The sequence below is a fragment of the Ictidomys tridecemlineatus genome, chromosome 5 (assembly GCF_052094955.1).
Source record: "Ictidomys tridecemlineatus isolate mIctTri1 chromosome 5, mIctTri1.hap1, whole genome shotgun sequence".
NCBI lineage: Eukaryota > Metazoa > Chordata > Mammalia > Rodentia > Sciuridae > Ictidomys > Ictidomys tridecemlineatus.
Window position 1 is genome coordinate 186860096 of NC_135481.1, and position 71444 is coordinate 186931539.

At 47.2% G+C, this 71444-nt stretch overlaps 1 protein-coding gene and 1 long non-coding RNA gene across 3 annotated transcripts; both read right to left on the reverse strand.

The window, feature by feature from the left end:
- Positions 1-28560: 28560 nt before the first annotated feature.
- Positions 28561-51062, reverse strand: Edn3 (endothelin 3). 2 transcript variants are annotated; one of them, XM_040275159.2, is made up of 5 exons: positions 50647-51062; positions 49862-50144; positions 33529-33705; positions 32448-32539; positions 28561-30168 (listed from the first exon to the last, which is right to left on the reverse strand). In XM_040275159.2, the coding sequence occupies exons 1-5, from the start codon at positions 50705-50707 to the stop codon at positions 30164-30166; spliced, it is 618 nt and encodes a 205-aa protein (XP_040131093.1). In that variant the 5' UTR covers positions 50708-51062; the 3' UTR covers positions 28561-30163. The 2 variants fall into 2 exon arrangements, with proteins under 2 accessions (XP_040131093.1, XP_021583271.1); XM_021727596.3 differs by having other exon boundaries at positions 32448-32525; positions 50647-51059.
- A 4856-nt stretch (positions 51063-55918) lies between these two features.
- On the reverse strand, positions 55919-60127 carry LOC144378147 (uncharacterized). Its single transcript, XR_013439738.1, has 2 exons — positions 58551-60127; positions 55919-57524 (listed from the first exon to the last, which is right to left on the reverse strand). It is a non-coding gene; the product is annotated as an uncharacterized LOC144378147 (long non-coding RNA).
- Between the last annotated feature and the right edge of the window lie 11317 nt (positions 60128-71444).

Here is a 71444-nt window from a genome sequence, read left to right on the forward strand (position 1 = left end):
CTTGTTTAATCCAATGCACTTCTATGCTTCCCTTCCCCCACCCATTGTGTGTTAGCATCCACATATCAGAGAGAACACTGGTATTTTGGGATTGACTGATTTCACTTAGCATCACAATCTCCAATTTCATTCATTTACTGGCAAATGCCATACTTTCATTCTTTATGGCTGAGTAATGCTCCATTATATATAAATACCACATTTTCTTTATTCATTCATTTCTTGCAGGACATCTAGGTTAGTTCCATACCTTGGCTATTGTGAAGTGAGCTGCTGTGAACATTGATGTGTCCGTGTCATTATAGTGTGCTGATTTTAAGTCCTTTGGGCATAGGCTGAGGAGTGGAATAACTGGGTAAAATGGTGGCTCCAGTCCAAGTTTTCTAAGGAATCTCCATACTGCTTTCCAGAGTGGTTACCCCAATATTCAGTCTTAACAACAAAATGTGAGTGGACCTTTTTCTCCACATCCTCGCCCACATTTATTGTTACTTGTGTTCTTGATAATTGCCATTCTGACTGGAGTGAGACGGAATAGTTTAGTTTCAATTTGCATTTCCCTATTTGCTAGAGATGTTGAACATTTTTTCAAATATTTGTTGATCAGTTGTATTTATTCTGTGAAGTGTCCGTTCAGTTCTTTTGCCCATTTATTGATTGGGTTATTTGCTTTTTTTGGTGTTAAAATTTTTGAGCTCTTCATATGTATTAGAGATTGATGCTCTATCTGAAGTGCAGGTGGCAAAGGTTTTTCTCCCACTCTCTCTCTTCACATTCTTGTTTCCTTTGCCATGAAGAAGATTTTTAGTTTGATGCTATTCCACTGAGTAATTCTGAATTTTACTTCTTGCGCTCTAGGAGCCTTCCTGAGGAAGTCAGTTCCTAAGCTGACACGATGGAGAGTTGGTTCTAGTTTTCTTCTCGTAGGCACAGGGTCTCTGGTCTAATGCCTCGGTCCTTGACCCACTTGGAGTTGAGTTTTGTGCAGGGTGAGAGATAGGGGTTAAATCTCACTCTACTGCGTATGGATTTCCGGTTTTCTCTGCACCATTTGTTGAAGAGGTTGTCTTTTCTCCAACATATGTTTATGGCACCTTTGTCTAGTACGAGAGAACTTTATTTATGTGGGTTTATCTCTGCATCTTCTAGTCTGTACCATTGGTCTTCATGTCTGTTTGGGCGCCCATGCCATCCTGTTTTTGTTACTATACCTCTGAAGTGTAATTTAAGGTCTGGTATTGTGATGCCTCCTGCTTCACTTTTCTCTCTAAGCATCGCTTTGACTATTCTGGGCCTCTTATTTTTCTAAATAAATTTTGTGACTGTTTCTTTTATTTCTATGAAGAACATCATTGGAATTTTAGTAGGAATTCCATTAAACCTATATAGCTCTTTTGGTAGTATAGCAATTTTGATAATATTAATTCTGTCTATTTAACATGGAAGATCTTTCCATCTTCTAAGGTCTTCTTCAATTTCATTCTTGAGTGTTCTGTAGTTTTCATCATAGAGGTCTTTCCCTCTTTTGTTATAATGAATTCCAAGTATTTTTTTAGGCTATTGTGACTGGGGTAGTTTTCCTAATTTCTCTTTCAGTTGATTCATCATTGGTGTATAGGAATGTGTTTGATTTATGGGGGTTAATTTTATATCCTGCTATTTTGCTAAATTCATTTATGAGTACTAGAAGTTTTCTGGTTCAGTGTGTTGAGGCTTCTAAATATAGAATCATGTCATTGGCAAATCGGGATACTTTGAGTTCTTCTTTTCTTATTCATATCCCTTTAATTTCTTTCTTCTGGTTAATTGTTCTGGCTAGAGTTTCAAGGACTATGTAGAACAGAAGTGGTGAAAGAGGGCATCCTTGACTTGTTCCAGTTTTTAGAGGGAAAGCTTTTAATTTTTCTCCATTTTTGAATGATGCTGGCCTTGGGTTGAGCATATATAGCTTTTACAATGTTGAGTGTGTTCCCACCATCCCTAGTCTTTCTAGTGTTTTGAACATAAATGGTCATATTCTTGTATGTGATTTGCCAGTATTTTATTAAGAACATTTGCATCTATATTCATCAGGGATAGTGGCCTGAAGTTTTCTAGTTTTCTTTCATTGATGTGTCTTTGTCTGTTTTTTCTTTCTTTCTTTCTTTCTTTCTTTCTTTCTTTCTTTCTTTCTTTCTTTCTTTCTTTTTTTTTTTTTTTTTTTTGTACTGGGGATTGAACTCAGGGGCACTCAACCACTGAGCCACATCCTAGCCCTATTTGGTATTTTATTTAGAGACAGGGTCTCGCTGAGTTGTTTAGTGTCTCATCATTGCTGAGGGTGGCTTTGAACTTGCAATTCTCCTTTCTCAGCCCCGGAGCCACTGAAATTACAGGCGTGTACCACTGTGCCCGGCTTCTTTGTCCGACTTGGTATCAGGGTGATACTAGCTTTAAAGAATGAGTTTGAAAGGGTTCCTCCTTTTCTATTTAATGGAGGATCCTTCTTTTTCTACAAGAGGAAGGTTGTTGTTTGTTCTTTTTTGAAGGTGTATTAGAACTTGGCTGAGAATCCATCCAGTCCTGGGCTTTTCTTGTGGGTAGGCTTTGGATGGCATCTTCAACTTCATTAATTTAAATTGATCTATTTAAATTTTCTACGTCTTCCTGATTCAATTTGGGTAGGTCATATGCCTCTAGAAATTTGTCAGTTTCTTTGGATTTTCAATTTTATTTGAGTATAAATTTTCAAAATAGTTTCTGATTATCATCTGTATTTCAGTAGTGTCTATTATGATATTTTCTTTTTCATTGTGAATTTTAGTAATTTGGGTTTCTCTCTCTCTTTCTCTTGGTTAGTTTGGCTAAGGCTTTATCAATTTTATTTTATTTTTTCAAGGAAATAACTTTTTGTTTTGTTGATTTTTTGAATTTTTGTTTCAATTTCATTGATTTCAGCTCCAATTTTAATTATTTCTTGTTTTCTTCTGCTTTGGGTGTTGATTTGTTCTTCTTTTCCTAGGGCTCTGAGATGTAATGTTAGGTTACTTATTTTGTGACTTTCTCTTCTTTTAATGAATGAGATCAATGTAATGAATGACTCTTAGCACTACCTTCATAGTATCCCAGAGATTTGATACGTTATGTTGCTATTCTCATTTACCTCTAAGTATTCTTTTTATTTTATCCCTAATTTCTTCTGCTATCCATTGGTCATTCAATAAGTGTATTATTTAGTATCCAGGTGTTAGAGTAGCTTCTATATTTTATGTTATCATTGATTTCTAATTTTATTCCATTATGACCTGATAGAATGCAAAATATTGTCTCATTTTTTTTTTTTTTTGCATTTGCAAAGAGTTGCTTTGTGGCCCAAGACATGGGCTATTTTAGAGAACTATCCATGTGCTGCTTAGAATAAAGTATATCCAGCCATTGATGGATGAAATATTCTATATATGCCTGTTAAATCTCAATTATTAATTGCATTTTTTTTTAGTTCCAAAGCTTCTTTATTTAGTTTTTGTTTGGAGGATCTATCCAGTGGTGAGAGAGGTGTGTTAAAGCCATCCAATATTATTTGTGTTGTGGTCCATTTGATTCTTGAAGTTGAGAAGTTTTTGTTTATTGCCGCAGTCTGGCTGGGCACAAATCACGAGCCACTGAAGCAGGAACAAACTTTATTTTTGAACTGCAAGAAAAAACCTCACACACTCCTGGAGAATTCTCCGAAAGCCACTGGGCTCCTGCAGGAACCCCCAGCCGGAAATATCTCTCCGGGAAATCCCTCCTCCTGCACTTCCCCAACCAATGGGAACTCTCGGGGATTCCCCGGAAATCCCCCATGAGAACTCCAAAATAGATCTAGAACTCCAAAATAGCAAGAGAACTCAAAAGTAGTGGCAGAGGGGATATTAATGCCTCGCCTGTCAATCAATACTGTTGGCAAAATGCCCAGGGGCCATACAGACTGGCTGTGGCTCTCATCTATATACATAGATGCCCCATTGTTTGGGGCATAAATATTTACAATCATTATGTCTTGTCGATGTATAATTCCCTTAAGCAGTATGAAATGTCCTTCTTGGTCTCATATGATTAACTTTGGCTTGAAATCTACTTTATCTGATATGATAGAAAGATAGAAAGCCCTGCTTGTTTACAAGATCCACGTGAATGATATGTTTTTTCCCATCCTTTTACCTTCGATCTTATCTTTGCCTGTGAGGCGAGTTTCTTGGAGACAGCATATTGTAGGGTCTTGGTTTTTAATCCTGTCTGCCAGTCTGTCTTCTGCTTGATGAGTTTAGGCCATTGACATTTAATGTTATTATTGAGAAATGATTTTTATTCCCTGCTATTTTATTTCTAGTTTTTAATTTGAATTAGTTTCTCCTTTGACTAACTATTCTTCTAGTGTAGTTCCTCCATTTGCTGGTTTTCACTTTTATTTTTTATTTCTTCTTCATGAAATATTTTATTGAGTATGTTTTGTAGTGCAGGCTTTCTAGTTGTGAATTCTTTTAACTTTTGTTTATCATGAAAGGTTTTTACTTCATCATCAGTTCTTGAGCTTAATTTTGCTGGGTATAGTATTCTTTGCTGGCATCATTTTCTTTCAGAGCTTCGTATATATTGTTCCAAGGCCTCCTGGCTTTGAGGGTCTGGGTTGAGAAATCAGCGGATATCTGGATTGGTTTCATCTAATATGACCTGTCATTTTTCTCTGGCAGTTTTTACAATTCTATCTTTATTCTGTATGTTAAGCATTTTTATAATAATGTGATTTGGTGTAGGTCAGTTTTAATTTTGTTTATTCAGGGTCCTATAAGCTTCCTACATTTGATTTTCTATTGCATTCTTCATATTTGGGAGATTCTCTGATATTGTTTCATTGAAATGATTGTACATTCCTTTGGTTTGTGTCTTCAAGACTTCATCTATTTTGATAAATCTTAAACTTGGTCTTTTCATGTTAACCTATATTTCTTGGAAGTTCTGTTCATGGTCTCTTAACATCTTTTCTCCATAGTCAATTTTATTTTCAAATTGTGTATTTTGTCTTTATTGACTGGAACTCTGTCTTCCAAGTGGTCTGGTCTGCTGGTGATGCTTTCCATTGAATTTTTACTTTGGTTTATTGATTCCTTCACTTCAATAATTTTTTTGCTTGATTCTTTATAATCCTCTTTATTGAAGACATTTTTTACTTCTAGTATTTTTCTCCTATTTTACTCTTTGCAACCTCCTTTACCAGTTTAACTGTGCACATTCTAAACTCCTTCTCTGACATTTCTTCCACTGTGATGTTGATGGATTCTGTTATTGGAGTATCCTGGTTTGTTTGAGGCAATTTTTGCCTTGCTTTTTCATGTTGTTTGTGTGTCTACCCATCTACCAGTATGAATCTGAGGTAGTAGAGTTTCTATCATGTGGACTTTATAGTGTTTCTAAAGATTTTCAGTACCTCAGTGTTTAGGGGAAGACAAATAACAACAAGCAATGCAAATAATATACAGCATTAAACCAAGTAGTTCCTGCCATAGTGTCTACAATGCTAATTATGCTAATTATCATAATAAACATAATTATCTGATCAATTATTGCCTATAGTAAAAACAGTAAGTTTGAAAAAGGGTTTACAATTTTGAATAATGGATAGGGAGAGAACACAAGTGATGTAGGATTTTATTATGAAGGAGGAGGAAAGAAGATAGAAGTAAAAAATTAAAGGTAGAATTAAAAAAAGAACAATAGAGATTGGATGTCAGCAGAAGAAAAGACAGAAAGAATCAAGGGAAACAGATAAGTGACAGAAAATATATGTATAAAGTAAAAAAAATTTTTAAATAAAAATAAATGAATACAAAACAAAACTGAAATATCTATTCGAACAGTCTTGTCCACAAAATACTGATCTATGAAAAGTAACTGGCTTCAAAAATACTAGAGCTGAGAAAAAACAAATATTAATATGTATAAATGTTTATGAACCTTTAAGGTCACAAACAGAGAAAAGAAAAAAAAAAAAGGTCTTTATAAAAAATTAAAGAACTGTTTTTGTTGGAGTTCAAAAGTTTTTCCACTTCTGTTTTCAGCATTATTAGGTGAGGTTGTCTGGAGTGTGATACTTGGTCCACCCTCAAGTTGGGACTGCTGGAGTGAGAGAGGTGATCTTGTACTCAGAACGCCTGGTGATAGGGTTTAGGCTTAGGTCTGCTCTAGATTCTTTGCTGGATGCCAGTTGACCTGGAGATTTTAAATCAGCACACTTCCAGAGCCCAGCAGTTGCTCGTCCTTGCTGGAGGCCTGCACCCCAGGGATCTCCCCTGGGTTCCACTCTTGCAGTGGAGGAGGCGATTCTCAGTCCAGTTATCTATCTACTATCTTGGTTTCATGCCCTGGAGCAGCTAGGAAAGCTACCCTCTATATTCTGCCACCTTGAAACCTTCGAGAATCCAAAAGACCTGACTTGTAAAGAACCACTTTAGAGGGAGAAAACTTTATTGGAGGGTTCATGGTTTCAGCAGTCTCAGTCCATACAAAGTCAGCTCCATTCCTCTGGATTCCAGGTGAGGCAGAGCATCACACATGATCAACAGGAAGCAGGGAGTAAGAGAATCCACTTGCCAGATACACAACATATACCCCAAAGGCACACCCCCAATGCCCACCTCCTCCACCCACACGCTACATACCTTCAGTTACCACTCAGTTAATCCTGTCAGGAGATTAATTCATTGATTGGGTTAAGACTCATATAACCCAATCATTTCACCTCTGAGTGTTCTGAGTGTTCTTTTGTTGTCTTACACAAAAGCTTTTAGAGACACCTCGCATCCAAACCGTAGCACCATGGTTCTAGCTCAGCTCGTAATGAAGTTCCCCTCCACATTTCCCTTGGCCAGCAAATGTGCCATGAGTCTCCCCCAGGGCTGCTGAAGTCTGAGCACATGATTGAGTCCACCTGTCCACATTAGTCCCCACTGGGATGCCATTGCTCCAGGCCACAAGACCTATTCAGCTTCTATTCAGCTCACACCCCTATGGCCCAGCTGTCCCTGAGCGAGTAGCACCCCAGGCTTCAGCCCCAGGCAACATACAACATGCCATTCTCTGACCTTTCCATCTTTGCTAAATGGCTTCTTGACCCTTTCTCCCCAGCCTACCAGGACACCAATCTTAGTGCCATAAATGTCCATGGTCAAGTAGGGATAGTGGCAGGTAAACAAGAAGGCATAGGCCGAGGGCTCAACTGGTCCCCAGCAGTACCCACTGCTCCACTGTGCCAAGTCATATGGAGATGTCAGCAGATCTCCCTGTTCTCCATGGAGGCTAGCAGTCCAGGGTTCACATGCCCATGGCCAGTTCACACTGACTTTGTTTTGATGGAAGAGGAGAAGCTCCAGCAGGAGACTTCTACCTGGGCACTTGTGACACATACCTGCCTGGGGCTTAGGGGATGTGGAAGGGCCCAGGGAGCTGCTGGAAATGGGGAAAGAGAAAAATATAAGGAAAACCAGCTTGTGAGACTCTTTAAAGAAATGACCCACTCCCCTATCGGCAGGAACAGAGAGGGCATACTGGGATTAAAGCAGGAGACCCCAGAGTCTCTTAACTAGAGCTGCTCAGGCATGCAGATGGCCTGTATTCTTGGAGGACAGAGGGACAGGCTTCACCCCCAGACAACATGCCATCAGCTCCTGGGAGCAAATAATTCATAACTTAGATAAATCCCTGTGGTGCCAGCTCTGAACCCCTTTGCCAGTCGCACACTGATGCCAAGGCTCAGGAGGATGAACAGTTCCTGTCTGGAGAGGACAGTGCAGCATCTGCACCCCTTCAGGTGAAAGATGTCCAGAGAAGAACCACGCCATCATTGTCATGCTCCATTAGGTAGAACAAGTCGCAGCCATTCCAGGCCCTCAGGATTGAGAAATGCTACACATTCCAGAGGAGATAGAGCCATTATTCTCATTTGATTTTTTCTCATTTTTAAACCTCAGTGTCACCTACTATGGCCTGAACTAGAGTTTCCAGCAGGCTATGGGTTGGGTCCAAGCTCAGCAATCCAGCACAGCCCTACCCCAACTGGCCTCTACCAGCCTCCCTTGGCCATGCCGCCCACCTTGCCCTCAGGAGGATTGGGCCTGTCTCTCCTGGGCTCTAATGCCTGTTGCCGCACTCATTGGACTAGGTGCAAATGTTGGTGTTAATTTGATTAACCTGTCTCATCACAATCACCAAGGACTTCCTGGAAGACTCACTGGGTATCCCCAAAAGTGTCCTAGAGCCACATGATGAAGATACTTAGTGATGGGTGGATGGGTGAAGAAGGCAGGAATGGAGAAAGGGAAAATGGGTGGATGATTACCAATAATGAAGCAGTGATTCTCAAATGCTAGTGTGCAAATCCTTTATCTCCAAAGTTAAAATTGTTATAATATCTGAGTTGGGGACTACTATCCTCCCACTTTATTGATAAAAAGGCTGAGGTTTATGGAGGTGAAACCTCACCACCCCAGTTCCCACAAAGGCTTGTCCCTGGAGCCACAGCCTCAGCCACCTGTGCAGTGGACACATCCTTATCCCATGGAGCCCTGTCTAGTGAGGAGGTAGGTGGCACTAAAGGTACAAGTACAGGATGAGATTTTTGCTAGCTTCCACTGACAGCAGCAAATGAAGGAACAGTGTGGGTACAGGCGGAGGGGGTGGACAACATGGGTCTTGGACTGACTATTGCAGAGATGATTATTTGCTTTGATTGGCTTGGGTTGCTGAGATAGCTGTAAAGCGATGACCTGGTCCAGTAAACTTGCCAAGACTGTTCCCCCTGGAAAGGGCAGTCCATGGTGAGGAATTCCCTATGGAAGCTGAAGACAGCCTGGGGCAGCCCTTCTTTGAGTTTCAGACTTCAACAACAGTGGCAGAACTGGGCTATCTCCTGGTGGCCATGAAGGACCAAATCCTTAGCTTCTTTGGTTTGCTAAATGGGTTCTCCATTAAGGGGTCTCTGGCCAAAGATTCGGGGAGGAGAGGTGAGCTTGTATTGATTTCCTGGGTTGGACCAGGGTCTAGGAATTCCCACTGGCCGAAGGCAGGGTTCCAGAAGGTGCTTTTTTCTTGGGGAACCCCTGAGCCGTTGCATCGACTTGCTGAGTGGTTCCCACGGCCAGGCATCCTGTGTGAGCGATCGAAGGACTTCGGGTATTTGGGCTGTGCTAGCTGCTGAAAACTCACAAGGGTGGGGTGGAAGACATGCATCAGCTCCACAGGCAGCCAACACGTCTACACGCAGGCAGTCAGAAGTTGTCCCAAAAGTTAAGGCCTCGAAGGGGACAGATGTGACGTGGGGACAGAGATCCCCTTCCAGTCACCCATGAGACACCTGCAGCCTCAAGCAGAGTCAGTGTTTCCAGCAAAAGCAGCCTTCAGGTCCTTGAGGAGTAATCCAGGCCACCATTACCATCGGGACCCACACATCAGAGGTGTCACCTGGTGCAAAGCAGGTGTGTGATTAGACATGTATGGGCCTGTGACATGTATGCCATGTGACACTAGAGATTTTTAAGTTAACTAAGATCAAGTAAAGCTAGAAAGTTCCAGTAGGTGTTCCCTGGTAAGAGTTTCATCTTGTGCAAACATTCTGCTTCTGTGGTGTGATCAGGGTCCTGTGCTGATCAGTGGAGAAGAGCACCAGGGCAGAGCACCTGGTGAAAGGGCCAGAGTTTACTGCACCCCTGGGTTTATTTCACTGTCCCAGCCCCTGTCCCACCATGGTGGCCGCTGACTGTCTCAGAACCAAGGCTCCTTGGAGAGGTAGCTTATGGAGAACTGGGACACGAACGCATACGGCAATCTCAGCACATCCATGTGCAGACCATGAGGAGATGCTGCAGCTAAGGAGAGCAACCACTCACACGTGGAGAGCGTATCACAGGGACCCAGAAGCCAAGGAAAGAGTGCCCAGTGGTCAAAGCCAGGGACCTGCACAAGAAGAAGCATAAAATATTATCGGATCATAACCTGGAGTGAGAACAAATATCCAAGAGACCACACGACTAATCAACTGCATAAATAAATGAATTGGGGAGTTGAAAGAGGTCTCTCATGCAGAAGAATTTTCCAGATAGTTTACGCAGCCAACCCACCCTCAGGGAGGTGGAAAATGACTGCCTTCTTTTCACAAGCAGCTGCACAGTGATCTCCTTCCATCGTAGGCCATGGGGCACCTGACCTAATCAGGGAGACAGCAGCTCTACTGATGCTTCACCCCAGAGGATGAGGAGCTGGCTGACTCTGTGTGGTGGTGAAGATGCAGGGAAAAGCATCGCAGGCATTGGAACAGACAAGACTGAGGCAGGAGGAAGCAGGACGTGTGGACACAGCATCCAGAGGAAAGGACCAGGTTTCAAACTGGCCTAGCTGCCTCCTGCCTAGCCATCAGGGAGAGGATCCTGCTTCCATCTTCTTCTTCCTACAGATCTAGAGGAGGTATGGTGTGCCCTGTGAGAATCCTCTTCATAGCAATCATTTCTGGTGATTGGCTGTCTCCTGACCAGACTGGATACTCCCTGGTCAGGGCAGGGACCTCATCCTTCACCACTCTCTGTTGAGCAGAGCCTGGGTTTTCTCAGAAATGCAGGGCCAGCTTCTGAATTTGCAGAGCCCAATGCAAAGCAAAACCAGGAGAGCCCTTTGTTGAAAACCCCTGAAGGATTTCTAAACAGTGACAGCTCGGTCGTAAGCCCAGAATAGGGACTTCTAAGGGCAGGGACCCATGTGAGGAGCTCTGGGTACCTGCCCCTAAAGCTGCCCTCACTAGAATTGTGAGAAACATGCTCACCTGTCCAAACTCAAAGAATGGGCCGAGTCAAAAGGTACAGGGCAAGATCGGGTGCCTGGAGGTCAGCCACTCCAGAGCAGCTCCCCGGAGCACAAGGTCCCGTCCCTGGATTGTCATGGCTGAGTAGCATGTTACGTACAGTCTTCTCAGACCTCGCCTAGGTGCTACTGTCCCCTGTGGTTTATTTAAAGAGGTGTATGTGGTCGCCCCCACCTCCCTCAGCTCTCTGGCAGGAAAGTCCTCTGGGGTCGTGCACTCTGGCACCCACCCGGCTCTCGCTTCTTTACCTAAGTTACTGCTTTGCACTTGAGGGTTTCTCAGTTGGTCAGGCCGACCCTCCCCACCTCCTGGGTCAAGGGCTGTTCAGGAGATGGCTTTGGATCTGCCACGTCCACAGGCTGATGGACATGTCCACAGGTGATGTCCACAGGTGATGCTGCCTAACTCTCCACTGTGCTCCACGCCCCCTCCGGCTGCCTTTCTTACTTCTCAATTTACACTTCAGCCTAAATACTGCATCCTGAACGTGGACGCGCCACTTTTGTTTCTCATAGAATGAATGTACTTGGGCCAGTCCCTCTGCCCCTCAGAGTCCCCGTCCTGGCCTGTGAATTGGGCCCTGTGCTAGCTGCCTGTGCCACAGGATGAACTGACAAAGACCTAGTGGCTTGAAACAGCACCTAGGGGAAAACCCCCAGTTCCCCAGCCCGGAAGCCCAGGTGGGCATGGGGTTCTCTGTGCAGGTTCCCCTGAGGCTGACATCAAGGAGTGACCAAGTGGATTCCTTTCTGGAGACTCTGGGGATGAATCTGATTCCAAGCCCATTCCGGATCTCGAGGAGGCAGGCTATATTCCCGTGTCTTTGCCTACAGGGCATCTTTGGGGGGCATCTCTGCTCCTCCAGGCTGTCCTCACTCCAGGGCTGGGTAGGTGGGCCCTTCATCTCCGAACCAGCAACCATGGTTCTCTCCCGGCCAATCTTCTTCACATTTTAAATCACTCTCACTTCTGTGTCTGACCTCTGACCCAGACTTAAAGGGCTCATGGGATTAGGTCAGGCCTGCAGATAATCTCTCTTTTAGCCGATTAATATCCTCAGTACATCTGCAAATCCTTTGGCCTAGTAATGGAGCCTAATCGCAGAGTGAATTCCCATCTTAACTCAGCACTGTCTGCCCTCCAAGGGAGGGGACTTCACAGGGCTCATGTCCCAGAGAGGAGTCCTGGAAACCAGCGGAGGGGCAGACCCTGGCCCATAAAATCTAACTCACCAGGGGTTTTGTTTTGTAAAGATCAGGGCAACATGTGTGAGGTTTCTCCAAAGAGTCCACTTGGCCATGCTACAGTTGTTGGTCCTACTCTGTCCCACATGCTGGGTGGAGGTATCTTATAGAAATGAAGACTCATGACCACTTTAAAGGGATCACACTTGCTAATGTGAATGGGCCTCATCCACCACCTCCTGCCCCACCCCACTGAACACTTAAGAACAATAATTGAGGTTTCACAGATAAAAAGGAATTCTGCTTCAAGATTGTAACAAGAAAGTCCTGCCCAAGATTCCAGGCCACCAGCTTGACCTGCAGTTTTCAGACTTGCCAGTTCCTTCTCTCAGGGATGTGTGTCCCTTGAGGTCTTTCTGGAAATCCTTAACTGACACCCGTGTATAAAGCACCTGGCTCATACATAGTGGGTTCTTTGTGGCTGCTAGTGCATGTTTTCCAGTGAGTTCAGATTGGGTTGATTGAGAGCCATCACAGGCAGGACCTACGGTTGGCCCTGGGGAGGGCCTCTGTGTTGGAAAGGCACATCATGGCCTCTGACCTTCGAGTTCATGGTCAAATATTTTCTTCCACCCTCAATAAAACTCCAGAACACTTAGTGAGGTGTCCAAGCTTGCACAGCCGTTAGAGGCAGCACCATGGCACTGGGGTGGCTCAATGGTGGAGGATCACCTAGTGTGCATGAGGCCCTGGAGTCCATCCCCAATGGCAAGAAAAAGAGAAAAGACCTCCCTCGACCCGAAGTCCATGGTCTTCATCTCTCTGGAACACCCTCTTGTTTCCTTGACTCATGGCTAAGGGCGTTTACTACTTCACGTTACAGAGGGCATCTCAGGAACTCAAAGACCACACCCATCAAGGTTGCAAAAGTAAAAATTTGCTTGGGACAAGTGGGGCACCCTGTTTATCCAGGGGGGCCTGGGAAGTTTGTTCAATATGCTCAACTGCCCAGGCACGTCAGAGAGTTGTAAGGTCCCTGAAGGCTTGGCTGCTAGTAGAGAAGGTGGCAGACCTGGGCGTCAATCACATGATGCTGGCTTTGCAGGATTGCAGGATGCTGGAGTTAAAGGGTTCTGGAGGCTTCTGCTGAGATTTCAAAGAAGGCCGAGAGGCTAGGCAAAGTCAATAGGGTTGGAGTCCTGGGGGCACCCCTGAGAGAGTGAAGCATGGTGATGTGAGAAGGCAGCTGATGCTGCAGTGAAGACCCCTGAGATTAAAAAATGCCAGTAATGTCCACCAAGGGAAGCTAAAGGAATTAAGCAGAGACAAACCAAGTGAGAGGCCCTGGGGCTGCAACCAGCAAAGCCATTAGGGAAAAGCTATACAAGCCCTTTGGAAAGACCATCAGGATGCCATATGCCCCAGATGCTGGACATAGAGCTATAGGACTTATTTGCCAATCCGATTTCAGTCTTGCTTTGGTTCCATCCCTTGTTTGTATGCCCCTATTTTCTTCATATGGAAATGTTTACTCTGTGCCTTTGTCTATTGGACACATGTGACTTGCTTTGATTTTAACCGGAACTCATGCTGAGAGTTTAGCCTGAGTCTCAGAGGAGACTTTGCAGTGGCCATCAACCAGCATTGATATTGTCCCCCAGGGGACATATGTTGATGTGTGGGGTCATTTGGGTGTCATAACTGGTAGGTGCTACTGGTATCTAGTGGGTGGAGGCCAGGGATGCTGCCAAACACCCTCAGTGCCCAGGGCAGCCCCCATAACGAATGCCCCCACCCTCACTGTCCACCAAGGCAGAGCACCCTGGTCTGCAGGCAGAGAGGAAGTTCAGCTTATGTGTTTTTACCTCACAGGACCAAAGTGTCGCCTCAACAGCTCCTGTCCTTGTTGTCCTCATCCGTGCTATACAGATAGCTGTAGTCCCTGTAGGACTGTAATGAGATATCAGCCAGACGCGTCGAGCTAACAGCACAATGGACACCCACCATTAGGGAGAACCATGTCTCCAAGCATGGTGCCTTGTGTCTGCTTCCCACAGGCACAGCTGACCTCCTCAGGAATGAGAAGGGCTAGAGGCAGAACAGATGCTGCCACCGTGACCCAATGACATTCCAAAGCACCTGGTGCTTGTGGGCTTTGCGCACACTACATCCATTCACCAGGGTGTAACCAGCCCAGGAGGCCACCTGACAGAGCTCAGGCCAGCTGCCCAGCCACTTGTCCTAAATCACAGCCACCCGTCAGGTGGTGGGCCTGATGTGGCAAGGAGTGACCAGTGGCACTTTATTTGAGAAAGGAACTCTGGGGCTCTGTACAGCAGAAGCTCTGGAGCCTTCTAGGAAAGACCACTCTGTGCGCACCAGAGCTCAGTAGCTGTCAAACTCTCCCGGCAGGAGATGGGAGAGATGGTGCCAGCCATATATCTCTCCTCGGTAGGATTTTCCCTCCAGCATCTGGCGGTGGCCGGAAGGCCTGGTTGGGATAGCATCCCTCCCTTGGGTAGTGCCAGAATTACTTCTAGCCCCTGTCACCTCTTGCCTGGCTGGGGTACTGTCCCAGTGCCCTGGGTCTCTGCGGCCTCCATGTAAACCAAAGCCTCTTCCTAAATCATGAACCCATCACCCCCCCATTGCCTCAAAACCAGGACTGGCTCCTCAATGTCTGCACACGAAGCCCAGGCCTTTCTCATGAGGCCCAGCATGATCACAGTCCTCTTTCCCTTGTTGTTTCCTACCATGATCTGATGGTCACATCCCCCACCAGCCACAAACACACACACACACACACACAACTCCCCACCCCTGATTCTAGGCACATGTGTCCTGCTCTCTGGCTGCTGGTTCCCTCTGTGTGAAATTGCCTCCCTGACTTGGGCAAGCCTTTCAGTCTTTTGAGGTTTCGCTCAAGGCTCTCAATCCCCAAGAAGCCTTCCAGCTACCTTCCCACAATATTGAGGCACAATAAAAACAGGGTGTTGGTGCCACCAAAACCCTCACATGCATCACCTCATTTAACCCCTGCTCAGTTCACAGATAAGGAACCTGCAGGGAGAAACGGAGTGACTTGCCCTGGGTCACCCAGCCAAGGACTGCAGAACCAGGTCTTGCTCCATGCCCCTCCTCCAGCCCTGGGGCCCCTTTGCCACACTGCTGTGGTCTCTGGGACAGCTTGTCATCCTTGGGCATCCTCCACGCCTTGTCTCTGAGAGCTCTGATGGCCTGCGGTGGGCTCTCTGGGGCTCTATCCACAGGAACAGATTCTAGAAGAAGGTCCTTCATCAGAGCCCTAGGCTGAGCTCCAGGTCAGTGGATTTCACGTAACTGTCGACAGGAGGCCCTTCTGGCTGGAGGGTCCTGGAGCTGTTTGAAGGACTGGCTGAAAGATGTTCCTTTCATCGTCCTTGTCTCCCCAGCCGCTCCCTGGCAAGCACAGGGCCTTACCATGCTGGGATCAGATGCTGCTCGCCAAAGAGGCCTAGACTTGCATGTCAGCGCAGTTCACACGGCCACTCCAGGACACTCAGCTTGACACAGGGAAACTCCAAAGGTGCAAAGAGCCCTTCTTCAGCCCCCAGGAACTCCTGTGGAGGTTTAGAAGTCCCCGGTGACTTCTCTACATGAGAAGGGCACATGTGGTGGGGTTGGCCTGTTTCCTGGCAGACTCGAGAGTGCACACCAAGCCCTTCTCACCTGCCTCTCTTCCTCCTCCTCAGCTCAGCTGATGACGTGTGCCTGGCACATATTGCTCAAAGCACCCGTATGCTGTATCCATTTAGGTCTCACAGCCATTCTATGTTATAGATGGGAAAACCAAGGCCGAGAGCAGTCAAAGAACTTGCCACAGTCACTTGGAGGAGGGGGGCCAAGCCTCCAGCTTGTTGTTCTCAGGCCTCCCTTTCCAGATTCCCTGATGAGGTGGCACTCACTTGCCTCCATCTCACAAGAAAACTGCAATCCTGCTCCTACATCTCAATGAGTCTTCTGAATGCCCCTGACCCACATGTGCAATGGAAGGAGAGGTGCTAACAAAACCAATGGTCTGCGCCTGCCCTGACTCACACAGGTAGAATTTCTGGGGTCCCTGAGACCATTTTGATAGGTAGAGTCACCTTTGAATTCCCCAAACCTTTGCAGGACATTGTCCTTCCCTCTGCTTCCCAAACATCCTTGAGAAAAAGAAAATGCAGATGACCTGGCTACTGAAGAGATGTCCCAACTGCCAGGGGCCATGTGGCAGTGGTCATCAGCACCAGAACTTCTCCCTTTCCTCCGTCCGTAAGGAGGATTACAAAGTACAAAGATGGACTTAATCCAGGACAGACTTGCTTGGAGATACTCACTATTGTTACAACATGTACTTTTTTTCTTCTGATTTCAAAAGAACATTCTAACTTCTGGTTTCTCTGACCCTCAGACCCTCTATTGATGGTCTGTAAATCCACTTGAACTGCAGCAAGGCCAGGGCCTACAGACGGACTCTTCAGGGAACCATCACCTCCACAATGTCCACCAGACTAGACTGTCAAGAAAGGCTTACTTGCCAGACTCCAAGTAAGCTTCCTTGACAGCGATCAGGGGACGTCACTTCTAGCTGGAAAACCTCGGGAAATATTAGACTACTACTATCATTTAGCAACGCTGTTTTTTTCCACATATTTTGCTATTTTAGGTAACGTTGCAATGTGTATCTTTGTAATCAAAAGTTTAGAGTATGAATATTTTCAAGTTCTTCAATCATTTTGACAAACTGTTTACATAAGAATCTTTCCAGCTCACACATTTACCCGCACGCCGTGAGAATGACAATTTCCCTGTATTGTTGCCAAGTTTAGAAAATGCCAAAATAAATTTTAGTACTCAAAAATTGATATTTTTTTTTCAATTAGGGAAATAAAGGGCTGATCCATGCCAGAGACAGGTGTCTGTTGTGCTTCAAGGAACTGCATCCTCACAATTTAGAATTACCAGACAAAATATAGGACATTGCCAATTTGAATTTCAGAGTTACAATGAATAACTTCTCAACAGTGTCTTATTTATTGCATGGAGCATCCTCATATTACAATTTTATTTGTTATTTATCTGAAATTTAAACTTAATTTGGTTTCCTGTGTTTTTATTTGTGAAATCTGGCAAGCCAAACCCAATCATCATCTACTTTTTTTTTTTTAACTTAAAACAACAGGAATTCATTTGCTTATAATTTTGGAGACTGGAAAGTCTAAGCTGAAGTTTCAATAGAGTTCAGATTTTTGTAAGACCTTCCTTTCTGGCTTTATTTTTCATTTATTTTTTTAACTCATACATAACCATAAACTAGTACACATTAATGGGGTAGCATGTGGTTTTCAATGCATGCATACATTCTGTCATGTTTAACTCAGGTTGAACATCTCTGTCTTCTCAAACATTTATCATTTTTTTATGAAGAATGTTCACAATCCTTTCTTCTGGCTTTTTGAAATGTACGTCGCATTGTTATTACATAGTCACATACTGTGCAATGCCACACCAGAACTCCTTACTCCAGTCCAACTACATATGAATCTTCTTTTCCCACCTTTTCTTTTCCAGCCCCCACCCCTCCATGACAAGCACCTCTGTTTGCTAAGGCTTCCCTAGGCCCCCGTCTGCAGGATTCACTTCCCCCCAGAACAACCTTACCCATCCTGACCCTAAGTGCTTCTGAATATGACCTCATGTGTGGTTCCACGTGACAAAAACCAAGAGAATGTCGTCTACCAGAAGAATCACTGGCAATGACCTTATTAATTTATTACATAAAGCAGATGGTCCAGAAGGACAGGAGAGGGGTTGGCATGTCTCCTGCTCTCAGTATCATGCTCTTAATTTGCTTTTTCATAGATAATTCAAAAAGAAGATCCAATCTACGCTCTGTCGGAACAATTATAAACTCTGAATTTATGGAGTCCACATCCCCATTTTGCCCACTTGGTGCTCCAGGTGCAGAAAAGTTGACGTCAGAGGGTGATTTAATTGAGGCATCAGTGAGAGTGGCTCAGGATCTGCTGCTCTGGGCCTTTTGGTAATTAACCCTGAGCCTCTGGGAGGCTTCCAGGCTGAAGGCCGCCTCCCTAATCCTTCCAACAAATGGTCTCTTTCCATTCCCCCCTCATGTTCCCCAGAACTCAGCGGGGAGAAGGCTGGGCCCCCATGAGGACTTTGGGAGAAACTTGGTAACTGGAGCAGGTGGTGCCACCTGTGGCCGGCTCCAATTCCAGGACCACAGCTGCTGCCCAGCTGCAGAGACCCAAATCTCAAGGTTTCCTGAGGATTTTCCCACCATCTGGGCCCAGGAATTCCCATGCCTAAAAGCCTCCTTACGAGCCAGTGTCCCATTTCAAATGTTACCACTGTCCTCAGAGGGCTGCTTCACAGCCCATTCTTTCCCTGAGACAATCTAATCCTCTCCCACCAAGGCCCCCACTTCCTCTGCAATTATTTCCCATCTGTCTTCCAGAAAGGACTGTCCATCAGAAGAGAGGCTTTATCCAGCCTCTTCATCCAGCCTGGTTCAAAAAGGGCTTGGAACCCCTCCAGTAATATCCTGTTGCCCCTGGCTGTCATCAGGACTTTATTATTCAAACAGTGGAAAGAAGTGTTTCTAAGTTCTGGGAAAAGCCCTCTTCCCACCCTGTCCTGGGTTACTCACCTGTTAGCTACAGAACAATCCAGGCATTCGACACCAGCAGGGGATGAGGGAACAATTTGATTCCTACAAAGATCCCCAAATGCCGGCCAAGATTTCTTGCCTTCTAGTCTTCACCTCCTCTTCACTCCTCTCTCCTGGAAAAAAAAAACTGATTTGCATCATCAATTAGCTCATTTCCCCTCAATACCAACTTGGCGCTGGGCTCTGGACAAGAGCTGTAATATTGACTGACGTGTACTGCATGTGTTCCATGTATCTAGCACCAGGACAAGCCCTGACGTTCGCCATCTCAGTGACCAGGAAGGTCCCACAGTGCTGAGGGACCCATTAAAGAAATTGGAGCACAAGAGGATAGTTCACCTGCTCAAACAACAACAGTAGAACAGTTGGTGAATCTCAGAGTCACAAACCTGGAGCCCAGGGTTTTGCTCAGAGCCATCAAACACCCAATGAAACGCCAGGGGCAGTGTGTGCACACTGATCCCACATGACCCAAGCTTGGAAAATGTAATTTTAACAAATGTGTGTTTCACATAATTGTCATTTGACATAAGGGCAAGGCAACATTCATTGCAGTGTATGGAATAGATGAAATTTGCATAGAGCCCAAAAACGATTCCCGCTAGGCCTAAAATTTTCTTTGAAATAGGAAACACAAATGTTAGAGTTGCTACTCAACTATGATAAATACAAAGATGTTGACGCCAATTCTCCCCCTAGTTCCATATCCACACCCTCATAAGATGACTTTGTGGCTCCCACTATCTAGATTGCCCTTTCAATCTGGGCTGCTTTGTGACTTGCTTTGAATAATGGAATGTGGGAGAACCTGGGCCCAAGGGATACCCCATGTTTCTCTTTCTCCCTTCCACTGCTCCACCATGAGGGTGAGCCCTGGCTAACCTACTGAAAGATGAGTGATTGTGGAAAACAGCCTTGTCACCCAACCAAGGCCATGCTAGGTGAGCCTCTCCCTAGACAAGCCACCAGCTGCCTGCAGACTCACAAGCAAACCCAGGAGGTCAGCCAAGCAGAACCACTGCAAAGACCCCTGGGTTTAGGGATGGGGTTATTGTTTTTGTAAGAAACTGAATTCAGGGATTATCTACCACAAAGCACTAGCTAATATACAAAAGCGTTTTGCTTTCTCTCTCAAGATTGACTATGAAAATTTAGGCAATACCTGGATCCATGATGGTAAGGAACAACACTGGTGGCCCAAGACTATTCCATAACTCAGATGTGTCCTTGTAGGAAAGTGGCAATAGCTTAGGAGCCCTTCAAGGGCCTGTATTTGCGGGCTGAAACACATGGATTCTATTGGCTCTGAAATATAAAACAAAGCAAAGAGAACAACCTTGCTTAACCATTAATAAATGCCTCATTAAATCCCTGCAGAATCCCAGGATTGTGGCAAGTAGTCAATTGTAACTCTATTTATTTTAATCATGAGGGTTGAGTAAAATTTAACACATATAATACAAGATTAATTTATCCCTAATAAATTCCAAAATTTAAAAATTGTAAGAAAATTCAAATCATTATCTTTACTCCTTCTATGGAGCCACACTCCCCAGAACTTTTGAAAAATAAATTAATGAACTTTTCAAAGAATTTTACAATTTCCTTCTCCATAAATAATAGTCTAGCATGGATATGCATGCATTTGCAAGTGTCCAGCGTGCCATGGGTGTGACCTCTGAAAATGACAGTGCCCAGGGCCTGCAGGAGTCTTGGAATAGCTCTAGGAAAGTTTCCTCATTTTTTACACGGAGGAGCTGAGAGCTTTGGAGCTGTGAGTGCCCTGGAGGAGAAAGCTAGTTGCTGGTCTGAGTGAGGAGGCACTTATCAGATGGCAGAGTGTGATGAGTGTCCCTGAGGCCGGCAGCACAGCCTTGTTGGGGACAGGTGTCCATTTGTCCAGCAGAGGAGCTCTTTCTTCTCTGGGCTGTGTGGCACCCATCCGTCACCTAAGAAAATTCTTAGACCTCATCCACCCTTGTTCTAAGCAAGGTCTGTTTGCTTGCTTTTCCATGAGACTCTGGGTCCCTGGAGGCAAAGACCATGTGGGGATCATTTTTGTGTCAATAAGTGTTCATGGTGGGCAGCCAAAGGCCAAGCAAACAATGGACACCAGCTTTACCCTTGGGAGAGAGTAGTGGAGGGGTCAAGTAATATGCAATAATGAAGATATGGGCGTACACACGATGACTAGGGATGAGCGAGCAGAGAGGCCTCCAGCCTGGCCCTCCTCTCCCCTGGCTGTTCATTCTCCCTTCCTCACCCCTGCCCCACAGGAACCTCCCAGGCCAATTCTCTAGGTCCTCTATGAGGCCAAACTGGGGATTTGCTGAGGATGAAGATTTTAAGGGTAGGACGTGGAAGGGTCCTTAAGGAGGTGTCAAACAAAAGGCACAAGCAGAAACCTGGGTGTGGGAAGTCGGCAAGAACATTTGCCCAGTAAGGCTGATCTGCGCTTCATGGGAAGGTCCAGTTCCCCCATGACCACTGGCCTGCCCCTCCTTGTGATGGCTCTGCTCTGAGGTTGGACCATGGGTGACTGCTCAATTGGCATGATGGTGATGTGGATTATAGAGCACAGAACAGCACCGCTTTGAGCTAGACTGGGCAGGGATGGCACAGGTACTGGCCCAGAGATTAGGGGTGAGAGGAAAGAACATCCTAGACAAAAACATGGTCTGAGTGAAGGTCATGAGATGAACAGGAACTCAAGAAGCAGTCAGGAGTCTGCGTGGCTGGCCCAGCATGTGAGATCGTCTTAGGACAGATGTGCAAGGGCCAGATTACATGGGGCCTTGCAGCCACAAAGGGACCACACTCACTGTATCTCAAGATACAGTGATAGTAGATTCTACAAATGGTGTTTATTTCTATTACTGTTTCTCCTCCATGCTGGGGTGAACCCAGGAGACACATACGTGCTAGGCAAGTGCTCTACCACTGAGCTACATCCCCGTGCCTTAGCTTTGGTTTTTGAACTCTGACTTAATATTTACCAAGAGAAAAGGAGAAAATTCTTAGACCTCATCCACCCTGGTTCTAAGCAAAGGTCATGTTTAAAACCGCCTGAGCCAAGAGGAAGTACCTCTGTTATCAAATAACTTTGGAGAATACTCAATAGCAATTCCAGTGTATACTGATGGTTCCTTATCTCTAACTTATACCTCTAAGCAGGACTCCTTGATCCCACGTCCCAAGGTTAATCAGCTAATTACTCGGAAAATATTTCCCCTGGTATTTGATCCAAGCAACTAAGTGAATGATACTTAAGACAGTTATGGTCCAACTTTGAAACTCCAGACCTGTGACCTTGGGAATGATGGGAATATGGTCACAGAGAACAGTCTTTGGGCAGCCCTGTGATGGCATCACACATACTGGTGCTGACGTGCACTGCCTTGTGATTTGGGAGTCGGTCTTCTCCAACACTATCCAAAGAAGAAGGCAACTTTTCCCACTGAATGATCTCTTGCCCCCACTTCCAGCATTAGACTGTTTCTTGGGCGACAGGACATGAAGGTCCTTGGTCCTTTTTAGTGAGAAGCACTGGGAAGCACACACTTGGAAGGAAGTGTGTCTGGAGAGGCCCATCAGGATGTGAATCCTGTAGGAAGGCTGCAAAATGATGAGACCCAGGATTCCTCTAAAGAATCCCTTGATCCCCTTAACTCAAGTCAGGAATGATGTCTTAATCGGGCTCTTAGGTTACCAGGCACTTGCAGTGCGAATTTGGTGGTCTCTGTCCCTCATTTTCCCTTCTGGGAAGAACATCTGGACTTCTTTTGGGTCCAAGGGATGAGTGACTATCAGAGTCCAGCCTAGTCCTTGCACTGTAACTTCCTAGCCCAAGGGCTGGTATGGGACATGTGACCCAGGTTGGCCCAGTCACAAAGGAGTCAGGATTGCATGGGAGCAGCTGAGGACAAGGCTGTCTCTTTGCAATTGGACTTGATGCAATAAAAGCTAGTAATTAGTGGATTTTATAGTGAGTTATAGGAGGATGCCCACATCAGAATTGTTACCCAATTACATGAACTCAAGCAGCCAGGAGGGCTTTGCTGAGAGGAAATTGTATTATTGCATCAAATCCAAGTGTGAAAAGAGTTGGGCCAGAGACCAAATATTTCCAAGAACTAAGAAAGTCCCTTTCCCATCCCTTCTTGGATGCATGCTTTCTTGTCTCTCTTCCGAGGTATGGCTTCCTTTGCTCTCCGTCACCAAGGACGAGTCTCCTTCTGTGTTCTATGTAGGAGGCAGAGAAGCGTTGCTTCTGGAGGTGATCCCTCAGCCTCGGTTCACTGATGCACTGTACTTCTAAATTCCTGGAAAGGACAGCCTTTGTAGTCAACTGGGCAGAAAGGAAAGGACAGCCTTTCCAGGTACCGCCCAGTTTAATCAGATATGGCCAGAACAGTGACATCATTATAAGCTTCATCACAGACATTCAATCTGTGAAGGGGACTTCATAGGTGTTTTCACCCACCAGCATACGGAGCCCACTTCTAAGAACCGGTCCTCCAGATTGACCCATGCAGGTATGAAATGACCATCTTGGGTTAGTCACTGTAGTATTATTTGTCATAGAGAAACATTGGAAGTAACCCCACTGTCCATCAAAGGGGACCTATTGAATAAACTTTGCTGTATCCACCCACAAGAAACCATATAATCATAAAATGAATGTGCTAAGGTCTGCACTTGCAGGGAGAACCTCTTGGATACATTAAGGCAAAAAAAAAAAAAAAAAAAAAAAGCAAGAGGCCAAAAACAAGGGTGTGTTTGTGGTGTAATATAGAATAAATATTTTCTCTTTGTTCTTGGTTCCTAAAAAAAGAGCTCCTGAAACTTTTGGAGTTTCAATCTTTCATATGCTCATGAAATGACTCCTGGTGGGACAGACATCTTTAGGATGGGAGTGGTCACCAGAGAGGCCCTGATTAGCAAGTGTGAACTTTCTGTTCCATTCCTGGACTTCTGGGGTAAGGTGAGTCACCAATGAGCAGTGATCTCATCAATCATGACTGAGTCATGAAACCCCCTAGACATTGGGGTTCAAGCAGCTTCTCCACTGGGGAATATTCTGCAGTGCTGGGAAGCCAGCCCACACACCTTGACCTTCCTAACTACTCCATGTGGCTGCTCCCAAGTCCTGTCCTCTCTCATGCCACGGCACTTGCACACAGAGCACTTTCCTGAGCCTTGGGAGTCATTCCAGTGAATGGGGGGTGGCTTGTGGAACTTCCCAACTTTGTAGTCAACTGGGCAAAAAGTTGGGTCACATGGGGCCCTCACTTGTGGCTGGTGTCTGAGTGGGAGCAGCATTATGGGTGTGAAATTTTAACTAGCAGGGTCTGACGCTAACTCCAGGCAGAGAACATCAGAATTAAATTGAATTTTTGGACACCCAGTGGTGTTGGAGAATTGGTGCGGAAAAACAGCATGTATTTGGTGTCGGGGAGGAAAAAAATAAATAAAAATCATTTACACACCTTCCACGACAGAAGTAGTGTCAGAAAATAACAATGTCACATGCTAACTTTTGTGTAGGCCAGTAGTGAGAAGCTAGACCAGGTGCCAGCATTTGCTCATATTTGGACATGAAACAGGAAAACATCGACTAGAGAGCAAGACAAGTGACTGTCTGGGGACAGACGTGAATAGGGTGGCAGGGCTGGTGTGAGGATAAAACTTCCACCTGTAGGATTTTGGTAGTTTTAACTTTTGAGTCATGTGAAGTTTTTACTTGTTGAATATTTTAATTAAAAATATCTTCTTCATAAATGTATTACCAGCCTTAATTCCTCACTGTCCCCTGCATTAGATAATTTATCAGTACAGTTAGGGCAAACCCCACTCTGTGCTGGGGGCGGCCAGGGCTCTCAGTCCTCTGGATAATCTGAACATAAGGCCTGTGTCAGCACTGAGATCGTGGGTTCTACTGAGAGACTAGAAAGAGGGCACGCGCTTTGGTGAATGAGAGTGCCTTACCTGTGACCTGGGCGCCTTGGACACTCCTCGCACACGAAAAGCTCCTAGTAATGGCCACTCATGGGTCAACCAAGGGCTAGCTTTTCTATGGGAAAACCTGCTCCCCAGATAACCTAAAATATCTCCAAACAACAGCCTGGATTTTCAATATTGAACTCATACTCACAAAGAGGGGAACAAAATTAAAATACATAACAGGCAAAGGAGAAATGAAGAAGATATGTACTTTAAGTGACATTCAACTAAAGGCACTAGGAGAGGCCAGAGACAGGCAGAGTAGAATGCTGGGTGAGAAGAACAAAAGTCTTTCAGAAGTCAAAAAGAGGGGCTGGGGTTGTGGCTCAGTGGTAGAGTGCTTGCCTGGCACACATGAGGCACTGGGTTCAATCCTCAGCACCACAGAAAAATAAAATAAAGGTATTGTGTCCATCTACAACAACAACAAAAATATTAAAAAGTGTTTTTTTAAAAAAGAAGTAAAAGAGAGGGTCCCCTCAGCTGTTCTAATTGGTACAAATTGAAGGGAAAAATAAAAATCCCTGACTAATCACTTTCCACTGAAACTGCAGAGCATCAAGGATAAAGAGAGAAAGAAAAAAAAGTCACCAAAAAGAAAAGACAAATGATCCACCAAGACAGAGCAATTGTTCTTGGAGAAGTTTTCTGATGCCAGAGGAAAACACAATAACCCTCTCAAACAATGGAGGATAACCGCTGTTAACTTTCAATTCTGTCACCAGCAAAACTATCATTGACAAATTCCAAAGTAAAAATAATTGCAGATAGACAAAGGTATAGAAAATGCACTACCCAGGGAATACTCTGTGGCAGGGGCTGGCAATTGACAGTGCACTGGCCAGACTTATCCAGTGACCATTGATAAGCCAGACTGGATGGAAAACGGCCACTTCCATCAAGTACATTGACAATGACTGTTCTCTAGTAAAAAAGGAGGGTAGTTACAATAGGCACCTTTTGGTGCAAAGTGTCAAAAGTGTTGACTTATACAAAAATAGTGAAATGTTCACTCATAGTAACATAGTATAATAAAATACTTTAATAGCAAAATATCTACTATTTACATAAAAAACTTTTCGGACTCAATCTGGGCATGTGTGTCCATCATTCAACCTATTTTGATTAACAACTGTGGTGTGGGAGCCAGCCCCAACAGACACAAGGTGAGATGAACTCATGTGCAAGAAGGGCTCAGGTGCCTATGGGTCTCTCGACACCACTCTCACCTGCTGTGTGAGATGGTGCCTAGAGCCTGGGTCCAGGGGCATGTCTAGGAAAAAAGAACCTTTTCAACAGACCAGTCAGCCACCCTTTGGTTCTCATCCATTGCAAACAGGGAGCCACCTCAAGCCTGTCCAGGTGGTTCAAAGGTCACAGGGTCAGCTTAGGGCTCTTGTGTCTCAGCCATGGCCATGCCCCTCACTGCTGTCCCTGCTGTCCTCTGGCCATGCCCTGGCTTCCCTCTGCCCCTTGGGGTCTGCTGAATCTCTAGGTCTTTGTGCAGGCTCCACCCTTTACCTGGGCTTCCTTCCCACACAGCTTGGCTTGGCTAGCTCTTACTCCCCTCCCTGAGAAGTCTTTCCCCAGTCCCACACTGGGCCCATACCCTCCTTTTGGAAAGATAACTCTACTATTGAGCAGGGCATGTACTAGACACTGATCTGATCTGTGTGCGTCTCTACCCCTTGCCAGGGAAGGCACATATTCAAAACCAGGATGGCAGAGGGGACATTTGCTATGCAATTCAAATTAGAGTGTGAGGCAGAGAGAGCCCTTGTTGAGAATACCCCTTCATAAGAGTAAAAGGAAGCTTGTGAACAGGCAGTGATGGTAACTCACAGAGGGTACCAGTGCCCTGTATGTGGTGCTGAAGGCTGAGCCGATGCTCAGAGCCAAACTTGATCCTGGAGGCTCCTGCCAATCACATAGATAAGTAGGGATTTATATGGCTTCACGAGGGGTATCAGCCCAAGTAAACATGGAGGAAGAGAAGAAAAGGAAGGCAGAGAAAAAGGAGCTCCAAGTTCATGTTCACTGAGTCCCACAGGATTCTTTTCCTCTGCCATGAATTCCTAATAACTCTGCCTCTTCCGTTTATCACCTGGCTCTTGTCATTTGTGCAGTACAACGTTCTGGAGCGCCAGAAAGATGGAGGCTCACCTAGCAGAAGGGTGATTCTGTTCTTTTACTATGGCCCTGACAGCTACTAATTTTTATAATTTCCCTGCACTAAATACCTCCCAGATCTCAATGATTCTGAGCATTCTGCCAGCAAAGAGAAAGGAAATTGCATGTTCAAGAACAGAAGGGCCCAAGTGCATTGATAATGTTCTGAATAGCAGGTAACTTGATTTGCTTGAGCTTTAGGATACTTAAGAAGCCACAGATATGAATTTGAGGATTTGGAGAATTTATGTTTTTCAGGGCAGGGTGGGGAATCGACTATCCTAATGGTTTCTATAATCGAAAGTACTTTCATTACTTTGGAGTACTTTCTAAACTCCAACATGTGCTTCCACGAGAAACTTTTAGTAAGAATAGGAACTAGAACTGGCTTGGGGCAAAGTTGGAAGCTGTGGAGATTTAACATCTTGAGAAAACTGTGAGGTATCCAGACCAGGATCACACCCATGTTGTAAATAAGGAAACCAAGACTAGGAGAGGCTAAAGCCAGTTCCCAGAGGAGTTGGTGGCAAAGCCAGGTCTCTGGATTCCACAGTCTACAACTTTTTTGTTAAGCTTCCCTGACTGGTCACCTGGGCTGGTGAATGGGATGCAGGCTCAGAAGAGCCCCACTTGGTTTATTGCTCTGCTGCTGCCATCTTAAAATCCTTGATCCTTTTGAGCTGGGGCCTGAAATATCTGCAGCTGGTCCTGCTCGCAACTCTATGGACTGTCCCTCTACTGCTCCACCCAGATGCCAGGGAAGCCCACCACTTCTGGAGCTCAGGCCGCTCCCATCAGCTCCTGGAACTTTTAGGCTGCCTTCCTTGGCTCTTGGCCTCCACAGCATCTCAATCGGTGGGAGGATTCTAGGCCCTGTTAGTACCTCAGATGAACAGCGTGGCTCCTGCTGGGTGATACTCCACATCCTGCTGAATAAATAAGTACCCAAGTTTCTCCATTCATCAAAGTCAAAACTCTCCAAAGTGAGTTTAATTAAAACAAGAGGCTCTTGAATTTTCTCAGATTAGATAGTGATCAAGCTACTCAGAACAGAGGATCCTCTTTGCTCTTGGTCTGGGTCTTTGTCATTGGCCCATCCTCTCCCGTTGAAGGTCTTCAAGTCTGGACCCGGAAGGGGGGACAGGGAGACAGGGAGGAAAGGAAGAGAGAAAAAGAGGAAGGGAAAATGAAGAAAACTATTTCTTCCTAACAGCCCAACCCCCAGAGATGTTTTATAATCTCGAAGGCTTAAACACATTGCCCACAGAGGTCACCTCCAGCTAATTCTGAGGATCTCCGAGCAAGAACTCTCGTGTCCCTCCCTGGCATCCTGCAGGGCCAGAGAAGAAAGCTCTCCATTACTATGAAGGCACAGTGGTACCAGGGGAAGGCGCCAACACTCTCCCCAAGGCTCCTTCTTCCTGGCTGCCTCGAATGTTTTATCTTCTTGGGATGATTCCCCAAACTCCGTTCCTTCCTTAATATCCAAGCAGCCCCTCATCTTGTCCATAATTGACTTTAGATGGATTCTACTTCCCGAACTATAATTCCCTCCCAGCCTCTCCAGAGGTCCATGAAAAGTTGATGTGTAACCACGCATACAACAACAGTAAGGAAAAACCCACAAATCAGAGCAAACTTTTAGGTTTTTTTATTATGCATTTGACAGTTAGTATTTACTGAGTGTTCGTACGATGAGTGAATTCCTCTCCCAGATACCATCTCGCACAGTGCCAGACAGCACATGCACACTTAAAAACGTAATTCAAGCTCTAAGGAATATGAGTTTGGATTCAGAACACAATTTAAAATCTATATATGTACAGTGACTTTACTTTTAACAGATCCCATAAAAGAGCTGGAGGAGAGAATAGTTCCCCAATAAATAATCGCTTCTCTTAAACTGTACAGAATTCCTCCAGTAAGTTGGTCTCCTGCACTCTCTCATGATGGATACGCACCTTACTCCTAGAATAAGGGATAGAGGGAGGCTCCCCCAGAGTCTCGTGTCCAGACAAGGCCAGCACTCCACCATGAGCCATCTGGACTTCCCTGGAAGGTGCCCTTGCCCCTGCTCACAGGTAGCTTCTCCTTGTTCTACGGCCCATTGGGAGTGATGCCCTCCCCACCTGCCCAAGTAGACAGCTTTTCGTGGCCAAGTCACAGCCCCTCTCTCACTGTGAGCCCAGCACAGCAGAGAGGGCGCAGCTGCAAAGATCTTGAACCACCAGGAGTTACAATTCCCAGTTGATGCCAATTATATAGATAAATAGGAATTTACATAATTTGCAGTTTGTGTTCATGGCTTATTTTGAAGCCACTCTCCAAAGATCCACATTTATGCATGAAAGCAAATACTCCTCCTAATAACCTGGAGCTGGGGCTGACTCCACAGCCAGCTTCTTGCAAACCAAGCTGGAGAACTCTGCCGCTATGGGCCTAGTGTCTAAAAGGGACATGACGTCCAGCCCATGGGCCAAGAATAAGCTCTGTGGAGCCCAGAGTTCAAAACCATCAGACATCAATTTCTCCTTTTCTTCTCACGAACATCAGAGCTCCTTTCTTTCTTCCTTTCCTCCTTTTTTTCTTCATTCCTTCCTTTCTTTCTTTCTTGATACATACTTTGATGGGTACCAAGCACGGCTAAAAATTTCTGTCTCAGTCCTACAGGCTTCAAACTACTGTGTACCTCTGGCCCAGGCTCACTCCAACTCCTCGCCTCCTAATTCAGCCTGCAGCCTTCAGAGGTTGACATGCCCTGGCCACACCGGCCTTGCACATCTACTACAAGATGGACACATGTTTACACTTGCAAAGAGCCTGCCTGGCATCCACTTACTCTCCAAGAGGAGTCATGTCAAAAGCCAGTGAGTGACTTTCCAGCTTGCCATGCCTCTCCAAAAACAATTTCCTGCCTGAAACAAGAGCCGCAGGCGTCTGGGCCCAGGCACATCTGGGATCATTTTACCCATTAGGGAAACTGGGGTCACTTGGATTGGGGCATTCTTGGAGTAAGGGTGTATTGTCAACTGGGGACTCTTTGGGTGGGTTTTCTGCCCCAGACAAATTCACCCCTTGTCCCTAAAGAGGTGGAAATGTTAACTGTGGAGAGCAACGGCTCCTTGCAGGATGATATAGTGAGCAGGCAGGGAAGGCGGGGAGGAAGTCCACGCGGAGAGCAAGCATCCGTGGCGGCCACCTAAGGGCTCCGTGTTGTGTCTGTCCTGGACTTCAACCTATCGTGAGCAAAGGGGGAAAAAGAAAACAGAGGTGTATTACTAAAGAATAAGGGCTTTCTCAAGCTGAAAAAGGTATCTTCCTCCTGCCCCGTCTCCAGCTATTCCCTGGCATGAACCACCCCCCCCCTTCACTAGGGCTTCTTGGCATTTCACAGCCTGCAATCTGAGTGGGAAGGTGTGGAGGGAATAGTACCGCAGGTTGGCTGCAAGGAGCCCTCCCATAGCTTGGTCCTATGGCCTGGTCCCATCTGGGCTGATCACCAGATGAGGATGGCAGCAGCTACTACTCTGAGAATGGATATAAACGTCACCAACTCAAATCTTGCAAGAATACAGGACTTTGGCTTGGTAACTGCCTTTCTTCCCAAGGAAAGCTTCTTACAGGGCTCTCTTATTGGCTGTCTGTAGGGCCTTTGCACTTCCTGTTCCCTCTGCCCAAAACATAGCTCCCTCACTCAGCCCTGTGGCTCACCCCTCACTTCCTTCTGTTCCCAAGTCACCTGGTCGGTGATCATGTGCCTGTCCACCAACCACAACTTGCAGCTGCCCCAACACCTCCTATCCCTGCTGACTCTCCAACCCCTCCTCTCACCCACACTCCCTGCTGCATCTGAGTTTCTTAAACAAGTCCCTCTCCTTGGTCCCCTTGCTCTGCCCCCCACATCTAGAACAGTGCCCATCCTGCAGCAGGTGCTCAATAAGCCTTTGCAGAATGAAGGCATGAGTAAATGAATACATGGTTTCACGGGTGGGTGATTTTAATCACACTCATCCTCACAGAGAGAAGTTTTGGTTTGGGGTCGGTCGGGGGGAGAGACAGGATAAAGAACAAAGAGGCCAAGTGGGAGCCTGCTGGGGTCTGACTCACTCTTCTGGGACTCCTCGCTACCTCCGCCCCCCTCCTCCCTCACCATTTTTATTATGGATGCTGACAGATCCCTCTCCGGGCCCCTGGAAGTGATCTGCCACCAATTTAGAGAGTCTCCTGTATCCTGAGCATGGCTTGACTTCCCTTGATCAGTCCCCGTAGGCACCGAAGCCACCTCCAGGCTATCATTATGAACATAAATTACCATCCATTGCAGATGTGCAGGCAAGTCATTAATAATGATTTTTGATTGATAGAATGACAAATAAACCCGGTCTGGCTGCAGGAAACCCTCAGGATTTCTCATACAAAAAAGACAAGCAAGCTAAAAAATAATAATAAAATGAACTAGGGAATCTGGAGCTGCTGCCAAACCGAACTTTACTTTTGTCCAGGATCAGCTGCTGCAAAGGAGACGTGCTTTTTGGAGGTGGGGTGGGGGGAGTCGTGCTGCTACAAAAGCAGAGGGAGACACTGTCCTGAGCAGGCCAGCCTGCAGGATCCCTGAGGATCTGCTGACTTTCTCAGGCCCAGTGAAACCCACACCGGACATCACTGCCCTGGAGCTAAGAGGGATGCAGAGGCTGGCTCTTAAGACTACAGGCGGCCAAGGTCCTGAAGGACAATGACTGTCCACAGCTTCAGACTGGCCGTCCCCAGAGGTCACCAACGGAAAATCACTGTTGTCTCTTGTGGAGAGCGATGCCACAGAATGGAATTAGAGCAATGCCACAGAATGGAAGAGCAGTGTCTGAGATTGGGATCTCTGATGACCTCCTGGCTCTGACATACTTGGTGCCTGGGAAAGTTTCTATGCAAAGGTACAGGATGCCTAGCTGCTATGGTAATGTCCTCCATGAGGAGGCACTGTGCTAGAGTCTTATCAGCCTTGACCTTGATCTCAGACACTCAGCTCCTGGGAATAAAGGAACTTTCTTGCTAGATAACCACAATGTTTCACCAGCTCTGCTGCTTCTGAACCTACCCGCATAACAGTAACAATGGACTTTCTTGAGAGCTACACAAAGCTCCTAACATTGCACATTGCAAATGTAGAATAAGTGCATAATGTTGCTAACTCTGTAACTTTCATGAATACAAAGAATAATGCTTGCAGAGTCTTTAATTTGATTAATGGGACATAGATAAATAAAAGTTGCTGGTGTAATTCTTTAGCCCTGCTTCTCCATCAGAGAGCAGCACTCCACCTGACCCCAGCTTTATCTTCAAATCTGAGTCCATGAATCTTATCTTTCTTATCGTCCTTCACCCTTCTCTGGAACCTGCTAGATTGGCTGCACTGTTTGCAGCAGTCTGTGGATAGAGCCCTCACCCCAAGTTCTGGGGTCCCACTGGCCATCCCCCAACACACCCTCTCCTCCATGAAGGGCCGCACCCCCATCTTCACCTTTGACGCAGGCCTCCGCGGGCCCCTCTGGCCCTCCCTTTCTCTTCTTCGTCTGGGTTTTCTGCTGTCCTGGAATTTCTGTGGGGAGAAGGCTGGTTTGAATGAATCAACCTGCATTTCCAAGTGACTGGTTTCTTGGTGTCAAATGATGACCTCCCCTTCCTGCCAACAAGACCTTAGCATGTGCCCCAAGGAGCATATCTCAGGCATGGTTTCTGGAGGCTGAGAGCTTCACGGGCTGATATCTAACCAAGTACAGCATCCACTCAGCCCTGCTACTCATCGGATGTTCAAAAACTCAGAAAAGGGAAGGAAATGGAGTCAACATCAAGCTTTCTGGAGAGCAGATCCTGGGACCTGACTGCTTGGTCCCTGCCCTGCCCTGGGGGCACCCTGTTCAGGCTGCTTTTGCATAAGTCACAACACCCCTCACTAGTTATGGGCAGGGTTGTTGAAGGGCTGCTATGTGTGGCTGGGTTGAGTCTTGGCCCAAAGTGAAGAGAAAAAGTAGTAAAGACTGTCAACAGGAGCAATTGTTTCATGAATACCTGGGTGGAGTCTGGGGTCTGCTCACTGACTCCATTAGAATGAATGCACGAGCTTCTCTAAGAGGATGGAGCAGAGCATAGGGTCTCGAATTCAAGGGCCTCCAGACAACGAACACGTAACCCAGGCAAATGAATCCTTCACACCCCTTGGAAAGTGGCGCAGTGAGACCTGAGGCCACCATGCGTGCTGTTTGCAAGGAAGCTAAAACTATGCAGGGCCAGGCAGTCAATTCTTCCACCTTTTATGTTGAAAAATTATTCTGATTTGTCTAAAGTGCTGCTCAGGCCAGAAGACAGACAACTGAGCCCTGGCCTGAGGGCCTGGTTCTCCAGGGCACTGAGTACTGAGGAAGCCACACCACCTGCCCTTTGGAAGCTGAGTGCCCACAGCCTCTGGACTCAGTCTCTTCTTTCCCTGGTCCCAGGACCACAGCAGCCAAGGCTGAGTCAACCTACCTTCAGGAAGCCCCTGGCTTGGCCTCATCCCTCAGTGACCTGCACCTGGGAATGAGCGCTACTGGAGGGAGTCATACCTGCTGACGTCCAGGGTTTGTGTGCAGAAGCGTAGGCAGGCCTTGTCATCTATCCCCACACAAGCACAGCGCGAATGTATCCCCAGCGAGGGCTGTACAATCCCTGGGGACAATCCCAAGGATCTCTTGCCCCGGAAGCTTCCTCTGTAGTTGGACAGTCCATAGGGCACAGTTCGTCTGCAAAGCACAGAGGAGGGTCAGGAGAGTGTGCCAGGGGTCCCTGGTGTGGGGCATGAGCTGCGGCCTACTGGTGGGAAACTTCTGGGCTGTCCCAACCCCCAGGAAGAAGGGCCAAGGGGACAGAAAGTCAAGAGGACCAGGGAAGGCCAATGGTCTCAGCAGCCCAGCCCCTGGAGGGCTTGGGCACATGGGAGAGCAGGAGGCCTCATGGAGGGGTTTCAGTCCTTTCCAGACCAAACATGCAGGTGTTCTGCTCCCCACCTCTGGAAGCTTCGCCTGGAAGACTGAGAAGTGATTAAGACGCTGGAGCTCCCCGCCTGCAGGTTCTTCTTCTGTGCCTGACTTTGGGGTTGAGCCACATGTTGGTCCCCATCTGCGCCCTTCACCTGCTGCTGGGCTTGGGCACCAGCCAATGTAAGATCTCCATACCTGTAATGCCCTGGTGGCTGCCCAGGGCCACCCCTGGTGGCTGAGCTACTGACAACTTCTCCTGTGTGCACAGCAGGCCACAAAGGAACAAGAACAGCCTGGCCTCTGAACACTCGTCCTCAGAGAGACAAACATCAGAAGGACTGCTCCCTGCTGTCTAGAGGCACTGCCGTGGCCTTGACAGGGCGGCTGAGGGTGGAACTGGCCTTGGCAGAGTCTTACTGTGAAGCAAAGACGTCTGGAATTGTCAACCACTACTGTCCAGGGTCAGCTTTATGAGGGGGGTGGCGTTCAGAGCCACAAAGATTTAAATCTGGTTCTGGAGTTCAGTGTACCCAAACCGTCACCCCTAGAGAAGAAAGAAGCCTTCCAGCTGAGCGGGGGGGGGGGGGGGGGGGGGGGGGGGAGTTCAGACATGTGCGCAATGCATCAGCACCATGGGCCACCGTCAGGGGCAAGCTACCAGGGACTCAAAGAAACAAATGTGGCCAAAGCCTCTTTTCCAAGAAGTCTTGGTTTTCCTGCCCGTCCCCAAACGGCAGCCACCTTGATTTCTATGAGCCCGGTGACACATCCCCATGTGTCCACCTCAAAGGGTGACCTGACATCCTCCCTGCATATTCAGAGTGAAACCTAATTGGATTTCTTTTTATTAAAAACGCAGGCCATGGAGCCTTTTTAGGGTGGGAGGCCAAACAGCAAGGCTGCCCCACTGTGACCAGATGCTCAGAGCAGGCTGGAGACCAGGGCTGAGGCTTCCGCCAGCCCTATTCTTTTTCTGTTCTCACCCCAACTCCTTCCCACCCAAGTGCCTTGAGAAATAGCAGAGCAGCGGCTCCCTGCTGACCGAGGCCGCCCAGCTGTTGAGCAGAGGAGGAGGGCAGGGTCCAGCCGCGCTGAACCTTCTCTCAAATCCTGTTCTTCTCAGAAATGTAAAAAGTGGAGAGGGGAGGAAAACAACAACGTGGCCATTGTCATGAGTCCAGATCTGGTTGAAGGTATGTTTTTCCAGTAACAGGACCACATTAAATCTCTAAGTGTTGACATTAAATCCAACCCCCCATTTCTTGGTGAAAACGGCACACGAGGAATAACAACGCTCCCATTTTCCCATCAACAGCGAGACCTGCAATTTTGAAATTGCTGTCAGCTGATTATGCATTGGCGGCTGCAGAACACTCTGAAGTGTTTTAAGGAAGGAAACAAAGCAACGTGGTGTTTGTTAATAGAGATGTGCTTAGCACTTCCCAGCAGCCTAGGCCAAGCTCTGCTGAGCAAACACCCTGGCAATTTCAAAGAACGTTTACAGGGAAGCACCACCCCCCTCCCCACGATCTGGGACGCTCTTAGGAGATGGCCAGATCTCCGTGGGGCCCACCCGAGCAAACACTTGAAGTTTAGAACATGAGTTCAAAATGGAGGCCCATCTCCCATCCATCCACAGATAAGCTCTTAAATGAGAGTTCTATCCCCTGACCTGGACAAATGTGGCTGTAAAACACCTTGGAAGTCCAGCCTTGATTTAAAATTTGGGGACTCCTTGGATCCCATGCTAAAATACAGCAGCCCAAGGAGATCTGGCAGCTTTTCTTTCCTCCTACTCCACCCCAAACCAAGAGAGCCCAACCCACTCCCACACAGACACCCCAGGCTGTACCCCAAGCTCTGTCCATGCTCTACCCTGTAGGCAGCTGCTACTTGACCACCCTCATGGGTATAGGAATGTGGACCTGAGCCCTGTTCTGTCCTGTCAGAACCTAGAAAATACCTGCGCAGGCCCCAGAAATGGGCTTGGGGACATGGTCTGGAAGAAGGGGTATATGGCTTTCAGTCCCACAGATTCTCTGCAATGAGATGAGGGATGTGTGACCAAAGGAAGATCCCAGGTGGCCCTCTAACTCTGAGAGCCAGGTCAGGATGTTCCTTAACCAGGTCTAAGAGTTGCTTACCAGTTCCTCCAGAAGACAAGGCAGGTTTTTTACTTCTTTTATGCCAGCCAGGGACCTACCACAAGGTTGGGCAAATAAAAACTACTGAATGAGCAACTGGTAGCCAATTGTGGCACAACTCTAGACTGGGAAAGACTGGATTCTTTCCACCTGAATGAGTTCAATAACCATGAACATCATTACAAAGTATCTCCACCATCTGTTAAGTAACCACTGCACACATAGTGTTATTTTCAGTGTGAAAGGCACACTTGTGTCTGTGTCTCCAGGAGTTCACATGCTACTGGGGTATGAAAACAGAAGAAAAATGTCAAGCCAGTATGTACAGGTACATGCAAGGTACACAGAGTGCAGAGAGATTACCTGGTTAATTCCATTATTAAGTTGTAAAGCACTTAGGTGATGATCACTCCACCCTCTCAACAGTTCCCTGATTCACAAAAGGATTATTGGACAAATGAAATGAGATACTACATGAAAAATACTTAGTAAAGACTTGACAGTGCATGTAAGTTAGGGATTGTTGTTATTTATTTGGCCTGGGAAATCACGAGTTTCATCAAGCAGAAAAATTCCATCTACCAGGCCTGTGTTTGAGATGTGTGACTAAGCAATAAAGAAGGATAGTAAGGAACCAAAGGCCATAAGGCACAGCAAGGTCATTCTCTGCCACACCTCCTTCTGGCAGGTCCGTCACTCACCACTGCCTGTCTAATGCACTCGCCTTTCAGGTAGAGAGCTGTCATTTGTCACCATTTCCTGAACAGGGAAGACCTAATGGTGGAACTATGAAGATGAAGGTAAACTGGCTGAGATCTTGGGACCAGCATCTTTACTCAGCTAAGTTAGCCTGCTGTTTGCAACAAGGTTTAGAATACAATTCTTTAAAGAGATAGGCAGCTCTTCTATCCATTAATGCTTCCGGTATAACACAGAGCTCCATAAAAAAGGTAAGCAGATGACATAATGAAAACACTACCGGCCCTCAGTGCACCCATGCATTCAATGTCTAGTGCCCTGTGTATTTGTGCAACACTATCCCTTCGCTTATGTGCTTGGAACATTCATTATTTGATTAGTGGTGGTTTCAGAGTGATTAATCACAGTGCTCCTCACTTGCCAAGTTTCCCCAAACATCACATACAAATGCTATTAAACTCCCATATTCATCTTTCATCTGTAGCACAGGGAAAGCACTTTGTCTCTCCAAGAAGTTTTTAAATAAGCAAACTGACTTTTTCAAAAACATTTTCTGTTCGTAAGCTCTGTGTTGTTCTTTCCTAAAGGACTTATCGATCTCCATCTCTCTGATCAGGACACTGGCTGCTGTGCGTGGAGTTCTCAGAACAGACACAGGTGTTCACAAAGGCCAGGTAGGAAGTAGCAAGGGGGTTTCGTCTGCCAAAGTTTAAATTCTTAACAAAGTGTATCCAACTGTCATTCCTCTCAAAGAAGCCAGTTTCCATTTCTTTCCACTGTCATTAAATGGAATTTAACAAATATCTGCTGAAAGTTTCAGCGTGCTCACTGGAGTAGCCCTGGTGAACATCACCATGAACCAGACAGACCAGGGCCCTGTGCACACACAGCTCTGTCCCGTACACAGCCTAGAAAGCTAGCATTTTCTCAGCTTCAGCCAACCATTTTCTAACTTATCTTGAATAACTGGAAGCCATGCTGAACCCAGCTCCAGATCCCAACACATCAGCAATCGCCTGGAGCCCCCTGACGCAAGACCCCATTCTGTCCCTGTCCCTACCTCTCCTGATGGATTACTCCAGTCCTCCCCTACTCATTTTGTCATGTGTCTAATCCTCATGGGCATCTCGGTTAACAACCACATAAGCAAGTCAGACAGGTGACAGGATCTGTTGACAAGATTGCTACTCCTCTCTTTATAAATGCAGTTATTGCAGTTTTAATTTTAAAAGCCCAAGTTCTGGCTAACTGTCTCTACAGCAGGTGGGGCACGTTCACCTCACACTCAGATGCGGGTCAGGTTAATGATCTGCCTCTTCTGATGCACATTTTTTCCTTATTAAGTGGAAAATCAAGGTGATAAGGAGCCACTGTGTGCAGAATGCAGGTTCCACTGACTGGCCAGGGGCAGAGAGTCAGGAAGAAACTCCAGCTGCCAGGCACCAAGGTCACTGGACACCAGCTCCCACCACCCCCTGGAGAAGCAACTCAGAGATCCTAATATGCTTTCTAACCATACCTGAATACAGATTTCATCAATGTTCTTCCTTAGAAGACACCACTCACCAACTTCCCCAAGTTCAGTCCTTCTGGGCAAAGAGGACTGTGTCTGTCACCTTCATTCACCACATAACCAGTCAGGGCCAGTGGATGCTTAATTACAGCCCTGTGATCCCTGTGCCCACCTGAGTGCCTGGGGTCAGAAAATGCTCAGGAGCTAAAGACCCCGCTCTTAAAGACTTACAGTAGGGCTTCTCTACAGCTGAGGCCAATGTTGGTTATTTTCGTCTCTTAGAATCCAGCCTCCCATTCTTCTTTTGGGAAGAAGACCCCATTGTGTGAGGTCCCTGAGACTGACCACCAACCTGCCTCATCCCCTCACTAATACCACCTGAGGACTGGTCAGGTGACGAAGCTGGACCAGTCAGACCTTCTCTCCCAAGATTCCTGAATAAAGAGACTTAAGGTCAGAAAACACTCAAATTACTATTTGCCAGGTGGCCCCACTCAGCTTCGTTCATTGGATTGAACCCTTAAAGCCCCTAGTCCTGTCCCAGGACCCCTCTTCCCTAAGCCTGAGCTTCTTCCTTCCAGCCTGAGGGCATCCTGTATCTTTCCATTAAGCCTTTCTCATGGGTTACTAGCCAGATGAGGTGTCTGTTGCTTGTGACCAGTGAGCTCTAACTGCCCCTGGACCCCGCGTTCATGAGGAGGCAACCATGGTCTCAGGTCTGCAGAGATTTTCTTTACTGAAAACAATACCAAAAAGGGCACGTACAGAGTCAGGACAAAACCCAGCAAGCCAAGCTGGCTGCAGCCCTCTCCTTCCAACTGTGCCCACGGTGAAATGTCCACTCTGGCTCAGGCTGTCCTCCATCCCAAGATGCACTGAGTCCAGCTCCCAGAGCCTTGGTGGGCCACCTCAGACGTCCTGTCCTCCACCGAGCCTACTCCTTTCCCCTCATCAAATGCTTGTGTTCTCTGAGCCAGGCCTTCTGTGAGGCATCAGGCCCCCCTCCAACTTCCAGGAAAGGAACCGGGCCAGGAAACCAGCTCCTTGGTGGCCTCAGTGTACAGGCAGAAGGCACACACGCAGGGTCGCACATCAGGGTGGCATGCTGGCTGTCCACAGCTTTACTTCCACCACAGAAACTCTCACAGCTGAAGGTGGAAGAAGCCAATGCTCACCCGGCCACCCCCAATGGGGAGAGTGTATCTCCCACAGCCTCGGAAGGAGCCAAGAATTCTAGAATATTCTGAAATCTTGGAAGCTGTGAACAACGTGCTGTGGGTCAAGGGATTACTTTTCAAAAAAGGCATTCCGCCCCTCACCCCCTCAAAAACTCTGGGAATATTCAGGACTTGACCATTTGGGAATGTTAATAGAATCATATATGTTTTCAAAAGGACTGTTGAACACTGGCCCTTCGACTTCAGACCTAGAGCTCAAGGCCACCGTTCCTGTGAATGGCAGTACCAGTCATTGCCAACACCGTCCCTCCACTCTGAACGACTTAGAGCTCATGCTCCCTCCAGGAAAATCTCCAGGGTGTGCCGTGGGTGTGGCCCTGTGGGGCCTGGCCTTGGCACCATCCTCTGGGGCCATCAGTGCAGGGATTTGTCCAGCTGGAATCAGGGACTGGTGCTGCCTTGTTCGCCTCTGCACCTAAATGTCTGCTCATGGTGGGCACCCAGCAACCTCCCAGCATCTCAGTAATACATATCTGTTAAGTGAAGAAAAAACTTGGGTCTCAATTTGCCACCATTTCTAGGCCATCCCATCTCGGAGTTCTTGGCTGATTGAGTGGATTTCTACCTTTCCACCCTCAATTGACCCATATTCGAAAGTTTTCCTGCAAGGAGCACAGTCTCTAGACTCCTGGGAGTGGAGGAACTGTGTCTGGTAATAACTGGTGCCACCCCATGCACCCAGCAATGAACAGAGAAGACCCCCACCAATGGGTGAGCCACAGGGCAAAACCAGAGGCCACCCTCAGCAGGCAGCACCAGCTCCTGTCCAAACTGAAGACTTGCTCTCTGGAAGTCCTGGGTAGGCCGGTGACAGGGTTGACGGGTCCTTCAAGGGCTCCACCCAGCTTTGAATTCCACCTGGAGAATTCCAACCACCCTCACCATCACCAGCATTGCCACTGCAGAAGGACCCATACCTTCACTCCAGCAAGAGAAAGGCAGCTTGGCCTGCCCAAACTGTTTACACTCTTCTTTGGATAATTACCATATGGCTAGGCTCTAAAATAACCCCAAAGCCACAGAATTCACAGTCCTCAGGCTCAGTGGAACACAGTCCTCCTGAGTGTGGGCACACACATGAAGGAATGTTTGGAGGAGCACCAGGGGCAGAAGGAAAGAACCGAAAAACACCTGGTTTTGTCTTGTGCTGAGACATCTCCAAGAGTGACAGCTCAAAGGAAAAGCAATAGAGAAACAAACTCCAACAGGCAGAAACAAAACCATCAGAGGGCTCTTCCAGTCTGGCTGGCTCCTCCATCTGCACTGTCCAAATGCAGCAACAAGCTGGGCTCGAGTTTCTCTTTCCAGCCCCCTGTGACCCTGAGGAGTTCCAGGTTGCATGTAGACATGAGCGCCCACTTGGCCAGCCCAGGCTCATTATAACTTTATGCAAAGCTGCAGACAGATGGGCCTCAAAATAGCTGCCAGCAGTGGAAACAGACGGGGTAAAACAGGGAGCAGGTATTTTTGTAAGGATGGAGTATTTAAAGGGATAAAAAAGAAATACAGACCCAATCACATATCCCTATAAGTAATAGACAAGAAGCAAGAGAGGCCAGGCTGGTGAGTTGTCAGGAGATTCCATGGTCAGGGTAAAAAGTCTTGGTGCTCAGACTTGCTCTTGCCGTCAGAAGGGGAGCAAGATATTCTCCTCTGCTGTCTGATTGTGTGCAAGACCGTCTTGGCCACTTCGATACAGCAGCTTCTCTCTCCAAGAAGCCAGGGTTAGGATTAGGGTGAAGCTCAAGGTCTTATTATAAATGTTGAGATTCTGAAGATTATTCTTTGCAGTCATTTTGGAATTTTGGAAATACTGTACTACAGTGTTCTTATTTTCCCAAAGAGGCTTTGGGGACTTCTGAGAGTTTGTCCCAGAGTCCCTTGCTCACCAATCCCTATTCTTGATACTACAAAACCCATGGAGAGCAGATTAATAAAAATCCAGAAAAGATGCACAGGCCTCTGCTTTGTCAATTACGTGCTTCTGACTTTTGGCCAAGCTATGCCACACCTCCTAGGCTGTGGGGCAAAATCCCCATGTCTACCCGTGAGCCACCTTAGTCTCTACGTGATTTTTACAAATTTTCATGAAGCAAATCTGTTCTGGTTTTTAACTTACTGGGCTGGGGATCAGGCTGCCATATTCCAGAGTCACTGTGTGTTAGGGCCTCCCACTGAGTCTCCTGAGAAGAACAAAAAAGAAATCCAGGCCTCTGCTTCCACTCCAGAGAAATGCCGAGTTCTGTAGAAGTACTTGGCTTCAAATCTCCAAGCAAGGGCAGCAGAGGGCATAACCAGATGCCCCCTCTGCCTTTTTGCTCCTGGCAAGCGGGCTGTAGAAGCACCCCAAACTATGTCAGACCAAGCATTCCTTCCACACTGTGGCCCTTGTCCACTGTCCCCAGTCATCCTCTACATTTATTTTTCTTCTAAGTTCAACTGATTTCTATCCCGAAGGGGGCAAAAATGTGGGCTCAGATATGCATGTGTGCCTGGGCCTTTGTGTGTGCGTGTCTGTGTTTCTCATCTTCAGAAACTCTCTGTTTTCCACCAAAATGTGACATGGAATGAGAACAGGTCGTTTCCTTACGTGAAGCAGAGCTGCTGCATTCCCCTGTCCACTGGAGTCTGAGATGGGCTGGAGGAACGGAGACTCTGCAGGTCCACGCAGGAGGGAGAGCTGGATTTTGAAGCCAGGTGGTTGCAGCCACGCTGCGGAGCCTCCTTAAGGGAAGCATTGTTTGCCTCCCTGCTTCCTTTGTTTTAAATTTTGCAGGAATAAACCACACCAGAGATGTCAGGGGACTTTCATCTGCCTTCAGATTTAAGGCCAAGTTCCTAACTGCAAAATCCCTTTCATCTAGCAGAAATCCAAACGCTCTGGCAGGGTCACGCAGGGTCACAACCTTTTCCTACCAAGCTCTCTTGCTTCAATGCAAACTGCCTTTCCGCCTCAAGTGGGGGTCAGCTGCATTCCAGCCAAGCCTCTCTTTGCTCTCACACATCTCATGCTCACTCTGGAGCTTTCGATCTGTGGGAATCCAACAGAAGGGTCACCTTGTGAGGTCTGACCTTTCCAACAATCTCTGAAGTTTAGCCCCAAGGCCCTCACATTTTAAAGCACCTTGCTATCAAATGTTCTAAGAACTATCCTACTTGAACTCAAAACCAAGATCCAGAAGTGTGCTAGATTTCCAAGGAGGAGACAGACATAGGTACAGGAGTACAAACTAACCAGCAAAGTCAAAAGTGAGCAGACTCACCATCCGACGGGACCTTGGGCTTAGCACGGCGGGCTTCAGGCCAACACCATCTTCCAAAAGTGCATCACAGAATCATTTCTCATAACCCCTGTTCACAGCATTTCCTGGGGACACTTCCTGGTGACTCCTTGGCCGTGGCTCCCACTTCAAGCAACGATAGGCAAAAGAGGATATAAGGGTCCCAGGATCCCGTGGGGTCCTCAGCTGCAAATGGGAGCCCCCTATTTATTCTGCTAGGCTCACCCCACGTGAGAAGACAGGACAGCCCCTCTGAAGATGTGCCCACAGGATTTAAACGGAGAATACTGTTCAGGTCATCTCCACTGCCTGAATTACCCCTTCACTCCCCATACCCCCCTGGATTTGGCAAGGGGTGCCTGAACCAGTAAACTCAGGGAATACCATGTCCCATTCCTCAAACTTCCAATTACTTACCAAGGCCAAAGAGAAGTAGTAGGAAGTCGCAGAGGAGGAGCGGGAATGGCAGGATTGATTCATCCCACCTGGAGCAACCTTTGGCCTCAGGGGCCTTTATCAGGCTGCTTATCAGCAACAGAGGCAGCCAGGTGGCTCTCTCCTGAGTCTGCAAGGCTTAAGCTAATGGAATGCCACTCCACTGTGTGCCAGGCCTCAGAGTAGCCTGATGACAGGGTACAGGCTTGCTCTGGGGCACTCCAAGAGGACTGGCTGGGTGGCCTTCGGACGCTGGCTTCGGCAGCATTTGAGAGAGAATATTCTGCTGGTTGGTGCCCTCCAAGTGCAGAATGGGATGGGTAGGAGGACCAGCTTGACCCAGAGGGCCACTGCCACCTGGGGTTGTGCTGCATCGTCATAGCCACATCTTGCAGACCTTGAATGTTTACTAGATTGAAAGCACTGTTGTCACCGCTCTCTGGGTACTTTATGGTGTCACAGTCATACCTTCACTCATAGGAGACCACCAATCCCCCTGCTATACAAGCAGAGAGACTGAGGCTCCTAATTGACAGACCTAGGACTCCATACCAGATCTGAACCCAGAGTCTATGCTCTGACCCATGACGACGGGTCTGCACCCACTGCCAGAATCTGGATGAGGGGCCCAAGGCCCCCTTCTCTCTAAACACCATGAATCTTTGAACCAAAGGGTCAGGGTCAGTGTGATTTGAGCAGACTCATATTCCATTCCTGCTCAGCATTAGGGACAGCACAAGGCAGCAAGAGCACAGGTTAGGGACTGAGAAACAGTCATGAAAAGTAAAATCCCACCCCAGGAATGGAGCAGGTAGGCCTTGAGTTCCTCTCCTCCCACTTCTCCCTCAGACAAGCACCCTCTGTATCCCAGCATCTTGCCATTGGGACCAGCTTCCCAGTGTGCTGGACAGGCACACTCTTATCCATGAGAGCCACCAGGAAGGCTGAGACAAGGGGAGTCACCCAACTCAGTCAGTCAACACTGCATCTCCAGGATACACCTCAAGCCACATGTTGGACCAAAGGCTTGGGCTTGAGACCACCTTCTCTCTCGGATCCATAAAGATAATCTTGCAAAGGAGAAATGATGCTATTATTTATAAATATAAATGCATCTAAATATATTAACTATCACTATCACAAAGAACAAAACCACCCGAAGTGGTCAAGGATGGAAGACTGTGTCTTTCATCCATCCTTGGTCCCAGAGCCCAGCCCAATGCTACCCCAACAAAGCACCCCATAAAAACATGATGCATGCATGGATGAGGGGATCACCTAGGACAGCAGCAAGGCCCAGGCTGGAGAAAGGTCTGCAGGAGCCACTGACAGGTCAGACTGCCAGGCTCAGGCTCTGTAGCAGTGGGCAAGGGACTCAGGCCCTTGCAAACTGGGCAAGACACCAGCCTACTGCCAAAGGATTGTCCTGAAGATCGCTGTTGTGTGCTCAACACCCACATCACCACTATTATCAGAATCAGATCACTCATAACACTTTCCCAAAACTGTGATGGCCACAAAGACTGGTCCCTCTGCTTCAAAGAGCTGCATCTCCTGCAGTGATCCTACCAGGCCTGGCACACAAGACAGGATGATTTTTAAAAAAAATATTTTTAATTGTAGATGAACACAATACCTTTTTCTATTTATTTATTTTTATGTAGCACTAAGGATTGAACCCAGTGCCTCACAAGTGCTAGGCAAGCACTCTACCACTGACCCACAACCCCAGTCTGACAGGATTACTTTTATTGGGATCCAGTATGCAAGATGCTGGGGTCCCAGTCCACCCACACCACTAAGAAGTTCTAAAATTTGCAATGTCATTTCTTGGAAATGTGTTAAAATGCCTTTTTCAAAGAACACAGAAGGCAAGGCTAGAATTTGTGGTGATGTTGCCTTTTTGTGGTAGAATACATAAAATGTAAATCCAAATGTTTTGTTAATTATTAGTTTTATTATTCTACTCTTGACTACTTTGGGGAGGAAACCAATGCAAAACAAATGTTGCTCCTGCCAGATTGAATAAATGTGGCTCGCTTCAGAGCAGCTAGGGCAGCCGGGCTGGACATCCTAGAGGGAATGACCAGGCCAAAGAACTCAAAGAGACCTGAGGATCACTGTCCTATAGCTGTACTGGTGTCTGCATCTTACAAAGGGGATGCAGAGAGTTGATGGCACCTCCCACCCCAAGGCCACCATCACAGCCGAGTCTCAAGGGCAGAGCTCCTGGACACTGGAGTCAGGACTGCAATGGAGGTTACAGATCCCATGTTTCCACCAAAGCCATGATTTTGAACACCCTTCCCTGCTTTTTTTCACAAATGCATTCCTATTTGCCAGCCAGGGTGGCTCAGATTTTTGTTTGGAAAACGCGGTCACTATCACAGCATCACAGTGCTTTCCTTGTGTGTCCACAGAGAGACTCCGATGGCCCCTATCTTCAATGCACACAGCAGGTTCTGTGCTGGGTGTTCTGAACCTCAGTCATCATTTGATTGACTGGCTTTTACTCTTTAGAGGCTCAGAGGGGTTGGCTGCTATAGGGCATGGTGAAGATCTATGTCCCTATGATGGTTAATTTTATGTGTCAACTTGGCTAGGCTATGATGTCCAATGTTTGATAAAACACCAATCAAGATGTTACTGTGAACGTCTTTTTCTTTTTTGTGTTTTTTGTTGTTGCTGTTGTTGTTTTGAGAGTGGGGATTGCACCCTGGAGCACTTAACCACTGAGCCACATCCTCAGCCATTTGTATATTTTATTTAGAAACAGGGTCTTGCCAAGTTGCTTAGGACCTTGCTAAGTTGCTAAGGCTGGCTAGAACCAACAATCTCCTGCCACAAGCCTTCTGAGCCACTGGGATTACAGGTGTGTGCCACCAGGCCTGGCACATGAAAGTCTTTTTCAAACATCATGAATACTAAAATCAGTAGATTAAGCAAAGCAGATCACCCTCCATATGTAGGTGAGACTCATCCAATCAGTTGAAGGCCTTCAGAGCAAAGATCATGGGCCCCGAAGAGCAAATTCTGCCTCCAGTTGCCTTTCATCCCAACACCGCTGCATCAGCTCCTGCTAGAATTTCCAGCTTCTGCCCTGAAAAATTCAGAACTGCTTGTCTCCTGTCCACAGAGGACAATTTTCTGTCTCCGTGTGTGTGTGCATACACACACACACACATCTTGTCAGTTCTGTCTTTCTGAAGGACCTGCCTGATACAGTTCTGTGCTCCCTGGCATGATGCTCATGTTTTCAAGTACACTCACAGAGGCCAGCCCCACAGACAGAAGCACACACTAAGCACATGATCTTGCTCCCCACTTCTGCCCATATAATCTTATTTCACACAGATGCTCCATGACAATAAGATGGTATGTGTTTTTCTCCAGTTAAAATTTTTGGTTTCATTTTTGTAGGCCGCGGTAGGGACTATTTGGGAATTGTAGGGACTTAGGGTTTCTAACATGGCCAAGCAAAATCTTATAAAAATGACACTGTCTCCATTGTTTAGCTGTGATCTCAGCTGCCTCTGTAGGGCCACAAAGTGCAGTTGCCAAGGGACAAATTTGCTTCCTCTTTGGGGTCACGGGTATTGGGGGAGAATAGGATGGAAGTTATGGGAAATGCACCCCAGAAAAACACATGTTCCCATACACCACTGAGTGACAGGCAGGCTCTCTGAACAGAGCCACATGCCCTGGATGGGGAAAGCTCATGGGGGAGAGAGTGCTGTAGACCAAAACCAGAGCAGCAGCGCAAGCAGAAAGAACAGCCGTGGGCAGGGCTCAGCCAAGCCAGCCAGCATTAACTGAGTTCCGCAACATGCTGGGTGCTGACGGAAAGGGCTGACCACACCCAGGCCATGGCAGGAAATGGGAGAACCAGGGGGGCTCAGCTCTTTTGTCTGGAAGGTTCTCAAGAGTCTCTGAGCCCAACCTAGAGTTAACTCTCCACAGGGAGATGCAGAATGGGTAATTCTCAACACACTCCTGCCAGGGCTTCAGGGCCTCGATGGCACAGATGACCACACTCATTGAACGATCCCTCTCTGAAGATCTCTCAAATGTCCTCCAAAAACACAGCGGGACTTAGCTCTATCCCATGTAATCCAAGGGGCCGGAGCGAGGGCACCAAAGGCAACGGCTCTTGGTTAGGCCCAAGAGTCAAGGCTCCTCCTGGCTCCAGAGCAGCTGCAGGGATGGGGGGCAGGCCACATCTTGGCAGAGAAGTCTGGAAAGTGAGACCCAGATGTCTGCTTGGGAAGAGGGACGGGGACTCTGGAGAGGCACGACTGGGACAGCAACTCTGGAAAAGACCCCATTGAGTGCAGGCCCCTGCTTTCAGCACCTTCCAGTGATTTTTCAGATTCTTCAACATCCCTCGAGGCCAATGACCCCCATCACTGGATCCCGGTTTCTCAAATTGCAGTCTTGACTGAGATACAGCAAATGGACCTGTCTACACATCAACAGGGTTTCAAGAAGGGAGTGGGGAGGGAAGAAGCAAAGAAGAAAAGGCAGGAGGAGGAATGCCCACGGGAACATCTTCCCTCCAACATTTCATTTTGTCTCATTTCAAAGCGTGCTTGTGTCTGGCTACTGTCATTTTGTTTCCTGGACAGCTCAGGGGACACGAGGACACTGGCTGTCACCCTCTCTCCCGATGTTTAGAATGAATCAGAGGAAGGGGAGCAGAGAAGAGGTAAATCAAACTTGGGGAGAAAGTTACCAGGTTGCCTGTCTTGATAAAAGTCAAGGATCCAAGGCTGGTTTCAGGCTATACAGGACAATTTGAAATTCTGAGACAGGATTTCTAACAGCATGAGGTGTTTATGGAGCCTCTCAAACGTGCTCAAGGAATTGGGCTTAAACAACGGGAAAGAACTACGTGGGCTCCAAGTGCTCTCCCCTGCTCTGCCTCTCTCTCTACTGACTTTCTTCTTTCTCCTTCTAGATTCATGGTTTGGGATTCCAGCCAAACCAGGACTCAGTCCCACCACCCACCACTCAGTGCTTTTGATTCTGTGAAGCTAATCCGGTTGGACCATGACACCAATCAGATAAGAACAAGAAAAGACAAGTGTCAGGGTTATGGAGGCTCTAAGAAAAGGGGACCCTGATACTGTCTGAGAATAGAAGGTGATCGATGACAGCTAGACACGCATCTCTGTTATCCTCCCATCTCCCTATTGTGGGCTGATGGTCCGATTCGTACAGGAACCTCAGCAGACACAGCCAGACAAGTGAATCATGCTCTCAGCTGCATCAGCTTATCAGTCACAGAATCTGTGAGAATCAAACTCAAAGGCCAATGTGCATCCCTTGGTCCAAAAGGATGGAGAACATTGTGAGAGCCACAGCAGAGCCTCACATGGGGAGGGGCCCTTCTAAGCTCTGGCCTGTGCCAGCATCCAGGTAGCTCACCAGTGCAGCCAGCCCTACCTGCCATTCTGGCTTAGTGGGGTGATTCTCAGGCCTACCTGGATGGGGTTAGAAGACTTGTTACTTGGTTGAATGCCACTGGAATACTCAAGATTACCCACACTTGCACTCCATCCTTGAAGTGTCCAGGTGGGTAAGTGAGCCCCTCAAAATACCACCTAGAGGGCTCCGGGGCTAATGGGCTTGGGAATAAAGGAAACCATGAGGCACAGGAATGGAGATGCCTTCAAACTTAGTGCAAAGTCATCGCTGTTGCCAAGGGTCTGTATTCACAACCATGTCCAAGTTCTCAGCCAGGAATTCCCAGCAGGGTGCAAGAAAAAGCCTCTGAGACCCCAAGAACACCAGGGGAATGGGCTTTAACAGCATCTAGTCCAAGGCCCAGGTTATAGAGATTCGGAGAGCCATGTCCAGGAGGTGGTGGCCAGAGTAAAGTCAAGGTCAAGATCTTTCTACTGTTTGCATAATGGTATCTACATCAGGGGCTTCCAAATGCTGTGTTCAGTGAGAGAATGAGGGAGACATCAAATCCTCCCTTTGCCTGGGGAAGGGCGCACCTCCCTGTAGAGTGGTCCCACTCTGCTGGGTGCTAGCTAAGAGTTCTTCAAGACTGAGAAAAGGAGGCCCTCTGAGACATGAGCTAACCTGTGATAGACCCATGGCCCAGAAGTCGGTAGTCCTTGGCATCCAGGAGGGCAGGGGAGGAAAGTAACCCATTCTACCTGGAGGGGCAGGTTCTTCCAAGCCACCACCACCGCCACCCCCGTCCCCACCCTCCCCAGTGAGCATCAGGCAGCTCTCTAGGAATTTTAAACCCCTTGGAGCCTGGTGGGTTCAGGAGCAAGGACAAGCCCCCTTAGCCCCTGAGGCAGGAAATAAACTTTGAGGGGGTTCTTTGGTTCAGAGAGACTTCTCAGGTATCTAATCCCCCTGGCTCACTCATTTCCCTGGGGAAAGATGCTGGCCTTCCATGGGATCACAAACCTTATATTAGGTTTCTACCGGCCAGACCCTCAGAAAGGATGTCTGACCTAGGGACCTCAGGAGGAGCTTAGGACTATGCCAGGGCAGCCTCTGGGGCCAGACTGTGGTGAGACAGGTCCTCCTGGGGATGTGCAATGTGAGCTGGGCCAGACTGTGCTCCCCCACCTCAGGGCAACTCACTCTGGAGTGTTGATCCAGATGATGTCCAGGTGGCAATAGTAGACACACTCCTTGTCCTTGTAGGTGAAGCACGTGCAGCGCCGGGGGCGGTGGTGCACAGAGCCACCCTCTGCCTGCTCTCCAGACCAACCGGGCCCCTGATTCTGCCCAGGACTTCCAGGATTTGTTCCTTCACCAGGGTCAGCCACAGTCTCTTCACAGTCACCCTCAGATCTGGTTGCAGGGGTCAGCTGGGGCACACCAGTCCTGCCAGAGCCCCCAGGCTGAAGGCAAGGAGTGAATCCTGCAGGAGGCAGATTGAGGGGCTCCTGAGCTACAGGTACAGAGGTTAGTTGCACTTTCTCTGGTCTCCAAGCTACACGAAAAGTTCTGAAAAGTTTGCAAAACTATGTGCACAGTTTCTGAAAAGTTTGCAAGTTGTTGCATAATGAAAAACTTGCAAGCTATTTTCACTCTGCAAAATCTGCAAGCTATTTGCACTGGTTGAAAACTTGCACGCATTTTACACTTTCTGAAAACTTTGCAAACATTTTGTACAGTGTCTGATTAGTTTGCAAACTTTCTGAAAAGTTCCCAACTTCATGAAAAATTGACTAATTCTCCGGAGCCTGTGGGGTAGTCCTTGCTTGCCGCTTCTGCCCTCCAGCCTGCTTGCTCCCAGTCACCTCCAGGGATGCAGTTAGCTCTCTGCAACACAGAACCCCCTACTCCCCCACCCCCCACCCCCGCCCTGCTCCTATTGTGTGCGCTCCCGCCAGGAGAGGCGCGCAGCCCCGCCTGCTTACCTGTGGCTGAGGTCACTGTGAGCCCGAAAAGGAGCCACAGCCCGGGCTCCATGAACCCCATCAGGCACCGGAGCACCTTGCCTGGAGGAGGGCCGCCTGAGGCCGAGAAAGGGTACTGGGGCTGGGCACCGCTTTCAAGTTGGGCGGATCACTGTCTGCGTCCCAGGCTCCGGCCAACAGTTGGCTGCTGCGGTCACGAACTTTCAGAGTGCGCTGCCCATCCCTGCGCAAGGCTGGCGGCTGTGGGCTCGGGCTTTTCTGGCTCCGCACCACCCCTTTCGCCTCCCCGCCCCCCGGAGGGGGCTGGAGCTGCGGCGAGGGGCCTTTGAACCCGGGGCTCACCGGGGGTCGCCTCGTAGGCACTGGGGGAGTCCGCTTGGAGCTCAGCGGCCCTAGACGCACCCAAAACAGAGAGGGGCGGGGGCGGGGCGCGATCCGGTGGGTGGGGTGGGGGCCGGGACAGCTGCCGGAAGGCCACCTCGCGCATAAGTTTATACTCGCACTCCCCGCCAGCTTGCTGTCCCAAGACCCGCAGCCCCAGATAGCAGCCCCCCACCCCAAGAGCAATAAGATGATAAAAAGGCTGCGCATAAAGGGTGTTATCTTTTATCTCAGGGTCTAAGGGAAACATTTCTCAATGTTCACCTAATGACACCCTACCCTTGCACAGGGTGGACTTGCCAAGGGGCTGGGTGTACTTTACACTCGTGACTCATGGGCACCGAGTCACCACAGCTGGCACCCTACAGTTCAGAGTGGTAGGTGGGGCTGTGGTCCAGGAGCAAAGTCGCAAAGACTTTAGTAGCAAAGACTTTAGGTAGCGGTTCGTGGTCCCAGGGAGCCGCACTGCTCACCACTCCTGCACAGGCCATGCTCCCTCATTCAGCAAATGTCCACCCAGCATGAGTGGCCCAGGGAAGCCCTTTGCTTCCTTCCTAACTGCCAATGCTCACTACCAGAGGCTCGCCCCAGTTCCATGGCAATACTATCATTGGGGACCCCAGAGCCTCTCATTTCTAGGGCACCTGCGGTTGCAAATCTTTTGATCCTCCTCTGATAGCCAGTGGAGTTGAATATCAGCCTTGCTCACCCACTAGCCCCAGTGACCGGCTCCTAAAAGCTCTAACCCAGAAGAGGTAACCTAAGGCAAGTCCTAGAAGGCACTATGAATTCTACCCAGCTGGCTGTTGCCTCCACACACTGACTCTGAGCTCTGTATCAGGCCATGAGGAAGCCAAACCAGCCCTCCAGAGAGACTCCACGGAGCAACCTGCACGGAGAGAAACAGCCTGGCAGCTGACAGCCAAAGCCAGCCACTGGGAACAGGTGAGAAGATTGGAGTCCCAGCCTTGAAGAACTCCAACTGAGGATTTGTTCATTTGGGTGAGGACAACAATATGCCATAATGGGGGTGGCTAACACTCAGCTGGAGTGAACTTCTTGATGTAAGCAAGTTAATTTCCCTAAGAAGAACTTGGCCAGTTCTGCCATGGCTGATCTACCTGGTGGGCTGTGGGGAGGAAGGCTCAGCCCCTGGGCTGCTCCCTCCTCCAGCTCTGTGGTAAATTGTTGGCCATCACCTTGAAACCATAGAGGAGGGAGTGGGGTCTTGGGAGTCCAATCAAGGAGTCAGCAGGTGTGGCTCCTGGTGAGGGCCACTTTCTGCCTGCAGATGGTGCTTCTCATTCTCACAGAGGGGAGGGGTGAGAGCTCTCCCTGGGGGCTTCCACCAAAGGGCACTAATCCCATGGGGAGGGGCTCCACCCATGACCTCACCACCTCTCAAAGCCCTCACTGCCTAACACCATCACCTTGGGGTTAGGATGCATCAGATGAACAAGAGAGGGACATTCAGGCCATATACTATTAAGATCTCTTTCCTTGGAATTAATGTCTGTCTCCTACAAAATAAAAAACTTATTGGACTGAAAGACACTGAAAAAATAGAAAATTTACTAGTCAGCTAAAAAGAGGAAAGCAGGTGGCAGTGTCCTGGCACGACCTGACACAGGTTGGCCAGCCTCGGGTCTTGGAGTCTAGAGCACTCATCCTCACTGGCACTAAGGCAGCAAACTTGGATGAGCCCTTCAGGCTTCCGTAGGTGTGGCCAGGCTGGAGTGGGCCCTGCCCTGGGATCTCTGATGTAGGTGACATAAGGAAGTTTAAGGATAGAGAACCAAAGTACTGGGTATTAAGACCAGAGGACAGTGCACAGAGATAGAGTGTGTCCCGCTGGATGACCAGAAGAGGCAGAAATTGATTGGTCCTGAAAGTGACCTGGACACCATGATCCAACAAGTGCCCATTGTGAAGTCCAGCACCAACAAGAAAGAAGGGTCTGAGCCCTTTCCTGCCCTCCTCAATCCTTCCAGCTGGGCTCAGGAGAATGTCCAGCCGGAGTAACTCTGACATCTCTGATGAGCTCCTACTGGAGTGGGGCCGCAGGCACAGGCTTAGAGCCCTCAGCAGGCTGGGGATGAGCCAGGGTTTTGTAGTGTTGTTTTCATTGCGCTTACTTTTATGTTTATCTTTTATTTATGGAAAGTAATTTGACTTTCCTCATGTGGTAGAGATAGAAATTCCTTTCTAAATTAATTTTCTTACGTTAAAAAAGTAACCTAAATTAAAAATATGAAAATTCATGGTAAAGGTGGTTGCAGACTAGGAAAAAATTAAAAAAAAAATTGGTTTTCCTGTGGTTGAAACCTGGAGCTTGTAGATTTGAAGGGTAGGGGCATTGAACTAAGCTGATGGGGGCGGGGGTCTGTTTTGATAGCAATGTCCCTAAGGCAGAGGAGAACGGGCACCAGGATGGGAAGTCACATTGTTCTTGAAGATAACCCTCAGGGCTGTGGAAATTAATAAGACACGGGTGATAAAGTTGAGCAAACTAGAGGTACAGATGAACTTCAAAATTCTAAATTGGGGGTGACTTTCTGGTGACTTTTACCGTAGTGTGGAAAGGCCCAGAGGAAACAGGCGGCCATTCCTCTCCACCTCATTGGTGCTGACTTAGGATGCCAGAAAATGGGCTGATCTACCTGGTGGGCTGCAGGGAGGAAGGCAGACAGCTCAGCCTCTGGGCTGCTCCCTCCTCCAGCTCTGCCTTTGTTGAATTGTTGGCCCCCACCTTGGAGCCACAGAGGAGGGTGTGGACTGCTTTTCCCACCTAGTGTCCACTCCTGGCCTATAGTTAACATCCATCTTCTTTTTGGAGGACCCATCCACCCTTTGCCCACATAGCCATGGTTGCAGTTCAGGTGGGACCTCAGTGCCTCTGAAGTCTGGGAATTCACTGTAGGCTGGTGACTGACATTTAGCCTGGGGACCTATTCTACCCTCCTGGCTACTGAGTTGGCAGCACATGTCCAGGCTGGACCAATAGAAATCAGTTTCAGGACTTCCTCTGCAACTTGAGAAAGAGGTTCTGTATTCACTGGAATATTTGTTGAGGAGAGAGACAATATAGTTAAAACTATGGATGGCCACCTGGCCATCCTGAGAGAAAGGCCCCATCTGAGGACAAACCCAACATAGAGGAAGTGGGGTCAAGAGATGCAGTCTGGATTGGGGTCCCAATGCATCATTTGGGCATCCAGCTGAGTTACTGATGGTAACTCATAATTTCATTTATTTAAGCTTATTTGAGATCCCATCACTTTCCACTGGAAAACTCTGGCCTTCAGAACATTCCCGGCTCTCATGGACTCCAGGCAAAGATGCCTACAAAGGAAGCATAATTCACTGATTCGGTGACCAGCTGGTGATAAGGGTTTTAATCATTGTTTGACTCAAAAACTTTAAAGTAACTGATCTGCTATTGCACAGTTGTTAAATGGATTCAAATTCCTCTCTGTCTCATTCCAGGGACAGAGTTCGTAACCATTAGACAGGGCTGCCCCTTGAGCTCGGATTCCGAGTGTACAATGGTTCCTGCTTTCTCCTGGGTGCAGTTCCTGTGTCATTACCTGTCCATCCTTGGTGGAGCCTCACTATTCCCACCGTCTCTGATAGAAGGTCATGCAGAGGAGCCAAAACCAGGAGTCCCTCCTGCAGAGGACACTAACCATAGTCTTTCTCCTCTACCAAAGCCTGCCAACATTCCTTGATCTCCTTCATTGCATCTGCTGAGCAACATACCCCCAAGAGGAACCAGATAGGATGCTTGTGAGCCCCGGCCCCGTGCATGGTTTGGTCACCAAGTTTATTTTTCATCCACTTTTTCCGAGTCGGCAGATGTGTGTCTGTTGCTTCAAGGCTGTGCCTTGCGCTGATATTTTGATTCAAAACCCAGCCGTGAAGCCTGCTGCAGCTGAGCCCAGCTAAGCGTCTCTGCAAGTCGTCCCTTCATGTGCTTTATGACTCTTTTGAAGATTGTTTTCTCTTAAGTTTAGGGGATTTAAGGGGCAGTAACAATACAATATGTAGTTTTCCATTGTCCCAGAATTTCTTCTCCCCACCCACCCTGACCAGTGGACGCTTTGAACTTCCTCAGAAACAAGAACAATTAAGTGATTTTCCACGTTTCTCCTGTCTTAGCAATGCACCCCGATCAGCACACAGCTCACTGTGAGTCACAGGAGGAGGCACCACACTCCACATTCATTGCTTTAAAAAATGACATTAATTGTAATGAAAGTTTCTGGTGAAATAAAATGATCATGATGCATTCTGAGCTTAAGCTCTGCCAACTACCTGTCAAGGCCTAAAAGAAACCATCTCACCCCAAAAAGAAATCTGTTAGTGAGTCTAACAATAATCGTTCAAGAGAGTCTCCAGTTTTTCTCTGTTTTCTGTTCTGGACATTGGCTGTTGTTGGCTCCTCGATGTCCTGTCCCTGCATGTCTGGTGATGGGCCACCTCTTTCCCTAGGGAGCTACCCCTTCCCATCCTTTATCCACACGGTTTCGGTGGGGCTCCAGTGTCAGGCTTGTGAATCTGGACTAATCAATCAGAATATCATATCACCTTTGAGATAAGCAAAATAATGGTCCCCCAAAAGTGTCTGCATCCTAATTCTTAGAATCTGTGAGAGTGTCACCTAATATGGCAGAAGGGACTTTGCAGCTGTGATGAGGGATTTTTTTTATTAAAAATTTATTCTTAAGTTTTAAGTGGACACAATATCTTATTTTACATTTATGTGGTACTGAGTGAGAATTGAACCCAGTGCCTTGTGCATGTTAGGCGAGCACTCTACCACTGAGCCACAACCCCAGCCCTGTGATGAAGGATCTTTTTTTTTAAGAAAAAGTGAGAGAGAGGAGAGAGAGAATTTTTTTAATATTTATTTTTTAGTATTTGGCGGACACAACATCTTTGTATGTGGTGCTGAGGATCGAACCCGGGCCGCATGCATGCCAGGCGAGCGTGCTACCGCTTGAGCCACATCCCCAGCCCTGATGAAGGATCTTGACATGCAAGATTATACTGCATTATTTAGAGGGCCCCAATGTCATGACAACTGTCTTCACAAGACATTTGTAGTTTTCACAAAACAGGAGCCTGGTCAGAGCAGGACATGTGAGAACCAAATACAGGTCAGAGTGACAGGGGCCCCCAGCCAAAGAGAGCAGGGGTCACTGGAACCTGAAAAAGACACAGAAGTGGGTCCTTCCCCATAGCCTCCAGAAGGAACATGGTCCTGCCAGCTGCTTTGCCAGACTTCTGACCTCCAGATTGTAAGAAAATACAATTGTATTGTTTAAACCAGTTGATGGTCATTTGTTAGGCAGCAATGGGAAATTAGCACAACCTTAAATGTGGTGATTGTTCCAAAGCCACACAGCCAAGTCCTGCCAGCCAGAACCAGTGAGATTTGGTTGTGGGAAGAGCTACCCATGCGAGTACTCGAGGTTTGTCTAGAAAGTCTGAGGTTCTACAATTCTAGCAGTTGAGACATGAAAGCTTGTCCAAAACCCCATCCTGTGGGGATAGAAAGTCCACAGGGAGTTGGGGGCAGGGGCTTCCCCAGCCCTGAAGCCATGTTTTCGGTACCCATCAGGTGCAGGGCTGACCAGAGCCTTGAGGCTACCTGGCAGGAGCAATGGGCCTGCCCGGGGCTATTTTCTAATGGAAGGGCACAGAGATTCCATTTTCATCAGCACCAGCCCTGGGGGAAATGTCTTGAGATTTGTTTTTGGAATTTTCAGCCCATGCTTGGTGCCCATTTTCCTTGGCAATGCCTCCAGTTCCTCTTTCCCTTCCCTGTGGAGGGCTCCCAGACCACAGGCATCCCTGCGCAGGCTCAGGCACCTTCCCTGCTCTCAACTTATCTCAAAGAGCATGTGTGCACTTTAACTGGCACCGCTAGTGCCTCAGCACGAGGTGGGAATTCCAGGCATCCCGGCAGATTAAAGGGAGGATGCTTTTGAGCAGGTTAAGTCAACATGCCACAAAACACACCTGCCTGTTTTACCTCCTTGAAGTAGCCTCAACTAGTATCAAGGGAATTTTTTACTAACTGTATCTTTGTAAGGCTTGTCCAGCAGTGGGTTCCTGAGGTCACCAAATGCGACCATTCGCTGGATTTGGAAACTTGACTGCAGCAGCTGTTGAACACCTTGCTCTGTTTACAGGAAAAAAATATATATCCACTCAAGCACTTCTCTATTCCTACCACATTGCATGGAATCCTGCCCAAAGGAGGCCAGTTCAAACGCTGTCTTCTTCTAGCAAGTTCCACCTGATTTGTCTGTCTTAAAGGAATATGTCGTGAACCTCATCGTTGCTCAAACACTTAAAACTTGCTGCAAAACATAATGGTAATGCTTGTGGGCTTTGAAGTTAAAGGGTCCTGGATTAAAATCTTCACTCTTCCCCCACTTGCTGAGCTGAGTGACCTTGGGCAAGCCCTTCACCTCTCTCAGTGTTTTCATCTGTAAAATAGAAATAATGATAGTTATATACCTAGGAGGGTTAGTATGAGAGAATGTAGGTAATGCATTGAATGTAGGACCCAAAACAAAATAAACATTTAATCAATGTTACCCGGCAATGGCTGCAGATGCAGAAATCCTAGTTGTGTGTAAACATTTTTCTCCCCCTAGATCAGAAGTTCTTTCAGAGTGGTGCGTAACTTATCTATTGCCACCACCATGGGCATAGCAAACACCCTCAAAACATAATGATGCTCCACAAGGCCCCTGCTGGCTGGATAGCCCTGTGATGTCACTGCTGGCTAGATAGCCTTGTGATGGTCACCTGTCTGGTGGATTGGCTGCTGAAGGGTCCAGGGTGGCCTTGATAGAAAGAAGAATGCTCTGCTCCACGTATCTCTCATCTCCAGGAGACCAGTCAGGATGTCCTTCCCATGGCAATAGAAGGGACTTTAGAGCCATAAAGCCCAATGGACGGCCCTTTCCAAGCCTGTCTGTGACCATCATTTGACCAAGCTCCTGTGATTCAGGAGGGCACACAGGTCACAAGGTAAAGGGCATGCTAAGGAAGGCTTGAAGAATCACTTGCAATCTACCACGAGTAGGAAATGAGGTCCTACAACAGGCCTAAAAGGATATCATGAGCTTGAGGAATCCATTTGTAAACAAAGGTTGGCTGAATCCAATGTGAATTTGCACTCCACACCTAAGTTGCTGGTATCAAACTTCAGTCTGTGGTTAAATAGAGGCATTGATGGAGTACATAGGTGATTCACTGTTGTTGAAGTTTGTGGGTTCCCTCCCCCAAACAGCTGGCTTCATTTCCTTATGTTGGAACCATTCAAACTTTTGTTACCAGGATCAGTAAAAAGATACTGAACTTGCCCACATTCCTTCTTTTCCTCCCCACCTAGGTCTCCCTCACACCTTGGGGGACAGCTCAGACTTAGAAGAGAAGTAAGGAGAAGGGATTGGGACAGGGACAGGAAAGCCATCTGGATGCAGGCGAGGTGGGGGAGCACTCACCGGGAAGCAGCTGCCTGACCTGGGACTTCTAAAATGTGGACTGGACACCGGACTCTGCAGAATTTCTCAAGCAGTGGCACAAACACTTTTTCTTCTGAAAGAAATTTCACAATCGGGTTTTTAATGAGCTCCACATTTTCTCGTGTGAAAACAATTTCCTTCAAAAAGACAAGAGAAGCCGCCTCAGCAGGACGCAAGTTAAACAAAGGAGTCATGCAAAAAAAGTCTGGAAGTCATAACTCAAGTTCAGAAATCCAGGGAGGGCAGGGTTTGACCTGATACCTTCTTCTCCGAGCCGTGGAGCACTGAGACAGCAGTCTCCTGCCTGAGCACGGTGATGGATTGGGGAGGAAATGGAAGTGGTTTGGCTTTTTTTTTTTTTCTTTAAATCTTAGGATTAGACTTAGTTTGCAGAGATGTCAAGAGGAGTCTCCATGAAAATACATCTGAAGGGGTTCTACGGTGGCCCCTTTATTTGTTCACTATTCACTAAGCACCTACTGAAGCTGGGCACTGTTCTAGGTACTGAGTTCACTCACCTGAGTTCACTCACCTGTCTGGTGATTGGCTGAAAGTGAGAGCAAGATGGCACCTCTGTGCCTATTGCCACAAAGACAAGAAGGCAAAACAAATGAAGGATGGAATTGGTGGCAGGTCTGGGTGAGTGCCATGAAGAAGACAGGAGTGAACATGTTGAGGAAGCCCAGCAGGCGGAGAGGACATCATGCCACATGAGTGGAGACCCCAAGAGGTGAAAGAGAAGGCCTCTCCCAGAGAGGCTTCCAGACCAGGGGACTCACCCCAATGTACCTGGGGCACAGTCTTGAAGAGATGCTTGCAACATTAACATTTTTGAAGTAATGTGACATGCTTGTGTGGACCGCCACCATCCCTAGGGTTATTGTTTTAACAGAAGTTAAGCTACAAAGTAAGTTAAATTATAAATGTGCACGTTTTACCAGAGGCTCCTGCCCATCAAATTTTCTGAACAGGTTCATTCCCTTCATTCACTCTCCAGCCATCTCAACGGCTTTCAGCAGCTCCATGCCCCTGGCCAACCTCCCTGCTGTGGTCACCATAGACCATCAGCCAGAAGGGAGAGGTGCCTGGTGACACTAGTGATAAGAAAGTTCCAAGCCTTTTCCTCACTGCTGTGAACCATGATTCCTGCCTGCCAGATGCTGCCAGGGATCAGTCAAGCCCAGGAGAGAGGAACCCATCAATCACCAGCAACTCCCAGCCCTGTGCTCGGTGCCCAGGGCATACTGAAGTGTGACATCCTCTTTGCACTTGGAAAGCCAGGGAATTGTTAGAGAAGAATGTGAGACAGAGGCAACCAGAGGAGAGTGGTGGAAGAGGCTAGGCATTCAGAGGGGGAAAGGCCAAGCTCAAGAAAGTCCTGGGACCCTGGAGCCTTCACTGCAGTCACTAACTCCCGCCCCAGGCCTCCTGCCCTAGCTGAGCATTCCCCCACCACCATTTACTTACTGTTTATATTTTACTCAGTAACATTATTTTCTTGAAGTTTTTGCCATAAGAAGAGACAGCAGCAGTTACCCAAATGGAAGCCAGTCTTGTGTGCTGTAAATAGAAAGCAATCATAAAATTAAATGTAGTGAAAACACAGAAACCCTCATCAGCCATCTAACTGGATACTTTTGTGTGCCCCAAACTCTCAGCTCTTGGCTGGAATTCTTCTTTTCCTGCTGGGAGGAGTTGGAGACACTGTGTTTATAGAGGGAGACTGTCCCAGAGGTGACCAGGACTGCAACAGGAGAGAGCGGCCTGGTCTCACAGGTTGCAGTTCAGCGTCAGGTGCAGGTGCCCTGGGAAAAGGCGCCATGCACGGCTCTCCAAGTCAGTTTCCTCCTTGGAAGAGGGTCACAATAATGAAACCTCCTTGCTGGTTCACAGGATTGTGGGGGAATTTTAAGTGAAATGACATATGTACAATAGTATGTGCCTCAAAATAACTCTACAAATATAAGCTGTCATTTTTGCTATAATGTCAATGGTGACAATGCCAATAATAATCAAGTGGAAGGCCTGGGCTTCCTTAGTGTTCCTGCACAGATGCTGAAGAGTTGCCCCTTGGTGTCTGCGCTGTGATAAGACACTGTCCTTGCGTTCTAAGAGCTTAGACTTTAGCAGGAAGGCAGCATTAGTTGGCCAAAGCAAAATGCCAAAGGTGCCCATGGCTGGAAGGCCAAGTCTAGGGCCTTAGAATAGGACAACCCAACTTAGAGAAGCCCCTTCCAAGTTCACCTGGTGCCTAAAGATGGAGAGAGCCACAGAGAGGGAACATTCTGTCATGCAAATGAGCAGGGCTGAGCAGCCAATGGGAAAGCAGCCCAGACATGTGGCTTTCCAATGGGGCTGCTTCCAGGCAGGCCCAGGTCTGGGCTCCCCACCCAGTGCCCCTCCACTCTGGGCGAAGGCCAGACTGGACTCACCAGGTGAGGGTGTGGCCATGCAGGCCTGTCTTATACTGGTTCCAAAGGGCTGTCTGGGTGTGCCTTGCAGTTGCTACCAGCCCTGTTCCCATCACCAAGGGACATTGCTCCTCAAGCAAGAGCTCCTGGATGACCTGTTGACCTGCTGACCAGAGCTGTAGCTGGGCACTACCACATACCCAGCAAGTCTACAGCAACACTAATTTGAATAAATCAATCAATAAATTTTGCCCAAGTCAAGGAACTATTTTCAATGTTAGAATCTGTGTCAAGAAGACTGGAGGTGTCTGTAGGCAGCCCTCAAAGATAGCTCACCTCCAAACCACCTCAAAGAACTGGACTTTGGCTCCCAACAGAGCTCTGAGAAGCAGCTTTCCACCTGAAGCTATGAAGGGTAACGTCAGCACAGGAGCAGCAGTTTACCTTCTCAAGCCAGGTGTGTGGCAGAGGAGGTGAGTTCTGCCAAGACATAGAGGAGTCATGGCCCGTGATTCCACTGAACACTCCTGTGCCTCATCCCATGTCACTTTATGTGTATCCCACAGGGTAGAGGCTCTTATGTCCCCTTTCACTGTCTGGGGAGCTGAAGCAGGGGAATTAGGTCATAAAAGCTAAAGAGACGAGATTCTGGGGCCAGGAGTGAGGTCTGCCTGATGCCAAATCCAGGCATTTCATGGCTTTCTCATGTCCTCTTCCACGGTCACACAGCTTTGTCCTGCCATGTCTCCTCTGATGAGAGGGGAGATCCAAGAGTACCAGGTGCATGCCACTGTCATCTTCATGTCTCCAGCATCTTCAGCACCTGGTAGGTGTTGGCACGAAGCTCACCAAACCAGTTTGCTCAACTGAGCTGACATCTGCAGACATGAACCAGGAGTGTTTGTTGGCAAGGTGCTCTCAGTTCTAGTGGGGAGCACAGACAACAGACCTGCAAATGACATGAATGACAAAGTCACAGGCTGTGTCTGTGTGACAAAGGAACCAACAGGGTGAGGCAACAGGGAGGAACTGGGAGAGGCCTTCTACCTCCGGTGGTCAGCAGAGACCTCCCTCGGCTACGGATATTCCAGCGGATCCCAAAGATGGGAAGGAGCCAGGCATCAAGGAAAGGTTTCCCCGCAAAGGAAACACAAGGGCAGAGACCCTGCGGCGCAAATGGGGCTCAGCAATGGTGGACAGAAAGAGGGGCGGGAAGTGAAGGCTAATGTCAGTGTTTTGGGCCACCATAGCAAATTACCCCAAAATTGGTACTTTAAGACAGAAACTTGCTCTTTCACAGCTGGAAACCTGAAACCCAGGTTTCAGCAGGCCTACACTTGCTCAGAAGGTTCTAGGGGAGAAGGTTCCCAGCCTCTTATCCATCTCCGGAGGTTCCAGGTTTAGGACAGCATCATTCTGATCTTGGCCCCTGTCTGCAATGACCTTCTCCCCACTGTGCTTTTTCTTCCCTTTTCTTGCAAGGATACGTCTTAGGATTTAAAACCCACTGTGATCTAGAATGATTTTATCTCTTTACTGCACTAATCTGCAAAAGTAGTTTTTCCAATAAGGTCACGTTTATAGGTTCCTAGTGGAAATATCTTTAGAGATACTACCATTCAATTCACTACGGTCTGCATTCTGTTGCCCCCAAAATTATCTTAATGCCTATTGACTTCACTGCTCCAAACTGACTGAAAAGTGCAAAACACATTCCCCACCGCAGCATCCCCAAAGTCTCCAACCATTACAGCATCAACTCCACTTCCCGAATCTCATCCAAACACCATCTCAGATCAAATCACCCTAGGTGTGACCCATCCCAGACAAAATTTCCCTCTAGCTGTGGACTCGTGAAGCTAGGAAATAAAGCATCTGTTTCCAAAATACAATATAGGAGGCAAAGACAGACAGTAGCAATCCAAAGGGGAGACACAGTGCCAAGGAAAGTGGACACCTAGGCCCCAGAGAACTTAGAAATCCAGGAGGAAAAATTCCATGAGGTTTAAAGGCCTACAGATAACCCTCTGGTTTGGGGCTCCATCCTAAGGGCCAGGGACAGTCCTCATGGCTCCCAGCTCCATCTCCTCAGCCCTCTGAGGGCGTGTAAAGAATGGACGGTATTGCTTAAGAATAGATGCAGGAGGCCACTTGAGATGCCCACGTGACCACACAGGAGCTGACAGTGTTTTTGTCTGGGGTGCCCCAGCAGGAATAGAGGACCGCCGTCTGATCAGATTCAGAAACTATTTAGGGGGCAGAGCCAGCTGGATCTTGTGATGGGTTGAGATTGGGAGGCAGAGACGGAGTCTTAGAAAGGAATCAAATGCCTTCTAGGATTTGGGGTGGAAACTTGGGAGTCAGGCATGTGTGGAGGTGTTTTGAAGGGTATGTTCTGTGTGAGTTCAGGGAATTCTCCATGTTCTTATAGCCACTATCACTAGGAGAAGGAGTCTGTGTGCACAAGATCAGAAGGTCACATCCCAAAAGCCTTTCCCCAGCGTTCAACCACTTCCTCTCTTTTATTCTGACCATCTCCGCTTCAAACTCAGAGCACAATTCTCGTAGAAGAGTTTCAGGAATAAGGAGAGTTAGTTTTGGAAGCCTAGCCCATCACCCTGGGTGCTCCTTTCCAGGCACCCACTCCCTGGGAACATCATCCAGCCACCACATGGGCCGGGCTTTGGTGAGGAACCCACCACCCAATTTCACACCAGGCTATCCGACTCTAGTCACCCGTCGTTAAGGTTTGAAAACATCTTAACGCATATTGACTTCACTGCTCCAAAATGACCCAAACAAAAGGAAGTGAAACCTTTGGAAAAACAGATCAATGTGCAAATGCACAAATGGTGCACACTCCTCCCACTTTGAGGGGACGGGATGCTCTGAGCTGCCTGCTTTGCTTTCAGATTTTAAGAAAAGTCAAGAGGTGCTGGGCTCCACCATATTAAATTCTCGCTCTAATTTTCCTCAAAGCCTTTCAATAAGGAAAGCTTGATAATATGAGTGGTCTTGATGGGCTTCCTCATCTGAATGTTAATAAGATAAACTGAAATAATGCTCACCCCTTCTTACGTGCCCGGCAGCAACGTTCACTATCAACCGCGCAGAGCATCCAGGAAGGGCACTTACTACCTGGTTTACAGTGAGGAAACTGAGGCTAAGAAAGGCCCCAGGACATCACCACATGGGTCTGGAGACCTTCCCTCAGGAGCCGTTAGAGGTGGGCTACACTCCGAGCTTCAAAATGTGCTCACCTGGCAAGAACATGGGGCCACGAGGCTAAGACCTGTGCCAGTCCAGAGTTTAGATTGGAAGGATAATAAAGATCCAGAAAATGGGACTGAAAAAGAGAATTCTACCGTGATTCAACCCCACTGGGCCGCTTCTCCCTCTGACGATAGGGGCTTACATATCCTGGTACTAGTGGCCACACTTGTTATCCAGCAGCCATTGGCCACAGAGTCAACCAAACATGGAATGAAAATATTTGGGGGGAAAAATGCATTTTGTACTGAATATGTACAGGCTTTTTTTCTTGTCATTATTCCCTAAGCAATACAGCATAACAGATTTCCATACAGCATTTATGTTGTAGTAGGTATCATACATCATCTAGAGATGATTTAATGTATGTAGGAAGATGTACATACGTTATATGCAAATGAAGTAGGACAGATGAGGCTGAACACTGGAGGAATTAGCAGGAAGCAGGTTTATTGGCTGCAGGCACTCCAGAGGGGGTTTTCGACTAAAACAAATTGTCCCTCAGAACACAGGGTCTAGAAATTCTTTTTACTTTATACCCAGTGGCGGCGTGGGGCCGGGGGCGGGGGGGCTTGAGATGTTCATTTTTGCAGGGGTCTACATAAAAGTTATTTTTTTTCTTTGAGTTCTCAGAAGGTGCCTATTGTTCCCTTTCTTAGAACAGTCAGGGATTTTTACAGATTATACCACGAAAGCAGAGTACATCCATTAAGTCCACGGTTAAATTTAGTTTTTGTAAGACAGAGCAGAACAACAGGAAATAGGTGTCTAACCGCATTGAGCCCTTTTGCAGAGGTCTTTGATGATATTTTGTGAACAAGAACAATTGTGGTGAGGGTCTCTGGAGAAGCTCAAGATGCATTGGTGGAGGAAGGGGTGCCACTACACAAATACTACATAGTTTAATATAAGGGACTTGAACATCAGAGTTTGGTGGTCTTAGAGGCGAAGGAGAGTCCTGGAGTCAATCCCCATAGGTACTCATAGTCTGCCTATGACATGCCCAGGGTGGCAAGTATCAAATAGGAATCAATGTAAACTCATTTAACAGGTCACATGAGTCAGTAAGGCCTGCCTGATTACATTGATCAGATTAATCCTAGCAAATAAAAAAGAAACCCGCTAGGCAACACCAAGATACAAAGTAATGAGAAAATCTGGGCACCATTCTGAAAACGTTTCTAATATAATGTAGGACCTAGACAGTCATAGAAATGACATAGACCCCATGAAAACATGGCAAATCCAAAGAATGCCTGAATACAGCAAAAGTTACTAATGGCAAACCAAAACATAAGCCCTCACATAGCTGGGCAGATTATTCTCAACAAGGTGCCAAGCTCATTCCCATGGGAAAAGGACAGTCTTTTCAAAAACTTGTGCTGGGTCTCCACATGCAGAAGAATGACATCGGACCTTTACTAATACTACATACTAAAATGAACTCAAATGGATCCAAGATCTAAACATAAGAGTTAAAACTATAAATTCTTAAAAGAAAACACAGGGAAAGCTTCATGGATCTGGCAGTGACTTCTTGCATACGGTACCAAAAGCACAGGCAAAAAAGCAAATGGCAACTTGACCTTCATCAGAATTTAAAATGTTTATGCATTGAAGACAGTATCCACAGAGTAAAAGGGCAGGGCCCAGAACGGAAGCCGAGTGTTTGCCAGTCAGTCATCTGATAAGGGATTAGCATCCAGAATATACAAAGCACTCCTGAAATCCAACAACTGCGGCAAAAAAGATTTAAAAATAAAATCAAAGACCTGGAATAGACTTTTCTCTGAAGGAAGTAGATAAGTGCCCAATGAGCCCATGAAAAGATGTCCAATATCACTAAACATTAAAAGATACAAATCAGAACCACAGTGAAATATCCCTTCCTATCCTTCATGCAGGGGAAAGAAGGGAGCGAGGAAGGGAAAAAAAAGTGGGGATGAGGATGTGGATCAGCGGGGGTCCTTGTCCGTGACTGGTGGGGAGGTAACATGGTGCGGCTACTATGAGAAACAGTCTAGTCATTCCTCAGAAAATAAAAATGTCCCCAAAACACAGAGGGACATGAACAGGTATGTTTATAATAGGCTTCTTCACCACAGCCAAAAGATAGAATCAACTCCACGTCCAAGGACGGGGGAGTGAACCAAATGTGGTACATGTATACAATACACAAGGAAAATTCTGGCACATGCTACAAGATGGATGGACCTTGAAGTGAAATAAGCCAGCCACAAAAGGAAAAGTACTGTATGGCTGCACTCACAGGAGGCACTTAGAGCAAAGTCGTAGAGACAGAAAGGAGAGTGATGGGTGTCAGGTGCTGAGCCGGGAGGAGAAAAGGGAATTAGCACTTAATGGGGACAGAGTTTCAGATGAAAAAGCCCTGGGGGTAAAAAGTGGGACGATTGTACAACAGTGGGGGATCGACTCAATGCTGCCCAGCTGCACGCTCAAAAACGGCTCCATGACAGATAAATTCTGGGTTATGTGTCTTTTATCACAATTTTACAATTTTAAAAACGGAAGCTTTGAGCAGGTCTGGGGTTGTGGCTCCATGGTAGAGTGCTTGCCTCGCATGTGTGAAGCCCTGGGTTCATTCCCCAGCACCACATAAAAATAAATAAGTTAAAAACTGAAGTTTCAAATGGAGGGAAGCTGGAAGCTCCCCTTTTCTTAAAACAGAAAACAACAACAACAAAAAGTTCCTAATGGTGGTAGTGACTGAGGTGGTTTTCAGGTAACTGCAGTCCAGAGCCAGATTGACATCAAGGGAGGTCCCGGGAGCCTTGGAAAAAGCAATCCACTTCTTCCTCCACACAAGGTATAAGTGGCTGATGGTGACCCGCTCAAAATCTTCCTCCCCCAAACTCTTGAAAGGGGAGGGGAAACTGAGCTGGTGACCCCAGGTATGCCCCTGACATCCCACCCTTGTTCCTTTGGCCAGCTGAGCCCAGAGGCACTTGGAATCTGATCCCTGTGCTGTTTGAGTCATGGGCTAGCTCAGTTGCAGGGTCTCCAAAGGAGTTTTAGGAAGGGATGAGGCAGGAGTTTTGCAAATAATAAAAGTTTTCTTCAAGTGAAACAGATGTTCCAAATCTCTTTTTAAAATAAGAGGAAGGAGAGAACAAAGAGGTCCTGTGGTTAGGGAATGGGAGGGCACACCCCGGTGCCACACTCCTATCCCTTTCCATCCAGGAATGCTCAGTGGCCTTGGCTCTCCATGAACAAGAAGCAGAGATGGTGCAGGGGGCTGTGGTGCCCACTATTAAACACACAGAATTTTGTTACAGAATAAACTCACTCTTTGGGAACATTGAAAACTGAGTCATGTTGGCCTGGAAGATGCAGTGAGGCTAATCACCTAGGGGCCTGGTCTCTGGGCTACCCAGACCATCCTTGCCTTCAGAAAGAAAAAGGCATTCATGCCACTTCATAAATGCAGTTCCTTTAACAGTTTTCACATCCTTTTGGAAGGGGATCCCCTAAATTATAATTTTTAAACTTTTCTGTCCTTTGAACAGAACCAAGCTCTCTTTGACCAGGTGGTGTCTCTTGAGGGGAATTATAATTTTAAACACCAATAGATACATACACAAAGACTTCCATTCCAGCTTGGATTGTGTTTGAAAGAAACATGTAATTTAATGATCTTTTTTGAAAAAAAAAATATTTCAAAATGAGGAATTCTTTTGATGTTTAGATAAATTAAATGATAAATTATTCCAAAGAGAGTTGTCAGTTACGGGAGACAAGATTCTTCTGTATTTATACATTTCTTGCGTTGTTTGGCTTCAATGTTCTAAGTCCATTAGATTTCCTTGAAAAATCTGTTTTAAAATATATGTTTACATGAGTTCATCGAGGCAGGACCTCAGATCAACCATTTATTTGATACAAATCATTTTAAAAACCTGGCATCTTGAGCAATTGGGTCTGTTGTTTTGTTTGTCCTGCATTGGCTAATCAAATCAATCTTAAATCAATCTTTCATATATCATTGAGGAATATGCAATTATCTTCTCTTCGTATCTGACATTTTCTCTTGACCACTGTCCTCCCTCTTCTTTACCCGAAATTTGTGTGTTTGGGATGGAAAGGAGGGAGATGATGAGATGAATGGAAATTTTACCTTAGGAGATTTTTGGAAATGGGGCCAAGGCTAGAGCAATGAAATAAAAGCTGAACTGAGGAGGAGCACAGTCAGCTCTATACTTTCAGCTTTGGTTTTTGTCAAAGGTACATTTCCACAACACCCGAGAACTCTGACACTTTTCTAGGAAACAGAAGCACATACATATATATGTTTATGGGAAAGTTTGGGTGAGCGCAGGCCATGTCCAGTTGGTGCCTTTGTTCTGCCTCACAATAGATTATGAATAAGATTTCATGGTCAGTAGAGCCTTGGACACTTGGGGAAGCAAGCAATGGGTCTCAGGAGAAAATACTTACATAAACTAGAAGGGAGGCCAGAGCGGTGTCTAAATAAGCTTTGTGAAACAATAACTCTAAAACAAGCTGAGACCAATTCTGTGGAATAATGAATGTTTAAGGCGGTCCAGATTCAACCACGTACGTGAATGGTTAGGGAACTACATCCCATGTCAAGAGCCAATTAAAAAACAGAGTGCAGAAGGTTTGGCCTTGAAGATCTGCTCCCTTCAGTTAATGTGACCAGAAGCTTCCACTTTGCAGGGCCACTTCTAAGATTTCACACTTGAAAAGCCAAGGAAGGAGAGCATGCGTTCCAGTGACGGGACCCAATTAATTATAGGGCCTGGTGTAAACAGCCAGCTGCATACCTTCAACAGAGAACCAATTTGTCATCTCAAGGGGAATTCAGTGTTCTAAATGAATAAGTGAAATCATGATGATAAGCAAACTTTTACCTACACCAACCCCCTCCATCACTGAGGGAGAAAGACGGACAGGATGCGACTGTGAGCCAGATGGGAAGTGTTCATGAAGAAACGAGCAACTCCAAGCAGACCTGTGGGTGAGCAGGGACTGCAGGCCTTGGGTAAACACAGCCAGCCCTCCTCCCAGTAACTTCTGGAAGGTAAACAGCTTCGGTCAGTATTAGTATCTGCATGTGAGGATTGCAAGCCCCTAATAAACCATACTAAGCATGAAGAACAAGATCTTGACCTTCTCATCTGATTTCATCTTATTCCATTTTGCTTTTTGGTGTTCTTATCTGATCCCCAGAGGACCTCTTACTGGAGGCGTTTGGTACATTCTTCAAAATGAGATCCTGTAGGTGTGCTTGCATCAGAGGTCCTCAACTGGAGTGACCTGCCCCTCCAGGACAGTTGGCAACATTGGAACGTTTGGTTTTCAGAACTGGTGTGTATGTGGGGTTTTGTTGGCTACTGGCATCTAATGGTTAAGGTTCAGGGACATCTAAGTATCTTTCTGTGCACAGGACAAAGAATCACCAGGCCCTGATATCGCTGTGCCAAGGTTGTGGGACCTTGACCCAGAGGACCATACATTTTAGAGTGTCCAGAGGGTCAGACAACAAACCTTTACTAAGCAACGTTTGCACACCAGGCTTGGTGCATACTATCCAGAGGGGGTTCTGGGCTCCAAGAAATTAAATCCCATTCTCAGGGGCTCAGCAGAACACTGAGGCCACTGCCCCACTAATTCCCATGCATAGCAGTAACCTTCTCAAGCCATTCATAGCTTGGTGTTCCCATACACGCTGCTCAGACAGCCCCCACGCCTGCAAAACTCAGGTGCATCTCCTTTCTGTGTGCATGTCCTGAGGACAAGGTCTGCTCCAGGCAGAGAACTTCTGTTTTGCATCAATGGAGAAGGAGGACATAATGAGTTGGGGCTCTTTGATTTTCTATTGTTTTGTAGACCATTTCTAGGACTAGTTAATATTCCTCTAGGCTGTGAACTTATCCCTGAAAAATCATGGCAAATACAAATTCAATTTATACACAGTATAACATAAAACTCCTGGTACAAAATGATCCTTTCCTGCAGTCCTGCTGATCAGCATAGCTCTGGGAGGGTATCTGGTGTGCTTTCAACCGTTTCTAAGTCCTAAGAGTCTAGGCCAAGCATAGTGCTGAGCTACCATTTTTCTCTTATCTCCCAAAATAAAAAATAATTGGTTTTCCCTAATATCCATTTTATACTGTGGTTCCAAATATGCCAAGAGCTCTTCAACAATTAGGAAAATGGGACTAAAAGGTCTAGAGCATTACAAAGAGGAAGAGTAGACTTCACTGCTCCTCACCAGACAATGGAAACCCCTCTGAGTTGGAGCAAGGACCCAGGAGATAAAGCACAGACAGTGTCCCCCACTGGGGGCCAACCTGGGCAACAGTCTTCACCGATATGCATCCAGTGGAAACTGTATTTCAAGTACCCACATGGTCATTCTGTTTCCACGTCAGTATAATATCCAAAAAGTTCTGTGAGCTCTGCACACCTTCTTATAAAACAGCCTCTGTGTCAGATGGCTTTGCCCTACTGGAGGCTCCTGCTGGTGTTGGGAGTACACTTACAGCAGGCTGGGCCAAGCAAGGATGATCTAGGGGTCAGGGTGTCTAATGCACCCTATGGGTGCAACAGATATGTTAACCAACACCCCATGCACTTTCCAGGGGTGGTCCCATCACAAGTCCAAGAGCATGGGTACAGGGCAATTTCTGGATGCCTTTTAAAACCACAAAGTTCACTGATTGGGAACAAAATCACTGAACTATTTCCTGGGTGATTTCAGCAGGGATGGGGGAGGACATGGTGGAGCTGAGCTTCAGGGAATCACTGACCATCCTGCATCGTGGTTACAAGTAAGTTGATTGGAAATCACCGATGGCTGTGGGAGATGGAGGAGAAGATTGCTCACTCTTCACCACCAACTCTCAGGCCTAGAACACCTTCCATTGCTGGGTGTTTTATTCTCCAAGATGAACTGACAAGAGCCATCCCGCTGAAAAAAGCAATCAGAAAGACAGATGAGGCCCTTTCCGTCTTTTATTCAAAATGCCTTACATTTGTATCGAGCCTCCTATTTTTTAAAGTCCTTACTACCATAAGGCCCTCCAAGTCTTACAGCAGAAGACTGTGAACTTCCAGGGGGCTGGGACATGGCCTTTGTCTCCACATTTACCCAAAGGTCTTAAACATCAATTTAGGTTGAAGAGAGTCTGGTGAGCAAGGCCAGTTG

Coding starts and splice junctions, on each gene's coding strand:
- Edn3 (XM_021727596.3), bottom strand. CDS start 50,707: ATGGGGTTCATGGAGCCCGGGCTGTGGCTCCTTTTCGGGCTCACAGTG. Junction 33,706..49,861: donor ATCTGGATCAACACTCCAGA/GTGAGTTGCCCT, acceptor TGTGCTTTGCAG/ACGAACTGTGCCCTATGGAC. Junction 32,526..33,528: donor CAAACCCTGGACGTCAGCAG/GTATGACTCCCT, acceptor TTCTCCCCACAG/AAATTCCAGGACAGCAGAAA.